This window comes from Nicotiana tabacum, chromosome 22, assembly GCF_000715075.1.
Source record: "Nicotiana tabacum cultivar K326 chromosome 22, ASM71507v2, whole genome shotgun sequence".
Classification (NCBI taxonomy): domain Eukaryota; kingdom Viridiplantae; phylum Streptophyta; class Magnoliopsida; order Solanales; family Solanaceae; genus Nicotiana; species Nicotiana tabacum.
Genome location: NC_134101.1, coordinates 57117721 through 57189809, shown reverse-complemented (window position 1 = coordinate 57189809; position 72089 = coordinate 57117721).

Here is a 72089-nt window from a genome sequence, read left to right as displayed (position 1 = left end):
TATGTTTTGTCTTGGGAGAGCACCTGAGCCGTTTTCCTTTACAATTTTGAGTAATTTTGTACTAGATTAGCTTCTAAACATTAGATTTTCTTTCCCTAATTAATTATTATGCAATCTATCTTAATTGCTTCTTGTATTTCTTCATTTTTCATGAGTAGCTAAATTTCTAGCTAGGGTTGTGGCCCAACCCTAGTGTGAGTACTTAATGGGTGTTTGATTTAGGACTTGTTTGTGATTGGGTTAGTGATATTTAGCCTAGTTCTTGCTTGAATTCAAAAATTAATAGTTGTAAACATTGATTCATGCCTAATTGACTTAGTCTCTACTTGAGAAAGAGAGACTAAATCTAGAAAAACTTGGCTAACAAGAAATTGGGGTGAACTCAAGAAATTGATAACCCCAATTAAAGGGTTGAATCTAGAGATAGTATGACCCGACTTGAGCAGTTATCACCTGTTTTTTGCAATACCCATTTGGACTTGAGTAAGTCAAAATGGGTAAAACCACTCAAACTACCGATAGGTATAGAGTGGATAATTGCGTGTGATTGCTATATTACAACCCCGACCAATCAGGCTTGTTCTAGAGTTTTCAACCCATTAGGTAACCACCTAGGTGAAAGTCACGACCCTAGATCTTTTATCATTTGAAAAATAACCAAAACCAAAAATATTGTCTTCTAGTTTTATAATTGCAATCAATAGTTTAAAGTGGAAGTAGAAATAACAAACAAGAATGTGGAAATGTAATCTAAGGCATATTGTACAATTACACTAAATATATACCTAATTCCAATTTTAACTCCCTGAGGATTCGACCACGATTTGCGTTGGGTTTTATTATTGCTTCAACCGCCTCATTACCTATATTTGTGGTGTGAGTTTGGGCGACATCAATAGGTTCCGGCCAAATCTCCCCATCCATTTCTGCAAGTATAAGTGCTTCTCCTGTTAGTACCCGATGAACCATGTAGAGACCTTTCCAGTTGGGTGAGAACGTCCCCTTGGCTTCATCCTGATATGGGAATATTCGCTTTAGCGCCAATTGCCCCGATGTGAACTGCCTTGGCCTGACCTTTTTGTTGAAGGCCCTTGTCATTCTGTTCTAGTAGAATTGACCGTGACATACCACATTCATTCTTTTCTCATCAATGAGAGCTAGTTGTTTATAGCGGCTCTGTACCCATTCTGCATCGCTGAGCTCAGCTTCTTGTATGATTCTTAGAGAAGAGATTTCTACTTCGGCAGGAATAACCGCTTCACTACCATAAACCAGTAGGTAAGGAATTGCCCCAGTTGATGTGTGAACTGTGGCATGATATCCAAGCAAAGCAAATGGCAGCTTTTCATGCCATTATTTGTAATTGTCCACCATTTTCCTCAATATCTTCTTGATGTTCTTGTTGGCAGCTTCTTCGGCTCCGTTCATTTACGACATGTATGCTGTGGAGTTCCTATGCTTGATATTGAATGTTTCACACATGGCCTTTATCAAATCGCTGTTGAGATTGGCGGCATTGTCAGTAATAATTGACTATGGTACTCCAAATCGACAAACAATGCGGTCCCGAACAAAATCCACTACAACCTTCTTAGTTACAGGTTTATAAGATGCAACTTCAACCCATTATGTGAAGTAGTCTATGGCCATCATAATGAACCTATGCCTATTTGAAGCAGCGAGTTTGATTGGGCCGATGACATCCATACCCCAAGCGGAGAAAGGCCAGGGCAAACTTGTTGCGTTGAGTTCATTGGGTGGTACTCGTATCATGTCAGCATATATCTGGCATTGGTGACACTTTTGAACATACTTGATGCAGTCTATTTCCATAGTCATCTAGAAATACCCTGCTCTTAATATCTTTTGGCTAAGGTGAAACCATTCATGTGCGGTCTGCAAGTTCCGGCATATATTTCCTCGAGCAATCTGGATGCCTCCTTGGCATCGACACACCTTAGTAACCCCAGGTCAGGATTCCTTCTATATAGAATTCCCCTCTTTGAAAGAAATGGTTGGCTAATCTTTGAAGCGTGCGCTTCTGAGTATGCGTAGCAGTCTCTGGGTGTTCTCCCTTTTCCAGGTACTTCTTGATGTCGTGGAACCATGGATTTCCATCAATCTCTTCTTCAACATGAGCATAATAAGCGGACTGTTTATGAATCCCTATTGGGATATGATCAATGAAATTCTTGTCCGGGTACTGTTTCATGGAAGACAAAGTAGCTAACATATCCGCAAACTTATTCTGAATCCTCGGAACATGTTTGAATTTTATCTTTGTAAACCTCTTAATCAGCTCTTGTACACATTGCAAATATGGCAATATTTTGGTGTTCTTCGTAGCCAATTCCCCTAGAACCTGGTGCACCAAAAGATCTGAATCTCCGATTACCAGCAGCTCCTGAACGTTCATGTCAATGGCCAATCTGATCCCCAAGATGAAAGCCTCATATTCTGCCATATTGTTGGTGCATGGAAACCTGAGTTTTGCGGATACCAGATAGTGTAGGTCGGTTTTTGATACTAAGACAACCCTGATACCTACTCCTTTGAAGTTTGCTGCTCCGTCGAAGAACATTCTCTAACCATCATACGCCTCAGTGATATATTTTCCTAGAAATGATACCTCATAATCGGGAAAATACGTTTTTAATGGTTCGTATTCTCCGTCTATGGGATTTTCTGCCAGATGATCTGCCAATGCTTGCCCTTTGACTGCTTTCTGAGTTATATAGACGATGTCAAACTCGCTCAACAATATTTGCCACTTTTCTAACTTACCCGTAGGCATGGTTTTCTGAAAGATATATTTTAGCGGATCCATCCTTGATGTGAGATATGTAGTGTATGCACAGAAATAATGTCTCAATTTATGAGCTATCCACGTCAGAGCACAGCAGGTGCGTTCCAGCAAAGAGTACCAGGCTTCGTAAGACGTGAATTTCTTGCTCATATAATATATTGCCTTCTCCTTTCTTCCAGTTTCATCATGTTGTACCAAAACACAACCAAAAGCTCTATCCAATACGGACAAATAAAGCAGCAGAGGCCTTTCTGGTTCTGGAGGGACCAGAACAGGTGGTTTAGATAAATACTCCTTGATTTATTCGAAGGCTTTCTGGCATTCTTCAGTCCAACTTGTTGCAGCATCTTTCCTCAGTATCATGAAGATTGGCTCACATATCACAATTGACTGTGCTATGAAGTGGCTGATGTAATTGAGATGCCCTAAAAAGCTCATCACATCTTTCTTATTCTTCGGAGGTGGTAGGTGTTGGATAGCTTTGATCTTTGATGGGTCCAACTCAATCCCTCGGTGACTGACGATGAATCCGAATAATTTTCCCGTAGGGACTCCGAAGGCACATTTTGCAGGATTCAACTTCAAATTGTATTTTCGAAGCCGGTCAAAAAACTTCTTCAAGTCTGCTATATGATACGAACTCCTATTAGATTTGATGATAACGTTATCCACGTACACCATTATTTACTTGTCTATCATGTCGTGGAATATGGTTGCCATGGATCTCATGTAGATGGCTCCAACATTCTTCAAACCAAACGACATCATTTTGTAACAGTATATCCCCCACGGTGTGATGAAGGCCGTCTTTTCAGCATCCTCCTCATCCATCTAGATCTGATGGTATCTTGCAAAACAATCCACAAATGATTGGAGTTCATGCTTGACACAGTTGTCGATCAGTATGTGTATATTGGGCAACGAGAAATCATCTTTGGGACTTGCTCTGTTTAGATCTCGGTAATCAACACATACTCTAACTTTCCCCTCTTTCTTCGGAACTGGCACAATGTTGGCCAACCAAGTCGGGTATTCGACCACTCTAAGAACCTTGGCTTTGATTTTCTTGGTGACCTCCTATTTTATCTTCAAACTCATATCCGGTTTAAACTTTCTGAGCTTCTGCTTTACCGGTGGACACATGGGATTAATGGGTAGCTTGTGAGCCACTATAGATGTGCTCAAACCAGTCATATCATTGTAGGACCATGCAAAGATATCTTCAGATTCTTTTAGGAATCTGATGTACTTTTCATTCTCTGATGGTGATATATGAATGCTTATACGTGTTTACTTGACCGTTTGAGAATCCCTTAAGTTAACAGTCTCAGTTTCCTCCAAATTATACTTTGGTTTGTTTTCAAAGTTTTTCACTTCTCTGATAATTTCCTCAGGTATTATATCATCTTCCAGATCCTCTGAATCACTATCCTTATGTCGCGCTGTCTCATTATGTGTTACAGTCGTAGGTTCATCGGGATAAGTAACAATAATGCTGGAAAAGAAAATGTAAAGAATAATAATAAATACGAAAAGCAGTAATGTATTAATAAAATCTTAAAACATCAACAAGTACGGCTCGATGATTCAAGCAATTATTTCAATACAAAATACTGAAAAATGTCTCAAATGCTCAAAACTATATTTTAAAAAGTAATTCATGCTAATTTGCCAGGCTACCCAGGAACTCGACGGGCCCGGGATGGTGCAACAGTCCAGTTCTTGAGAACAACTCCTTTCTCCACAGTCTCAATAGTAAGGTCTTCTTCTTCCTCCTCCTTTTCCTCCTCAACTATTGCACTGCAGTCCATATCCTCTTCATCTAGAAACAACTTCCTCATGCCCGCTAAAACTTCATCTTCCTCGGATCCCCACATTATGTCTGCTTGATGGAATGTCTGGCGCAGAGGTTGTACCGGTTGTTCCAGTGGATAATAAGGACCACGCCATGGTAGTGACCAATCCTGGTACTCCTGCCATGTGTATTTATATCTGAGTCCAAAAGTCATGCCATGATAATGTGGTTGTACGAGTTTGGTGATCCCTTGGAGATTTTTGCCGAGACCCTTGCCGGGTTTATACCCTATCCATAGCAGTATGCTTTCTATCTTGTTGCTCCACAATCGGACCTTTTCAATTGCGTTGGCTCACTCAATATGATGGTATGTTTCTCCACCCAGCTTCTTTTTATTTTTGATGACTGGAACAGTTTGATTGGTGTAGATGGGGTTACTTCCATCTCCATGAATGATCACCTCCTGATGATTCCACTCAAATTTCACAGCCTGATGCAGGGTTGAAGCCACTACACCAGCAACATGCATCCATGGTCATCCCAATAATAGATTGTTTATTGGCTTATTGGTATCAAATTATCGGGGTAATGGATGGTGAACGGATTGAGATTTTATAATTAACGGCTTAACGGTTTGGCGGCGGATTACTCAATTTTCTTATCGGGTAAACTGTTAACCCGTTAAGAATTTTTATATTTACACCTTTACCGCAGTGTATATAAAGTACTATTGAAACCCTAAATGGCTAAATCCCTAATTTCTATTTTCTAATTTTCAATTGTCTACGACCACTAGAGGCACACAAATCGTCAGTTTCGTCTCTCTCTTGAACTGAAAACTGAGAAGTCAAAAAATTAAAATCTTAATGATTAATACGTGTATGTCTGCATGAGTAGTATTGATGGTATAAAAATTTTGGTTAATACGTGTATGACAATACGAGTAGTCTTGAATACTCTTCAATTAAAGAATACAGTTTGGTTAGATTTTAGATGGTATTAAAAATTTGGTATTGATTTGAAACTGTTTGGTATTGATTGAATGATTGTTCAAAAAACTTCTATTTGGTTTAGCCGATAAGTTGCCCGATAACCGCCCGATAATTATTAATCTGATACCAATTCGCCCGTTGTCTTATTGGATGGCTAGCGGATTACTATATTTATAATCCGATAACCGCTAAGCCGAACTGTTAAGCATAATTATCCACCCGATTTGCCTGATAATCACCCCTAGTTGAAGCCACTGCACCAGCAACATGTATCCATGGTCGTCCCAATAATAGGTTGTAAGTAGCAAATATATCCAGCACCTGAAACTCGACATCAAACCAAGTCGAGCCCATCTGTAGACTGAGGTTGATCTCTCCAATGGTTGCTCTCTAAGATCCATAAAATGCTTTCACATTAATGCTTCACATCCATATCTCGTGCATGGCTTTACCTAATCTCTTCAAAGTAGTCAGTGGGCATATGTTAAGACTTGAACCCCCATCTATTAGGACCCTAGCGATGAACTTATCCTCAAATCGCATTGTGATGTGTAGTGCCCTGTTGTGACTCAATCCTTCTGGTGGTAATTCATCTTCATGAAAGGTGATTCTGTGACTCTCCAATACCTGTCCGACCATATTAGCCATCTCCGCACCAGTGATGTTGGTGGGTACATAATCTTCACTCAACATATTTATCAAAACATTCCTCTGTGTGTTTGAGTTCTGCAGCAGTGACAAGATGGATATCTGAGCATGAGTTTTGTTCAAGTTGTCAAAAACATGGTACTCTCTTGCTTGCACCTTCCCCCAAAGATCATCATTGCCAGTCTCGACAATAGGCGGCTTAGATGCAACTTCTTTGCTTGTCCTCCCAGGTTCTCAGGTGTGTAAACTCGGCTAGTTCTAGTCATACCTTGTGCTGCCCCTATTTCCTCTATTTTTGCTTTTCCTTTTTTCATTGCTTCCGCGACATAGTCCCATGGGATGGCATCAGACTAGTAGGATGGCGTGGGAGCTAATATCACGGTGAAGGTTGTAGATACCTCAACTTAAAACGATGCCTGAGTTTGGACCACAACCGGCATGAGGGTGACTGGAGACGTTTTAGGAGCATCTCCCTCTCGAATTAGTCCTATTGACCCCTTCGAGTCCCATTCTTCATCTGTATCTATCACATTTACTCCTTCACCTCTATGATCCGGGAGAGGATTGTTACGAACATTTGGTGCAACTATCTTTGCCTGTATGACCTTAGTGTCGATCAATGTCTGAATTTTATCTTTTAATGTGCTGCACTCATCAATGGTATGACCTTTCATACCTGAATTATCGGCACATGGCTTGTTGGGGTTGATCCACTGGGTTGAATTATTCATAGCAACGACAAGAATGGGAGTGACATAACCAGCAGCCTTCAGCCTCTCGTACATCTGGTCTATGGGTTCGACAATTGGGGTGTATTGTCTAGGTGGTCTTCGGTCAAAATTTGGTCGTGGTTTTTTGTAGTTTTGGCGGGCGAGTGGTGGAGAGTGGTAATATGCGGGTTGAGTATTATAGGCATGATGGATGGTAGCAAGTTGTTAGTATCTGGGGGTAAGGGTTGGTATGTGGGTGGAGGTGTTTGGTATGTGAGAGGAGACTTGGGACCCTGGGCTACCATTATGGCACCTACTTCTTTCTTTTTTGAAATACCTCCCGATTGCAAAGCTTTGTTCGTGGCCTGCAACGCCTCGAAGTTGGTTACCATCCCACTCTTAATCCCTTCTTATACTCTTTCTCCTAGCTTGATGATGTCGGAGAATTTGTGATTTTCAATAACCATTAACCTTTCATAATATTGCGGGTTTTGAGATCTGACGAATAACTTATTCATTTGTTCTTCTTCAAGTGCTGGCCTTACTTTCGCGGCTTCTGATCTCCAACGAGTATCATACTCGCGGAGGGTTTTTTTTGGCTTCTTCTTGAGGTTTTGTATGTAGAAAATGGCTGGCGCGTTTTCCATGTTGAATCTGAATCTGTCCATGAAGTCTGATGCCATGCTTACCCAACTAACCCACTTATTTGGGTCTTGACTGATGTACCAAGACAAAGCATCTCATGTGAGGCTTCGCATGAACAATTTCATAAAGATTTGTTCATTCTTGCCCACTCTTACAAGTTTGTCACAATATGTTCTCAGATGCACTTTCGGATCACCAGTCCCATCGAACATTTCGAACTTGGGAGGTTTGTAACCCTTTGACAGTTCCACATCCGGTTGAATACATAGGTCCTAATAGTTTAGACCTTCAACGCCTTTACCGACTTCAATATTCCGAACTCTACCAGTGAGCTTCTTGAGTTTCTCCGCTATGTTCTTAATGAGCAAGTCTTTTTCGGTCAATTCGAGTATGTATAGGGCTTGTGGCAGAGAATGGGGTAAAGTTTCCACATATATCGAATCACTTTGGTGGACTCCGGGAACTTGGATATAAGGGTGGTCATTGGTTGAGTTTTGGGGATCAGGAGTACGTTGTGGTACATTATGGGGAGTGCGATAAGTAGTGGTCTGTGGGTATTGAGCTGGATGATGAGGGTGTTGTTGAGGAGTTGGTACTAGTGGAGGATTAAGGTTCTAAAGAGGTGTTGGATACTGGTGTGGTGCAGGAGGATTTGGTGGTGGGTTTTGGCTTGGTGTGTTTTGTGGTGGTGTTTGGTTCTGGGTAGTCGGATTTTGCTGGTTAATGTCGGGGACATTGAGAGTGAGGGAAAGGTTAGAAAAGTTTTGGACCTACTTAAGTTCGCCTTGTAGTTCCAAGATTTTCTGTTCTAGATGTAAGACCAATTCATTCTGTGCCAGAGTACTTCGACCATCCGAGGTTTCAACGTTTTCTACCATGGTATCATTGTCTTTTCTGATACCCCTCAAATCATCCATCTTCCTTTTTCCTTTGCCTTTGGGATCTCTTGGTGGAGGAGGATGTGGAGGACCTCTGGATCTAGTGTGATATGCTGACGATTCCATTATGCATGAAACAACCTTGGGGAATGGGAATAATCAAAAGAAAATAAAAACAAAACTAAAGGTAGCCATGTTAGTAAGAAATATTGAAAGAATGCTTGCGGTATTAAAACATGTTTTGCAAAGTCATGCAATAATTCACGTCCTAATTTGGAGGACCTCATGATTCCTAAGGTAGGCCTAAGCGACACATAGTCTTGGAGAAAATCGATGCCAATAATTGCGTTATTTCATTAATGCAAAAATGAGCCAAACCTTTACTAAATTAACAATAATAATAAAGTTACTAATGTCATTTAGCCTTATTACAATCGAAATCTAAAGCTAAGCTAGAAAGCAGTAAAGAATATTATTTTCTAGTCTACTTGGTCCTTGAAGGGCCTTCCCAGTGCTTGGCTCTTTTGACTCCATCAATCAGGTTCCCCAGATCGCGCATATCCAATAGTAAGTAAGCCTTTGCTAGATGCCCTCCTTCTCTGCCTCATCTTTCCTTCAAGCTCCATCAATCCTTGTTCCAAGTATTTTAACCTCTCTGTTGACTTAGTGGCAATTTCTTTCCATTCTTTTATTGCTTCTATATTCACTTTGTGTTGTACCAAATGTTTAGCTTCAGAATCGAAAACCCTTTTGCGCAGCCTTTTATACTTAACTTGTGCCTCAACAACGTCATCTATGATCCTGTCTTTCAGATTGACTCATGGCTTGTCGTCTCCTGCTATATCGTCTACCAACCACGATGGATAGAAGTACACATGACCGACATGATACCTGTCTGGCTCAATGGTTTCTTTTTCCACAATGATCTTCTGATTCCACATATGTTGCGCCTCGAACATGAATGGAATGATGTCCCCTTTGAAATCTCCCTTGTATTGGACCATGTTGGAAATCCGAGATATGATATGTTTTCTTCTCGCTTGTCTCATTACCCTTATAGGAGCATAATGATAGATTACTCGCAACCATATCAGTACCAGATGAGTAGTATCTCTTGACCTGATGATGAACTCACTACTAGGAAACCACTCGAACATCCAAAGTACTTGCTCGTTTGTCAGATTGCTGAAGAAACGCACCTAACTTACAGCATTTTCAGGTTGTGCAAACCTGTCTGGGATAAATGTCATTTTCCTTGGGTGATAGTAAGCTATGTGGTCATTCAACGGCCGTCGCATAAGCTCTTGACGATATTCTCCTATCTGAAAGTGTTCCAATAGCCAAACTTGTAGTAACAGATTACAACCTTCGAAGTGTCCAAATCCCTGTTTGCATCAATCTAGAGCGCGATATATTTCAGCTAAAATCATAGGGACGGTGGTATAAGTTTGTCCTTCAATGCCTTCCATCAAAGTCCTAGCGACCATGGCTAAGCTAGTATGGATCCTTCCCCCTTTCATTGGAAATATCAACAACCACAAGAAGCAGACGAGGAACACATAAACCCGGCGGTGCGCCCAACCCAAGGAAGTAATGGCAAGTTCATCATGATGAAGATGATATGACTTGCTATGCCCATACCGTTCGTAAAGAAATTTGAAAGGGATGTATGACTTCTTTAAACAGAGCAGCTCGTCATTTTTCTTGAAACCCAGCATCTTTAGAAAACCGTGGGGGGGGGGGGGGGTGCGATTTTCTGGCACTAGTAATCCTAGACTATCCTATGGCTCAGCGAAGCCTCCTATTTCTTCCAAGATAGGAGTCATTTCTATGTTGCCAAATCAAAAGACGACCCTTTTCTCATCCCAGAACATGGTAGCGGCCTCAATCAATGACCTATTTGGCTGAATGTTTAGCAAGGATGGTAGGTTACCCAGTACTCTTCTCACATAGTTCTTGTCGTAATGTGCAAGGTATTTCCACCACTCGAGTAGCAAGGGTGGGATGTTTAGGACCATACCGAACTTGGGGATTTCGTGCCTCATTTTCTGCAAACAAACAAAAGTTATCCCATTTCCCCCTCCAGATTTGACTATTAACGCAATAATGATCAACACATTGGCTCATTTTCTCCAAGAAATGCACATAATATGATAGTTTCCTTTGGGATTGTGGAAATCTCTTCGGACTTTGGACAAGGTTTATCTTAGCGGGTTGTTACATTAATAATGCCCCAATCCGTGCTAGGTTTAGCATGATGCATGTACATTTTAAGTTTGAGTCGGGTTTTTAGAATGATCTAGACTGGTACTCCCAAGTGGACAACTTGAGATGGAAAGACACGGGACCGTCGATTACACCGCTGATCGACTAGTCTACCACAAATAAGCATTTCCTATTTAAAAATGGTAGTTTTGGAAGAACGCGGACACTCATCTAGCGCCGGTATGTTGATAATTGGCACGAGTGGAGTATGATGTAGAGCATGCAGTATGCAGAGATAATAACACGTTGCCAAGTATTTGCATGATAAAATATGTAAAAGCAGTAAATAAGATAGCAAAAGTAATCATGGAAAGAATAGAAAAGAAAGACAAAAGGAAGAAGTCAGTTTAGGTCATAGAATATATGCAAGAATGTAATAAAGTAAGTAAGGAAGTTAGCATGATATAGCAATTTTGACAAGATAAAAGAATAGTCATAGAAAGTAAAGGTGAATAGGGGGAAGAGATGTGCATGCCATAGCGGATTTAAACAAATAAAGGTGAGTAGGGGAATGGATGTGCATGTCATAGCAGATTTAAACAAATAAAGGTGAGTAGGGGAAGGCATATGCATGTAACAAAGAAAGTAATCCACATACGCCAAGTTCATTATGGTAAGAGACTAAGTATAAATCCCCAGCAGAGTTGCCATGCTGTCGCGCCCCATTTTCTCGCGAGAACGGGATTTGACCTGTGACAACTCGTTTAAGGGAAGGTACTAAAAGAGAAAAGTCTCCACCTAATGGTTTTATGGTGCGTTAGGGCACCTATTATGCAATTAACTCTGTTTGACTAGTCAAGGCCGCAAAAGATCGAGTAAGAGCTCAAATTACCTCAAAAGGAAGGTGTTAGGCCCTTTTCGAGGTGCACAAATATGGGTCCCGGCCGAACTTAAAACTATGTGGATTAGGCAAGGTGATCAAATAAACAAAGAAATATAAAAAGTCAAAGAATTCTATTATAAAACAAAGGGAATTGGTACTAATCTTTATGATTATAAGGATACCACTACATTGATCTATGTTAAATGACTAAGCGTATAAGGAAAGGGGGGTCCTATGATTTTTTAGCCTAAAGGATCACCCCGTGCAACATAAATAATACTTCACAACTCCTTTTAGATAGGAGTTGCTCATATTATTTAGCGGGCACAGACTATCATCTCCTGCTACCCGATTACTATGTTGAAGTTGTTTACCTAAAGCGTTCTAATTCAATTCCAAGTTGCGTCATATGCGTGCACTACCCGTCCCATGCCTAGGCTGCTCAAAAATGATAAAACTAACCGGGCATTCAAAAAACAAAGAGGACTGCACACAATAGCAAAGAGTGGCTCATGTTAGCCTCCACAAATAAATAGAGAAGCACGCAAACTGATTTTTAGATTAAACAATAGGATGTTTCGAACTTGAGACTCAGAATCTCTTGGTCCTATAGGCATGATCTCTATATGATTCCAATAACAAACATGCAGTGCTGCATTTTAGGCTAACGTACAGATTAAATCATTATAAGTCCTATAAACATGGTTTCTAAGTAATTCTGATTTAGCAATATACATGCAACAAATTTGTAGATTACAAAAACCTATAGGCATGATTTCTAGATTGTTCGCAAAAGGTAGTGAAATGACTCCAGAACCGTGAACTACCAACGCTAATATTATAGACAAGTTCATTAGGCAGGTGACAATGTCCTAGAAGCATGATATCTAATAGTCGGAGATTGACATTGATTTTATATAGTTTTATCCCTATAAGCATGCTATCTAGATGAGCAATACAAACGATATGGGCAGCTGATTATTAAACCCATAGGCATGAGCAATACTATGATAATTGAGGTAACAAATAGATTAATCATTCGAAGTCCTATAGGCATGGCACCTAGGTAAGTAGAATATTGCATTGCTATGCCCTAAAGTTGTGTTATCTAAGAAAACACAGTAGTGGAGACTAGTACAACAAATACTTGAAATAGCATGAGTTGGCCAGTTAAGTGTTGTATGTGCGTGTGACTCCTATAGGCAGGCTTTCTACTCATGAAGTTAAACATGTAAAGCAAATAGCAAATAGATCACATAGATCCTATAAGCATGCTTTTTACCCCCTTTATGCAAATATTAGAATTCTTCAGTCCCTTTTCACTACCACCCAAATTGTTTGTTTACAAAATATTACAGGCCCAAGAATAAAGTAAAAAACATAGGCTGAAACGAATACAAGACCACTAAAGCAGTTACATGCCTAGTACAAAAGTAACCCAGGGATATCATATGCCTTCAATGGTCTTACTCAACAGAAAAACAGCAGGCCCAAGCCACAAGCTCACAAGACAATTATAGTGCACCTGAATCCAGTACCCCAGGTCCAACAACACACATGGCCCAACTCCAAGCCCAATGAATGATTTACTCACCCAAACAGATGCCAAATTTAGCTATGCAAGTGACACAATACTCAACTTAAACACTTAATTCTTATAGCTGTAACCATCAACAGTTCTAGCCAAGACACATAAATAAGATCATACTAAATAGAAAGGCACACAAGACACCTACGAGGCACACCTATATTTGAAATTCCAGAAACAGAGTTTGATAGTGACAAGGTTGAGCATCATAGGACAATAAACTATTTCAAAGAGTTTCAAAGTAAAGCAAGATCCAGAAATAACCTAAAGACCCTTAGCTAATAGTATAACAGAATCATGAACAAGCAGCAGGCAAAGTACAATCCTTATATGAAAGTTTTAACATGAGAACCTAATGAGAATGTGGTTGCAAATAACATAACAACATGCTAGTGGGAACAATTCAACAAACCTAACACTTAACTTATCAGAGGGACATTAACCATAGCACAAAGATTCTACAAAACTCATAATAGGTAAAAGAACATGTTAACAAGACAAACAAACATTGGAATTCATGTCAGTCAACCTCACATGAGAGAACTTCACATTGGTATCTATCCTAGAAGCAATGCTAAGAGTGCAGGATTGACAGGTCAAGGGGTACAATCATCAGAGTTTCAAATCGCAGACAAACACGTTTGACTATATATTAAGACAATGTTATAACATGGGAGAGTCAAGAACTACTTTGCAGGAAATAGTAGATTAGTAGGAGGAGATTCATTAAAGCAGAGTTTTAGCATACAATTTCTACAAGGATCCCAGAAATCCAAGGTGTGGATGTGAACTCATAATAAGCAAAGGACATGATGTTAAGGCTAACATGAGCATGACCATTCAAGCAAAACTTAAAGGACAAAAACTACTTGAATCAAATACGTAGAGTGAAGGTCTACTACACATGTTCAAACCTATCAAGTTCGATACTAGAGAACATGAAACTGTAGAACATCATAGAGACAATAGAATTATAGAAAGCATACAACAATACAATGCTGAGAGTTCACAAATAACAAAGAATTTTTTAAGGCATGCTTGTCTAAAAGTTCAAGCAGTGTTGGCGTATATAACACACATACATGAACAAGTAGAGGAATAATAATTTAGGTTGTAAAGGGATTCCCAGGCTGTAAAGGAATAATAATTATTTTCAGAATCTCAGCAGTGACAGCAAAGTAAAGACAACACAGAGATTCCCAGGTCCTAGTGCGTCAGAGTTCACAGGAGCTTCAGTGAGCCTCGCACTAGAGAGGGAAATAGAGAAGATTCTGATGGCCTTGTCTTTCAGCCGGCCACAATCAAGAAAGCAGAAATAATATATAAGGTGAAAGTGAGAGAATAGTAGTAGTTTTTAAGAGATTCAAGTTTTTGTCCAAAGGGAATTAGGGGAGGGGTTTATATAGTAGTAAAATTGAAAGAACAAACAAGAATAATAATCAATTAAGTGCAAATAAGGAAAGAAAATATCACATGCAAATCAAAATCAGTAAAGAAGATGGAGAGTCTCAAACCCTAATTAGGGTTCAATCGTCTGAAAATTAATCCAAAAGTGCAAATTGCTCTTCGTTGAGTGTATATAGACTGAATAATGCCCAAAATCAAAGATTCGAGCCATTCTAGTCTGTTCCCGGAAGTGATACTTGCCAAACTTAGGCAAGTACCTAAGTAACACCATAAACGGATGACCAATGATGAGAGAAGATTAATAAGGTAAGTGTATCATAGACGGATTCCATCTCCAAGTTGGAATTAGAGAGGAAACAAGAAGCGACGACTAGGGTTTCTCAAAGAAGAGAGTGTAGAGAGGATTTAGGGGCGGCGGAGATGGGAAATAGGGTTAGGGTTTCTAGGTTGGGTTAATTAAAAGGAGGGAATGAATGAGGGCCGTTGATCTTGAGAGATTTGGGCCTTTTAGTAAAGGACCGTTTGGCTTGGACTGGGGGTTGTTGGGCTAAGGATTTGGGCCAAATTTGGTCCGAAATTGGCTTTAAAACTGGGCTATAATTTAAATACACCAAATTTATCAAAAAATAAATTATAGAAAAATGATTAATAAATGATAAAAAATATTATTTATGCAGCAAAATACTTAAAAAAATAATATCTTAGTATTGTAAAAATATAAGGAATGATATTTTAGCACAAAATAATATAATGAATACAATTATGTGTAGAATATAGGTTATTACTGCAAAATTAGGTAAATAGCGCAGAAATTTAAATGCAATTATGTAAAATGAAGGAAAATATATTTAAAACATATATGTGGGTATAAATAACAAATTTGGATGATTAAGTGATCATAAATAATTTAAGGGATAAATGTTTACGTAATTTAAATGCAAAACAATTAATTTTAAAACTCTAAAAATTGCAAAACATTATGGAAAATACTTGTATAAATCTTGTAAATCAAATAATGATGCAAAATTGACATTTTGAAAATATATATACTATTTGAAAAAATGTTAGCGCAAAATTGGGTATCAATACATCATATTTCAGTCTTTGTTATCCTTTGTTGTCACATTATGTTATCATTGTTTAGGTTAATTGGCATGAGATTTGTAAGCCCGAGAGGCTGGAGAGATTGATGACTGAGTTGGGGCCTGAGTGACGTGTTGTGAGAGATATTGTGGATCGAGTTGTGCGCCGCAGCATGCCATATTAGCTTTATATATTATTATTATTATTATTATTTTTTATTTATTATTATTATTATATGGATCGGGTTGCACGCTGCAACAAGTCTTATAGGTTTTATTATTATTGATAGGATCGGGCTGCACGTCGCAACATGCCATGTTGGCTTATATTAGCCCTTGGATAGGATCCTTCCCCCAGAGTCTGACATACCAGCAGTAAGAGCATGTATCATACAATGCTAAGTGACTGAGTGTGCTAAGTGATTAAGCGTGATGAGTGGGAGTACGAGACAATGTGATTGAGTACTCTGAGAGTGTGAGTACATGAGTTCATCATTGCGATGCATTGCATTTGTCATGCATACTTGACATACATGCATAGTGATGCATTTTCTCATGCTACACAATTTTGTGACATTTATGATTTCACATACACATTGACATGTATGCATAGAGATGTACTTTTCTCATGCTATCTGAGAATGAAATATCTTATCTGTTGTTGATAGCTTTTGGGGAAAATCCCAGTTTTCTAATTTACTCATATTTTGGTGATTTCGGTGAAAGATTTAGGTTTTATTGTTATACATGAAAAGCATACCTATTTTTTCGTAACTGTGAACGAGCTGAGCATTATATATTTGAGTTATTACTTGTACTGCTTTTAATATGTTGTTACGAGTTGTTCTTGGCTATTGGTGTTGGACTCTGACTGTTGTCCAAGATCGTCACTGCTTTTAACCTAAGGTAAGGTTTGTTACTTATTGAGTACATGGGGTCGGTTGTACTCATACTAGACTTCTGCACCTTGCGTGCAGATTTTGGAGTTGATGTTGTTGCGAGTGGTGGGAGCTAGCATTGAAGATGTATCTGCGTTTCAGTCATAACTGCCTCTTGTTCTTGGTAGCTTTAGATTTATAAATCTGTTTATGTACGTTTCAAATAGATGATGTATTTATTTCATACCAGCTTTGTAAACTCTAAGTCTTAGAAGCTCATGATTTGTACTACCAGTCCTTGGGGAATTGTATAAAATTCAGTTATTTTATTTTTGACTCTTATCATTATCATTATATTGTGGTTTATATTTAATTGGTTTACCTAGCGGGTTGGGTTAGATGCCATCACGACTAGTTAAATTTTGGGTCGTGACAAGTTAGTATAAGAGCAATAGTTGCATAGGTTCTAGGAGTCATGAGCAAGAGTCTAGTAGATTCTTGTGGATCTGTATGATGACGTCCATACTTATATTCGAGAGGCTACAAGGCATTTAGGATAAACTTCCCATTTGTTTTCCTTATTGTGCGACATTGATTCAGCTTGAAGGGTATCTCTTTGAATTCCTTCCACTCACATGTATGCGCATGTGAGCACTCAGTATCAGCTGTACATCGACGACTTGTGGATTCCATGGATGAGTTGCAAGATGTGTTTTTTGTGTTTTGGTGATGGGCCAGTTTGGAGGACTTGAGGCCCGGTTTGGACTGCAACTTAGGCTCGGTAGTTTCAATTGTGTGAGCATGTGCTTTTGGACTTCTATGTCTAGTGGTGTCCCTAAGAGTGGGACTGGTGGCTCGGTGAATGGTTGGATGGCTATATGATGAGTTGAATGTGACTATGAGATGTGTTCAGATGGTTTGAATGTGACAGGAAGAGCTTCCTTGAGATGTGAAAAAGACTATTGGATGCTTGATTTCTGTGGATGTGTCATACAGTCTTGAGTTTTGAAGGTTTTTGAGAGATTTTTTCTTGTTATTTCAATTGTGGAACGAAGTAGATTTTCATGTATTATTGATGAGTTCAGACTCAGGAAGATTAAGTGATTGCGTAGTAATTGTGGTTGTGAAAGGGTATAGAGAGATGTCAGTTTGAGGCTAAGCAGGTGGTTTATCACCTGCGGGGTAATTTACGGATGTGTGATTCTTATGATGTTGTGTGGAGGCTTTCTTTTCTACCAGTGGGTATAGGTGTTGTGATTTGAGTTTGGATTGGTTGATAAAGTTGACCTGGCCGTCACGAGGAAGAATGCGAGCTTGTACGCTATTGGATTCGGCTTGTTCGAGGTAAGTAACATTTCTAAACTTGATGCTGAGTGTATGAATCCCTGAACATACGTGTTATGTGTTTGATATTGAAGTGACGCACATGCTACATGATGGGCGTGCACCGTGTGAATTATGAATCGGTTGATTTTGTAATACTGTGTAGTTACCTACTTTTGTTTCTATCTATGAAATTTTTACGTATTAGAGAAACTAAACTATGAATCAAGTTAGAAATCATGTTTAGGATATATGCTTATTCTGTTGGGACCCACTGAGATCATCTCTATTGTTGAGTTATTTGTTTAAATTGCAGTTACTTAGTCATATTCATTCATTCAAAAATCATATCTGAGTCACTATTATCCTTTGTTGTCACATCATGTTATCATTGTTTGGGCTGATTGACATGAGATTTGTGATCCCCGAGAGGCTAGAGAGATTGATGGCTGAGTTGGGGCTTAAGAGCCATATTATGAGAGATATAGTGGATCTGAATGCATGCCGCAGCAGGCCATATTGGCTTCATATATATTATTATTATTATTATATGGATCGGGTTGCACACCACAACAAGCATTATAAGCTTGATTATTATTGATGGGATTGGGCTGCATGTTGCAGCAGGTTTTATTGATTCATGAAGGGATCAGGTTGCACTTCGCAGCAGGCCATGTTGGCTTAGAGCAGTACTAATAAACTGAAAATGAGGAGAGTTGAGGTCTGCGAACGCCAAGGCAACTACATCAATAGTATCCAAACATATGAGGCTCCAAAGCTAGCAACCGTCGTGCCCAGAAGTACCTGGATCTGTACACAAAGTGTAGAGTATAGTATGAGTACAACCGACCCAATGTACTCAATAAGTAACAAAACTAACCTTTGGGCTGAATGCAGTGAGCTCATATAGGTACTGTCCAAGTCCAGATAATAACAGTAATAATTCAGAGAGAGATCCAATAATCAATTTGTAGACAGTTTAGAAATGTAAACATGCTTTCAAGTTTAACAGTTTAAGTTCAACACAGATAAATATGCCAAGTGTGACTGATATGAGGAATGTTACATCTCTATATCTACATGTCAAATATGCATGTCAACTGTATTGAAACACAGGGATAAAGTCATATACATACTCTCGGAGTATTCAATCTCACTCAGCATGCTCAATCACTCGGTACTCCCAGTCACTCATTATTCTCATTCACTCGATACTCGCACTCAGTAGGTACTTGTGCTCACTAATAGTTTGTCAGACTCCAGAGAGGAGGATCCTGCCCAAGCACTAATATAAGTCAGTCATGGCATGAATTAATAAAGCTTGCTGCGGCGTGCAACCCGATCCTATAAATACAGATACAATTAAGCCCTCCGCCTCACTCAGTCATCAATCTCCCCAGTCTCTCGAGCTCACAGATCTCATGATAATCATACCAAACAATGATAATATGATGTAAAATAAATGGCAACGGAGACTGAGATATGATATGCAAATGATAGATGTGACTGAGTACGTAAATCAAATTGAGCAAATAATTCAACAACAAATGACCTATGTGGGTCCCGACAGTACCAACATATAGCCTAAACATGATTTCTAACATGAATCAGATCTTAATTTCTCTAACACAAGGAGAATACATGAATAATAACAAGACTAGATGACTACACAATTCCACGGAATCAACTGAGTCACATTTACTATGTTGCACGCCCACACGCCCGTCACCTAACATGTGTGTCACCTTAACACCAACCACATAACACGTATTTCAGGGATTCATACCCTCATAACCAAGTTTAGAAGTGTTACATACCTCAAAGCGCGTAAATCTCTACTCCAACATGCCCTTGCCTGGTGAATCGGCCTCCGAACGACTCGTATCTAGCCACAAACAACTTGATATAATCAACACAAGCTATAGGAATCAATTCCATATTATAAAGTTAAGTTCTTTAACAAAAATCAAAACGTCCACTCAAAAGTCAACCCCGAGCCCATGTCTCGGAATCCAACAAAATTTACAAAATCCAAACACTCATTCAATACGAGTCGAACCATACCAAAATTACCCAATTCCGACACCAAATCATCAGTCAAATCCTCAAATCTTACTCTTTAATCCCTAGTCCAAAATTCCCCAAATTCTACCTTAAAATTACATAATCTAGAAGGGAAATTCAATGGGTATTAGATATTAATCAATAAAAATGATCAAAAGTAGCTTACCTCTTGAAATATCGTGAAACCTCTCTCAAATATCACCTCCAACTGAGCTTGCAAAGTCCAAAAATAAGAAAATAACTCAAACCCTCGGTTTTTATATTCTGCCCAGGCATTTTCGCACCTGCGGACTCCACAACCGCTTCTACGAAATCCACTTAAGTACCGACCAGCCGCACATGCAGCCCAACCCTTGCTCCTGCGAGACCGCTTCTGCGGTCCTCCCTTCACTTCAACGCGTTCGCTTCTGATAATTCCTCTCCACTCCTGCGATGGCCAGCCACCTCAACCAAACTCCGCATTTACGGGCTCACAGATGCGGAAAAATAGATTGCACCTGCGACCATTCCCCAACTCCCACAAGACCGCACATGCGACCCCAGGCTCGCTTCTGCGGTCGCGCACCTGTGACCAATCCTCCACAGGTGCGATGGCACCAGACATCAACAACATAAAAAATTATTCTAAGTCCAATTTCAATCTGTTAGCCATCCGAAATGCATCCCACGCCACCGGGTCCTCAACCAAACATACCAACAAGTCCTAAAACATCATATGAACTCGTTCAAAGGCTCAAATCACATCAAACAACACTAAAACCACCAATCGTCCATCGATTCAAGCCTAATGAACTTCTAACTTCCAAAACTAATGTCGAAAGATACCAAACCAATTCCGATTGACCTCAAATTTCGAACACAAGTCATAAATGACACAACAGACCTATTCCAACCTTCAGAATCAAAATTCGAGCCCGGTAAGAATAAAATCAAATCTCGATCAAACCTCTCAACTCTCCAAACTTCAACTTTTCCAACTTTTGACAATTAAAGCCAAAATGACCTATGAGCCTCTAAATTCATATACGGACACACTCCTAAGTCCAAAATCACTATACTGAGCTATTAAAACCATCCAAACTCCATTTCGGAGTCATTTACACCTAAGTCAATATTCGGTCAACTCTTTTAAGTTAGGCTTCCACCTTGGGACTAAGTGCCCCACTTCATTCTGAAACATCATCGGAATCAAACCCACCACCCCATCAAGTTACAAAACAACAAACAAACACATAATAGGCAATAAATGGGGGATCAAGGCTATAATACTCAAAACGACAGGCCGAGTCCTTACATTCTCCCCCTCTTAAACAAACCTTCATCCTCGAACGGGTCTAGAATCATACCTGGAGTCTCAAATAGGCGTGGATATTTGCTCCGCATATCTCGCTGGGTATCCTAAGTAGCCTCCTCGCCTGGAGTCTCAAATAGGCATGGATATTTGCTCCGCATATCTCGCTCGGTATCCTAAGTAGCCTCCTCGACTGGATGCCATTTCCACTGCACCTTCACTAAAGCTATATTCTTTGACCTCAACTTCCGAACCTACCGATTCAAAATGGCCATTGGCTTCACATCATAAGTTAAATCCCTATCTAACTGAACGATGCTGAAGTCCAAAACATGAGACGGATCGCCGAAACACTTTTGGAGCATGGAAACATGAAATAGTGGATGAATATTCGATAGACTAGGCGACAATGCAAGCTTGTAAGCCGCCTCTCCATTCCGCTCAAATACCTTAAAAGGGACAATATACCGAGGAATCAACTTGCCCTTCTTCCCGAACCTCACAACACCATTCATGGGCGAAACGCTGAGCAATACTTTCTCCCCCACCATATAGGCAACATCACGAACCTTCTGATCGGCATAGATATTATGTCTCGACTGTGCCGTGCGAAGCCAATCCTTAATCAACTTAACCTTTTCTAAAGCATCCTGAATCAAGTCAGTACCCAATAGCCTAGCCTCACCTGGCTCAAACCAATCAACTAGAGACCGACACCGCCTCCCATACAAGGCCTCATACGGAGCTATCTGAATACTCGATTGATAGCCGTTATTGTAGGCAAACTCTGCAAGCGGCAGAAACTGATCCCAAGAACCCCCAAAATCTATGACACAAGCGCGTAGCATATCCTCCAATATCTGAATGATGCGCTCGCACTATCCATCCGTATCAGGGTGGAATGTTGTACTCAACTTAGCCCGTGTGCCTACCTCCCGATGCACTGCTCTCCAAAACTGTAATGTGAACTGTGTGCTCCAATCTGAAATGATGGACACCATCACACTGTGAAGGCGAACAATCTCGCGGATACAAATCTCAGCCAACCGCTCCAAAGAATAGGTAGTCCCAACTAGAATGAAATACCCAGACTTAGTCAGCCAGTCCACAATCACCCAAATTGCATCAAATTTCTTCAAGGCCCATGGGAGCCTAACTACAAAGTCCATGGTGATACGCTCCCATTTCCACTCAGGAATCTCAAGCCTCTGAAACATACCACCCGGTCTCTAGGGCTCGTACTTCACCAACTAATAACTTAGGCACCGAGCAACAAACCCCACTATCTCTTTCTTTATCTCATCCACCAATAGTGTTGCCTCAAGATCTGATACATCTTTGCGGTACCCGGATAAATGGAATACCGCAAACTGTAGGACTCCTCAAGAATCAAATTACGTAACCCATCTACATTGGGCACACAAATCCGACCATGCATATGCAACACCCCATCATCCCAAATAGAAACTACTTGGCATCATTGTGCTGAACCGTGTCCTTAAGGACAAGCAAATGGATGTCATCATAGTGGCGTGCTGTGATGCGATCATATAAGGAAGACCGAGAAACCACACAAGCTAGAACTCGACTACTCTCCGAAACATCTAACCTCACGAACTGATTGGCCAAGGCCTGAACATATAATGCAAGCAGTCACTCACCAACAGTAATAACTGCAAGGCTACCCATACTCATCACCTTTCTACTCAAGGCATCGACCACCACAATGGCCTTCCCGGGATGATACAAAATGGTAATATTATAGTCCTTTAGCAGCTCCAATCATCTCCGCTGCATAAAATTTAGATCCTTTTTCTTGAACAAGTGCTGAAGACTATGATGATCCGTAAATACCTCACATAACACGCTGTAGAGATAATGCCAACAAATCTTCAATGCACGAACGATGGCTACCGATTCTAAATCATGAACGGGGTAGTTCTTCTCATGGGGCTTCAACTGGCGTGAAGCATAAGCAATAACTCTACCCTCCTACATCAAGACACACCCAATACCAAGCCGAGAAGCATCACAATATACTATATAAGAACTCGATGCTGAAGAAAAAACTAGAACCAGAGCTGTAGTAAAGGCAGTCTTGAGCTTCTGAAATCTCTCCTCACACTCATCTGACCACCTCAATGGAGCACCTTTCTGGGTCAACCTAGTCAAATGAGCTACAATGGATGAGAAACCCTCCACAAAGCGACGATAATATCCAGCCAAGCCGAGTAAACTCCAAATTTCATTAGCTGAATACGGTTTGGGCCAATTTTGAACCACCTCAATCTTCTTCGGATCTGCTTGGATCCCCTCGCTGGACACCACGTGCCCCAAGAAGGCCACCGAACTAAGCTAAAGCTCACACTTGGAGAACTTGGCATAAAACTTCTCCTCCCTCAATCTCTGTAGTACAATTCTCAGATATTGTGCATGCTCCTCCTGGATATGTGAGTACACTACGATATCATTAATAAATACTATGACAAACGAATCAAGATATGGCTGGAATACAATGTTCATCATATGCATGAATGTTGCTAGGGCGTTGGTCAGGTCAAAAGACATCACAAGGAACTCATAGTGACCGTGCCGTCTTCAGAATATCCGAGTCCCCAATCTTCAACTGATGATACCCAAACCTCAAATCAATCTTAGAGAACACCCTAGCTCCCTGAAGCTGGTCAAATAAGTCATCAATGAGCGACAAAGGAAACTTATTCTTAATTGTAACTTTGTTCAACTGCCTATAGTCGATACACATCCGCATAGTACCATCCTTCTTCTTCACAAACACTACCGGAACAGAATCAGTAGTAGGTGTATCAGCACCAACATCCCTCATAAAACCCAGATATGTCAAACATGCATTCCCAACCATCCGCTGGGCTTTCAACTATGAATCACCCTATTGGGAACATAGTCCAGAGAACCTCTACACTCGATCCTAGGTAACCCTGGCATCGCCAAGGTCATGCTCTTAGTGTGACAATCTAGAGTAGCAAGACATGGGGACAACCAATCCATACCCAGAATCACATCAAAATCAATCATACTAAGAAACAAGAGATCAACTCTAGTCTCCAATCCCCCAATAGTCACCATACACAACCGATACACACATTCTACAATAATACAATCGCCCACCGGTGCCGATACATGAACAGGTGAAACTAAGGACTCACGGGACATATCTAGATAACGAGCAAAATATGATGATACATACGAATAAGTGGAATCAGGGTCAAATAATATAGAAGCATCCCTTTGGAATACTGAGAAAATACGTGTGATCACTATGTCTGAAGCAATGGCCTATATCCTGGCAGGGAAAGCATAGCATCAAGCCTGACCTCCACCTAATCGGCCTCCCTCTCTATGGCGAACTCTAGCTGCCTGTGCCCCACCCTGAGTTGGCTGGGCAGGTGGTGAAGTAAGTAGTGCGAAAGTCATAACCTGACCCCTCTACTAAACTGGACCGCCAAAGCGAGGGGACACTACCTCCACACATGTCCAAAATCCCCACACTCGAAGCAACTCCCCGATGATGGTGGGTATTGAATCGGACGCCGAGAACTAGAATAACCACTAGAAGAACCTAGCACAGATGAAACCTGAACAGATAGAGCACGAGATAAACTCTGAGCTGGGAGGGCACTGAGAGATGACTGACCCAGACGAGCACTGTATGAACCATGGCTAGCTGATGTGCCACGATAAACTGGACGAGTCATATGGCGAGCCTATAAGGACAACCCCTGCTATGATGGAAGTTCCCTCTAGAAGAATTACCTCTGAAACCACGCGAACCACGAGGCCTCTTGGCCTCCCTCTCCTCACGCTCCTGACTACGGACCTGTTCTAGCCGTCTAGCAATATCGACCACCTTATTGAACCTAGCACCCAATGCAATCTCCTGAGTCATGACAAAGCGCAGTCCATAGTTCAGGCCATCAATGAACCTCCTAATCCTCTCCCTCTCTGTGAGAACCAACCATATCTCGTGACGAGCCAACATTGAAAATATCATCTCATCTCATACTGGGTCATGGAACTGACGTAGCTGCTCAAACTGCATACGCAACTCCTCCCTGCGGTTCAGTGGAACACACTTCTCTAAGAAAAGAACGGAGAACTCATACCATGTAAGTGGTGCAGCGCCGACTGGACTGCTAAACTCATAAGCCTCTCACCATCTGAAGGCTGCCCCCGATAGTTGAAAGGTATTAAATGAGACTCCACTAGTCTCCAAAATACCCGCCATGCAAAGAATCTGTTGGCACCTGTCAAAGAAGTCATGAGCATCCTCTGACTCAGCCCCATTGAATTATGGAGGCTTGAGCCTACAAAACCACTCTAGCCTCTTCTGCTCCTCGTCACTCATCGGAGGACCCACTTAGGCATGAGCAGCTACAACTGGTTGGGGTGGTTGTACCCCCGATGTCAGAGCACCTCCCCTAGCCTTAGAAGTGGGTGGCACTACCGAAAATGAAATCGCCTGAGCAAGGCTAGTGCGTACAGTCAATATCTAGGCTAGAGCCTCCTCAAGGCCTGGAATCATAATGGGCATAACTAGTGCCGAAGCTGGTCCCACCGGCTCAACTATGTCTCGGATCTGCTCCTGATTTGGAGCAACTGGTGGGTCTACAAGTGCTTCTCTAGCTGCTGTATGAGCTGCACCTTGGCCTCTACCACGACCCCGGCCTCTCATGGCCCTAGCTAGTGGTACTGGTGGCCGCTCGCCCAATCTGGTTGCATGTGTCCTCACTATATGTGAGAGAATAGAATAATATAAGTTTAATTTTCGGAATTTTCAGGACAAGAATATAAGAAAGTCAAGTTTTCCTAAGGGTTCGGTAGTCTCTCGAAGAATAAACACAAACGTCTCTGTACCGATCCGTGACACTCTACTAAACCTGCTCATAACTCGTGAGACCTATGTAACCTAGGCTCTGATACCAACTTGTCATGACCTAATTCCCCGAACCCAGTCGTGACGGTGCCTCTCGTGAAGATAAGGCCAACCAAACCAAAACAGACCACCTCTTTTTATTGAAAATATAATGAAATAAGCTTAATGGTGAAAATCTCATAAATCACTTATAAGAAAATACGGCGTCTCAAAGCAAAATCCCCCAAAATCCAGGTGTCACTGAGTACATGAGCATCTAAATGACAATATCGTCTAAGTACTCAAATAATTATCTAGGAAGATAGAGCAGTACTAATAAACAGAAAAGGAGGAGAGTCGATGTCAACGAACGCCAAGGAAGCTACCTCAATAGTCTCCGAACATATGAGGCTCTAAAGCTAGCAACCGTCGTGCCCAGAAGTACCTGGATATGCACACGAAGTGCAGAGTGTAGTATGAGTACAACCGACCCAATGTACTAAATAAGTAAAAGAACTAACCTTTGGGCTGAAAGTAGTGACAAGCTCGTATAGGTACTATTCTAGTCCAGATAATAACAATAATAATTCAGAGAGAGATCCAATAATCAATTTGTAGACAGTTTAGAAATGTAAACATGCTTGCAAGTTTAACAATTTAAGTTCAACACGGATAAAATATGCCAAGTGTGACTGATATGAGGAATGTTACATCTCTATATCTACATGTCAAATATGCATGTCAACTGTAATGAGACATAGGGATAAAGTCATATACATACTCTCAGAGTATTCAATCTCATTCAGCACGCTCAATCACTCGGTACTCCCAGTAACTCAGTACTGCCAGTCACTCATCATTCTCATTCACTCGGTTCTCGCACTCAGTAGGTATCTACGCTCACTACGGGTTTGTCAGACTCCGGAGGGGCGGATCCTGCCCAAACCCTGATATAAGCCAATTATGGCATGAATTAATAAAGCTTGCTGCAGCGTGCAACCAGATCCTATAAATACAGACACAATTAGGCCCTCGGCCTCACTTAGTCATCAATCTCCCTAGTCTCTCGAGCTCACATATCTTATGACAATCATCCCAAACAATGATAATATAATGTAACAATAAATGGAAACGGATACTGAGATATGATATGCAAATGATAGATGTGACTGAGTACGTAAAATTAAATTGAGCAAATAATTCAACAACAAATGACCTATGTGGGTCCCGACAGTACCGACATATAGCCTAAACATGATTTCTAACATGAATCAGATCTTAATTTCTCTAACACAAGGAGAATACATGAATAATAACAAGACTAGATGACTGCACAGCTCCACGAAATCAACCGAGTTACATTTACTATGGTGCACGCCCACACGCTCGTCACCTAGCATGTGCGTCACCTCTACACCAACCACATAATACGTATTTTAGGGATTTATACCCTCTAGAAGTGTTACTTACCTCAAACCGTGCAAATCTCTACTCCAACACGCCCTTACCTGGCGAATCGGCCTCGAACGACTCGAATCTAACCACAAATAACTCGATACAATCAACACAAGATATAGAAATCAATTTCATATGATAAAGCTAAATTCTTTAAGAAATGTTAAAAAGTCAACTCAAAAGTCAACCCTGGGCCCACGTCTCGGAATCCAACAAAATTTACAAAATCCGATACTCAAATCTTACTCTCTAATCCCTAGTCCAAAATTCTCTAAATTCCACCTTAAAAACACATAATCTAGGTGGAAAATTCAATGGGTATTCAATATTAATGAATAAAAATGATCAAAAGTAGCTTACCTTTTGAAATCTCGTGAAACCCCTCTCAAAGGTCACCTCCAACCGAGCTTGCAAAGTTCAAAAATGAGAAACTAACTCAACCCTCGATTTTATTTGCTGCCCATGCATTTTCGCACCGACAGACTCCACAGTCGCACCTGCGGCTCCGCTTCTGCGGAATCCGCTTAAGGACCCAAGCAACCGCACCTGTGGCCCAACCCTCGCTCATGTATTCCTCTCTACTTCTGTGATTTCCAGTCACCTCAATCAATTTCAGCATCTGCGGGCTCGCAGATGCGGAAAAATCCCTTGCACCTACGACCACTGCCCAACTCCCACAAGACCGCACCTATGACCCCAGACTCACTTCTGCTGTCGCGCACCTGTGACCAATCCTCCACAGGTGTGATGGAACCAGACATCAACAACATCAGAAATTCTTCTAAGTTCAATTTTAATCTGTTAGCCATTCGAAATCCATCTGAGACCCCGGGACCTAAACCAAACATACCAACAAGTCCTAAGACATCATACGAACTCGCTCGAAGCCTCAAATCACATCAAACAATACTAAAGTCACGAATCACACATTAATTCATGCCTAAAGAACTTATGAACTTCTAACTTCCAAAACAAGTGCCGAAACATACCAAACCAACTCCGATTGACCTCAAATTTTTCACATAAGTCATAAATGACACAACAGACCTATTCTAACTTTCGAAACCAAAATTTGAGTCCGGTAACAACAAAGTAAACTCTCAGTCAAATCTCTCAACTCTCCAAACTTCAACTTTTCTAACTTTCGCCAATTCAAGCAAAAATGATCTACGGGCCTTCAAATCCATATCCGGGCACACTCCTAAGTTCAAAATCACTACACGGAGCTATCAGAATCATTAAAACTCTGTTCCGAGGTCATTTACATATAAGTCAATATCCGATCAACTCTTTCAACTTAGGCTTTTAACCTTGGGACTATGTGCCCCACTTAATTACAAAACATCCCCGAAACCAAACCCACTACCCCGGCAAGTTACATAACAACAAACACAAAATAAGCAATAAATGGGGGAACAGGGCTATAATACTCAAAACGACCGGTCGGGTCGTTACATTCGAAGTTTTTGCAGATTTCAAATTAAATTCAATCGCCTCCAAACTTCGAATTCAACTTTGTATTAGTATTTCCCAAAAGAATCTATGCTGCCCAGTTAATTTCTCATAAAAATTCAAATCTCACATAAAACTCAGTTTCTCCAAAGTGCGATGATGACGCTTTTAATGTGAAACTCGAAATTTCTCCACTCAAATTATTTAGTTCCCATCAATATTCAAGTTTTTCCGTTCAAACAAATATGAATCAGTGCACATAAGTCGATTTGAAATTCATTATCTACTTTTATTTCCTTAATAAATCAACTAAGAAAGAACAATGTATGGTACATCAACATACAAATTAAAAATAAATTTCATATAAATTTAATGCAAATTTGAATATCTACAATAACATACATAGTAAAAGCAAATTTTATACAACTAATTATATAGTATACAACTTATTTACAACTTATCTATAACTTTCATACATTATTTCTACCCACTTAAATACAACTACAACACCCTACTACTTAAGTACAATTTTCATAGAAATTGTATACAATATATCATTTGTATATGAGTTGTATATTTTTTGTAAGTGGTGTGTTCTTCTTCCTCTTTGAAATTCCAGCCAAAACTTCCTCTCTTAAAATAATTTTAATACATATCAACAACTTTATATAAAAAGATAGTATTTATAACTTAAATACAAATTTCATACAACGATTCATACATTATACGACTATTTTTTTAACTTTCATACAACATTCAAATAAAAATATATAATTACAACAGAATACAACTTAAACACAATTTACATACAACTTTAATACAATTTCGTAAGTATATTGTATGTCACGTATTCTTCTTCTTCTTCTTCTAGAAATTCAGCCAAAATCAAGTCTAATCTTTCATCAAACATCCTCAAAATTGAGATATAAACTTCAAAGAATATTTTTAATTGTTTGCAACAATACCCAATCCAAACAAACAATTATTTTTGAAAATTCAAATTCGAATTCAAAGCTTCAGAGCTTTTTAATGGCCATCAATGGTGGAGAATCAAATACCTTCAAAATTTATTGATTGACTATTTCAATTCGAACACTAATTGTGCAACATGAAAGAAAATTGCTAAGTTAAAACTTTACATTGTAACAATTAAAATTCATTGATGAATTTTCTGGGAGGGAAAAGGACGAAAAGCAGAGAAAAATGAAGGAAGAAAATTGGGGAAAGAGAGAGAGAGAGAGAGAGAGAGAGAGAGAGAGAGAGAGAGAGAGAGAGAGAGAGAGAGAGAGAGAGAGAGAGAGAGAGAGAGAGTGCAAGTATAAGAATTCCCTATTCAATTCCTAGTATAAATGGATACTCATTTAAAACTAATTTGTATATAATTGATAAATTGTATATGCCCATATAATTAAGTTAAAACTTGATTAGGGAGCGTAATAAATTTTCATATATAGTATAGGAAGGTACAAATCTGTAAGGAAAATTCCACGTAAATTTTAACTATATTAACCATGCATAAGGAGGGTATACCCCTGAAAAACTCCAAGAATACTTTGCATTGTGAAAAGTATGAAGAATAAAGTGCAGCAGTCAATGAAATGGTTGAAATTATGGGAGATCATAGATTAAATTCCAACAAAGACAAAAAGCCTTGGTAATTTTTTTCCTATCTACTAAGCTTTGATGGACAAAGTTATTCAATACCTATGCTGATAGAAGTAGTAGGTACCCAGTGGAATATATAAGATGCACGCGGCCCGGACATCACTATTCTTTAAAAAAAAAGTTAAAGAAAAATATGTAGAATGATGAAAACGTTTGTCACTATAAAAAATGGTAGGCCACGACCATGGCATGCTTCTCAGACCAAATAATAGTTCTGTTTCAGCCCCATTTCTTTCTTTACATCACTACATTTGAGGAAGGAAGATAGAGCACAATCATATAGTTCTGTTTCTAGTTATTGCATAAATAACTAGAAGCGGATATGACATACGAGGTCTTCAACCTTGAAAATGAGTGTTATTCCTCACCTTAAATGATCTTTTTGTTCGTGTGTATCAATTAATGTAAAACATGGTTATAAGATTACGTATATACTATTTTCCTTTTTTTCCCCTTCAGATTATTATAAAGTTTTATTTCATTGGATTTTTCCACGTACAAAACACACACGCAATATATATCTGTAACGACCTGGGCGGTCGTTTTGAGAGTTGTAGCCCTGTTTCCCCATTTACTGCTCGTTTTATGCTTAATAGTTGCCATATGACTTGTCGGAGTAGCTGATTCGGGTCCAGAGAGGTTTCAGAATGAGTTGAGAGACTTAGTCTCAAGGTCGGAAGCTTAAGTTGAAAAGGTTGACCGGACGTTGACTTGTGTGTAAATGGCTCCGAATTGGAGTTTTGATAGTTTCGTTAGCTCCGTTGGAAGATTTTGGACTTAGGAGCGTGTCTGGATAGTAATTTAGAGGTCCGTAGTTGAATTAGGCTTGAAATGGCGAAAGTTGGAAATTTAGAAGTTTGACCGAGAGTGGACTTTATGGTTACTGGGCTCGGATTGGGGTTCTGGGAGTTGGAATGTGTCCGTGGTATCATGTGTGACTCGTGTGCAAAAGTTGGGGTCAATCGGACGTGATTTGATAGGTTTCGACATCGAATGTGGAAGTTAGAAGTTCAAAAGTTCATTAGGCTTGAATTGATGCACGATTCGTGGTTTTAGCGTTGTTTGATGTGATTTTTAATACTCAAGTAAGTTTGTATCGTATTTTATGACTTATTGATATATTTAGTTGAGGTCCCGGGGGCCTCGGATGGATTCCGAGTGGGTAGCGGATGAAAACGGGGACTTAGAGCATTACTGAAGCTGGGAGCCTTCTGGTGTGATCGCACCTACAAGGGTATTGGCCGTAGGTACGACTGATGTTGCGCCGCTGCGAAGCTGGCCTGGCCTGGCCTGGGGTGTGTGACGCAGGTGCGAGTGGTCTTCCGCATATGCGAGCCCGCAGGTGCGAGTAAGGCCTCGCAGATGCGGAGAAGTGGAGAGTATGTTGTCTTCGTAGAAGCGGATCGAGCGTTGCAGAAACGCTTCCGCAGGTGCGGAACTTGGAGCTGTGGACTTAAGTGCTTTACACAGAAGCGGACCTCCTATCGCAAAATCTATTCCGCAGGTGCGCATATTTGGCCCGCAGGTGCGAAGGCACTAGGCATTGTTAAAATACGAGGGTTCTGTGATTTTCATTATTTTGGGCATTTCAAGATCGAGCTTAGGCAATTTTTAAGAGGTATTTTTTAGGTAAGTCACTTGTGGTTAAATTTATTCAATAATTATGGTTTCCCATTGAATTTTCCACCTGGTTTGTGTTCTTTTGAGGTGTAATTTTAAAAGTTAGAGGCTAGGAATTTAGAAAGCCTAATTCGGGGATTTGAGTGCCGATTTGGTGTTAGATTTTGGTAAATTTAGTATGGTTGGACTCGTAGTTGAAGGAACTTCCGGATTTTTATAACTTTTATTGAAATCCGAGACGTAGGCCCGGGGCCAACTTTTGAGTTGACTTTATGACTTTTGATTAAGAACTTAGTATTTTCTTATGGAATTGATTCCTTTATCTCATGTTGATTGTATCGAACTGATTGTAGCTAGATTCGAGGCATTTAGAGACTGTTTCGCGAGGCAAAGGCTTGTTGGAGTAGAGTTTTGTACAGTTTGAGGTAAGTAATACTTCTAAACTTGATTGTGAGGGTATAAAACCCTGAATTACGTGCTATGTGATTGATATTGAGGTGACGTGCATGCTAGGTGACGGGCGTGTGGGCGTACACCATAGAAATTGTGATTTAGTCGATTTTCTGGAACTGCGTAGCTATTTTATCTGAACATTTTTGTTGTACTCTATGCGTTAGAGCACTTGAGCTGTGATTCATGCTAGAAATTATGTTTAGGTTATATGCTAGTACTATTGGGACCCACAGTGGTCGTTCTTTCCTGTTGAGTTATCTGTTTAATTGCAGTTCGGTACTTAGTTAGATTCATCATTACGTGTCATATCTCAGTCTCTGTTATCGTATGTTGTCACACCTCGTATCATTGATTAGGTCTGCTTAGCATGAGTGTTGTGAGTCCAAGAGACTGGAGAGATTGGTGACTGAGTTGAGGCATGAGTGCACTGCTGTGAGTGATATCTATATATATGTGTGGATCGGGTTGCACGCCGCAATAAGCCTTATGGCTATATATATGTGGATCGGGTTGCATGCCGCAACAATGTTATCGCTATATATACGCGTATCGGGTTGCATGCCACAACAAGCCTTATGACTATATATATATATATATGTGGATCGCGTTGCGCGCCGCAATAAGCTTTATGACTATATATGAATCGGGCTGCACGCTGCAGCATGTATCGTACAGTGCCGAGTGACTAAGCGTGACGAGCGAGAATTAAGACAGAAAAATTGAGTGCTCTGAGAGTGTGAGTACTTGGGATTTCACTGTGTTGCATCACATACGGTATTCACATTGGCATTTAGCTATAGACATGTCATACTCTTTTTATCAGTCACACTTCGCATATTTTATCTGTGCTAAACTTAGTTGTTGAACCTAGAAGCATGCCTACTTTTCTATATTGTTAAACTCTGTATCTTTGTTGTATTGTTTGAGCTCGTTACTGCTTTCAGACCACCATTTAGACTTGTTACTTATCTAGTTGGTTGTACTCACGCTATACCCTGCGCTTCGTGTGCAGATCCAGGTGTTTTCGAGCACAACGTTTGTTGATTCCTAGTGTTTCATCAGTTTGGAGATCATAGAGGTAGCTGCCTTGGCGTCCGCAGACCTTGACTCTACTTTCCTAAATAGTGTTCCATTGGTTAGACCGTGTTGTTATGTTGATGCTCATGTACTTCATGACACCCGGATCTTTTGGGAGAATTTTGTACTAAGTTACGATGTTTATATTCAGTTTTTACGAAATTCTTACTTATTTAAACTTATTTTCGTATATTTGGGATTTAAAAATGTTGGTATGTGTTAGACGTCTGCTTGCCTAGTATCATGATAGGCACCATCACGGCATGTCGGGTTTTGAATCGTGACAATATCTATACCTGCCAAAAGCATAAAAGAATGCCTATAACATTAAATGTGAATGATTCCATTGTGATCAATACGAAATCGATTGAAGAATGAAATAATTACATGACAAAAAGAGGGTGGAAATTTTGTGAAATGCTTGGTTATATATTTTGGTTGTACATATATTGTAGCCCAATAAGGGGAGATTAAGATGAGGTTAATAATGAAAAGGATAACATATTTGAATTGTCAGAGCTTGGTGCTGGGCCATTAGCTTTGGGTATTATTTTGACAAGGCAAAATGATTGTTGCCTTTAATGTACGTGGAAAAATCTTTTCTACGGCTAGCTGTCTCTTTTGATTTTCTTCAAATGATTGGAGCAAAATTGTGCATATCCAAATGAAGACAAACAATGAATAGCCATGTAACTTGCAAATACTAAGACTGGATTTGGTGTCATTTCGTACAATTTTTTCATCATATATGACACTTTCAATTATAATACTAGTTCTTTTTAAAAATTTATATTTTACCATGGGTAGTTTATAAACCTCAAAGCAACCCTAACTTGTATTATACCGTACATATTTATGTAAAGAGGATGAGTGTTTCCTCTATTTTTGACTCAGTGAAATTAGGTCGAAGGTCCTACCTACTGCACATTTTGTCTCTGGTTTTTTCTTTCAATAAAATCCAGCCTTAAAACGTGGCTTTCTTTCACAAAGGTAAAATAATATGGTAAGTGATTTAGGATTTACAAGGATGCAATCACGTAAAATATGTATTCCGGTGATTTGCCCAAATAGGATCACTGGTGCCACCGTTGAAATTTTGACCAATTATTTTAATTGGCCAAAAATTCTAACTATCGCCATAATTAATTTACAAAAATCCTGGCAATCGTTATAATTAGCCACAAAATCTCATCATCGCCGATTTGAAGAAATCCCGGCAATCATCATAATTGACCATAAATTCTGATCATCGCCATAACTGATTTGCAAAAATCTTGATAAATCATCATAATTAACCATAAATTTTGACCATCGCCATTATTGCGTTTTAAAATATTTACTATCATATTTTGCTTCAAAATTGATCCAAACAATGGCATATGAATCCAAATTTGATATACAACCTTCTAATATCAATTTCAATAATTTTCAATAGTTAGATTCAACTTAAACCTTCAAAATTGAATAGACCTACTTTGTCTTCTTTCAACCATTTTTTTTTCAAGCTCAAACAAAAATCAACAATTATATTTTTTTAATTTCTCCAACTAAACCAATTCAAATCATTAAATATAGATAATATAAGCATAATACAATATTATTACTTAATTATACAGTTAAAGCTCTCTAACAATATCATTTGTTTCAATAATTTTTGACTCTTATAATGAATATCTATTATACACCTATAACAACACTTAACGTATAAATATTTTTGGTATTATAAACATATCCAAAAAATAATTTTTTTAATATTACATATAAAAGATAAGAAAATTATTCAAATTTAAATAGTCAAAAGATATATATAATTTACTAATTAAATATTTAAAATATTTAATATATTATTAATACATTTATAATTAAATATATAAAGATTTAAACTCCAAGACACACATTCTAAAGCTAGTAAAAGATTAAAATATTTTAAAATTGATGGAAGAACTATGTAATTGTAGCTTATTCCGAATATTCCAGTCTTTTACTGGCGATATAACGCTTGAATTGGAGAAGATTTGTGTTCAAACTTTTAGCAAAAGGGCATATGATAGCTTTTTCTTGATGAAAATCTAAGAGCTTAACAGTTAAATCTTATATCCCAATCCAAGTAGCAATAGATTGAGGTTAAAATCTTTAAACTTATTTAGAGATTCTATATGGTTGTTATATAGAGGTAATTTTACAAAGAGAATACTACTATAAAGATAGATATTGCTTTTATAGTAAAAAGTTGTAATAGAGAGGTAAATAAAATATAAAAAATTAATTCGGAGAAAAACTTGACTTTTATAGTAAATGAATATTATATAAGGATGTTGTTATAGAGATGTCTGACAGTAATCAAAAATAAGGAACAAGTCTTTAATTTTTATACCGCATATTTTATTATTTTTTAATATAATTGTGTGCTCATAATTTATCAGAAGAATGAGAATTGAGAAGGAAAGGGAGAAATGGGAAGAAGAAAATGTAGAAGGATGAAGGAGGAGGAGAAGAAGATGCAGAAGAAAGAAGAAGGACGAAAAGAAGAAAACAAATTGACGTAAGGCTAAAAAGTTAAGAATTTTTTATTTGGGGTCAACACATAAATGGCAGTTTTAAAGTGTCCATCTAACATAAGTTGGGTAAAAGTTTTAGGAGCGCCTTATTTGGTCACCCCTATTTAATTTGTAGCAAATTTTTTTAAAAAATTTAATTGATCTCCAATATTTTGGTAACTTCATATACGCTTTTCTCTTCTTCGTTGCTGCTTTCTTCTTCTCTGTATTATGCCCCATGTCCAAAAGCTTCTATTGTTGCTTTCTTCTTCTCCGTATTCAAGTCTCATATATCTAGGAGCCGTTTGATTTTTTCTTCTTCTTCTTCTTAGTTGCAAAATAACATTGTAGGTTATGCTTAGGGTTTCTTTTTAGTTGCAAAATGACTATGTTAGATTTGTGATTGTTTAGACAATTTGATGATTGAGATTTATTTTTTATGTTATTTAATAGTTATATTTCAAATTTGAGCCTATCTGGAGTAGAATTGGACGTTGAATCTTGTGTTGGATTTTTGAAATTCGAAAAATAAGTTTATGTTTTTAGAACTTAAGATCCGATTTCTGAAGTTGCATTGAAGAGATAGAACTACTTAAAATCCACTTTTCTGAAGTTGCATTGGAAAGATAAGAGAACTTAAGATCCAACTTATGAAGTTGAACTGAAGATATAAAACAAATTAAGATACAATTTTCTAAAGTTGCATTGGAAAGATAGAAGAACTTCAGATCTGATTCTAACGCTGCACTGAAGAGATATTGTCACACCCCTTTTTACCTAACCCCTTAAAGAGTAAAGATATTTATAAGAGCGAAAAGGGTTTTCAATATTAAACGTGACAAAATTTGTATTTCAAAAAGATTTTTCAGAGTCGCCACTTGACAATTGGTTTTGATGTGCTAAGTCACCATCTTTAAAAAAAACAACAAAGTTTTTTGTTCGAAGCACATTTGACTCCAAAATGACTGGTTTGCACAAAGATTCTGAGTTAGAAGATTTATTTAACTCGGGGAGAATGTGTTAGGAATTCTCCAAGTCCCATAATAAATATGGTTGCATACATGATCAAGTCAGCTTTTAAAGATACACAAATTGAGGTAAAACACACAAAAACAAATATACAAAAAGAGGTTCGAGGTTGCCCTGCCAAAACAAAGGGAAAAAAAAGTATAGAAAAAAAAAGGGAAAGGAAAATAAAAGTAAAGAAAGAAAAAGGAAATTACTAAAATTCCTAAACTGATGATCCCACGATGTAGTTTGCTTTTAGCCTCCATTTACACGCACTGCGGGGCATTCCTCTGATTAAAATATTTACAAGATCCTCGAGACATTCTTCGGATAAAACAATAAACTAAGAGATAACCTCTAGCCTCGAAAAATAAATAAACGACATAATATTTGCGTACCCAAATTTGATCGGCCTAAACATGTTACTAGCGGGCAATAAAGTAAAATAAATAAAAGAAAACTAAATAGAACAATTCATGGCATGCTCATTTTTTACAACCTTTCATTTCATTTATTTATACCAACCCCAATTCTAAAGCATGGGAAAAATTAGAGATAACCAAATTTACAACGAGCAATTGAAAAATAGCAACAGTTTCAAAAGTATCGAAATTTAGCCACTTTTTCATGTAAAGATAAAATCTGAACAAAAACACTCTTAAAAATTCGGAAAAATTTTAACTTAATATGTTGGAGTTCGAATTTTTTTACATATAAGATTCCATCATAATGTGCTGGAGTTCGAACATAATATGCTGGAAATTTATACGCAGGACCTTCATAATCTAGCATATTATGCTATAACTTTCTGTGTGTTGGAATTCCAATATAATATGCTGGAAGTTTATACGAAGGAGCTCCATAATCCAGCATATTATGCTGGAACTTTCTGTGTTTTAGCAACACAGTAGCTATTTTTCAATAACTTTACAATCGCTAGCTATTTTTAATTTACCTGTCCGAAAACTGGCTAGTCCGTGCTATTTTACTAATGGGCTTTAGTCTTAATCACCCCTCCTCATGGCCGATTTCAAGCAAATTCTACGAGGCAGTTATGGTATCCAAATACATATGTAGCATCAAGAATGTCTACAAAAAAATAAAAGTGTTTACCCGAAAAACGGATAAAGTTGAATTTGTACGTAGTTCTAAGGATATGTGGTATAACTTAATACAAATCGTAGGGATAAATAGAAATATCAAATATGGATTGCAAAGAATGCAAAATAGACAAGTTTGGAAAGAAGATGATTTTAAGGGCTAAGCAAGATGAATCTATCTATGAAGCTAAAAAATGACTCTTCAATATACGAGTGTATGGTGTTTTTGTTACAATGTAAGCAGAAAACTCTCTTTTAACAGAAATGTAGCCATCCTCTTTATAATGGAGGATCCTACTTTAGATATAATTAAAAATACATAGTGGGGAACCCATGATAAATTAGCTTTTCCCTAATTTCAACCGAGATTCTCTCCCTTAGTGCGTTTACAACGGCTCTTGTCTGTGAGCTCGAGCTTGATCGGACTCGGTGCTGGTCGGAATTATTTTTAGAGCTCGATGCGGATTTGAGCTCGATGCCGACACGGGATCAGGTGATGGCTCGGGCTCAGTATCGGTTGGCCTCTGCACCTTAATCTCGATTCCACAACATCTCATCATAGTTCGATTCAGACCCGAGCTCGATAATGACTTCGAACTCGGTGTTTGACCTATACCTGAAATCTGAAACTCATTTGTACCATCTTCGAAACCCATCTCAATATTACGAAGTCTTCTTTTGGTACATTATGATCCCATCTCGATCAATCGTACGAAAGCCGAAATTAATTTTGACCGTATATAAATAGTCCCCTCATTTCTCGGGAAGGATGTGGTGAGAAACGATATGATTTCTCAATGGCTCGATTGGATATGCACGGACATTTGCATCGAGCCCGACCATGACGTACGTGATAGCTGTCCCGTCGGTTTAGTTTACCAAGGAATTTAATGCGTGTCATACGGTGGTCGACCACCACTAATATTGAACTGCCATTGCTTCAATCTATAAATAACCCTTCCTTTTACCATTTATCACTTTTCAATCTTCCAAATTTTCCAAGTTCCTTTTCGTATCTTTTGAGTTCATTCGCAAATTTGTGATTCTTTTCTGCAAAATCCTTCATCAAAACCACCAAATCTTTGTCACCTTCTTTAAATCCAAAAATGGTGAGAACATAAAAAACTGTCCCCCAAAAAGAAAGAGCTTCTTCTTCCCAATCTGCCGCCGACAAAGCACCGGTGGATCCACGGCCTGAGGAGTGCATCCCGGCGGCGTGTGTTCATACCTCTGATTTTAAGGTCGACCAAGGCTCTTCGATTCCGGGATGATGTGAGCCGGTATCGAGGTATATATGTTCGATAACCGGGGGATATCTTGAACATGTAAAAAAAATTATAACTGGGAAAAAAAAGAAGTGGTAGTCCCTTCTCCCGAAGAGGATATTACTACTCATGTGGAAGGGTTTTTAAGTGTGTATACTTACCCTTTCACGTTAGGCCCCCTTGACCCTATTATCATCGTTTTTTGCCGTAAATACCAAATAACCTTAGGCCAAATCCACCCTTATTTTTGGGGGATCGTTATTTTGATCCGATACTTCGTGAACAAAATTGAGGGGATGCCTTTCACCCTCGACCATCTCATCCAATTGTACTGTCCTCGCCTCTTTCGAGGCGGGTTAATAAAACTTCAGTGTTGGGCTACCAAGGTTCTATTCTCGAGCATAGATGAGGTCAAGGATCGAGGCTGGATGGGAAGGTTTGTTCGAGTGAAGACGTCGGACCTAATACCGACCAAGAACATGTCATTTCCTGAAGAATGGAACATGAAGCGTAAATGTAACTCGGATGTTATTTCCCATTGTTTTTCCCCTTCGTTCCCTCTCTTACTGATATCCCCTTTTGTGGTGCAGCGGTTCCTTGGATGCCCAGTGCAATTCTCGGCCTTAAGGACTAGGTACGGGCCCTTGGTTCGACTTTTACGTATGCCGAGCGCTCATGGCGCGATTCTTCAAAGGGCCGATGGGAGGCCAAAAATTATGGTAATCTCTTTTTTCGCATCATTGATAGTTCGAACTGCTTTCCGTATACATAAATTAATTTTCTTGTGTGTAGGTTTGGGCAAGGATGCGGTTTTGAGACCCCTGTCCAGCGAGGAGGAAACTCTGGCCCCGGTTTCTAAACCGCCGAAGGACAATAAAAGAAAGAGGGCCTCTAATTCCGAAAACCCAAATCGAAGGCTCGTAAGTCGAAGAAGAATACCATCCCTTTAACCTTAGAATTAATTCGGTGTTTGAGGGATGAAGACAAGGAAGAAGAAAAATACGATGGGCTCATACTGGTGGCCCGAATGAAGAAAATCATTGATGCCCCACAGGCAGCTGGATCGATGGTGGTTTACAAGGCTCCGCCTCGAACTAAGGAGATATCAGAGAAGGATTCGGGCAAAGTCCCCGAGCCGTTGGAAATCGAGGATATCTCCCATCGAAGTCAACAGATGGTGGATATGCCTGAAGGGGCCAAGCAATTCACTTGAAGCAGTAGTAATCGAAGACTCGCCCACTTTCCCTGCTTTTTCCGAAGGGGCGATTCGGGAAGCCCAAGCTTTGAGGGCCCTTGAGGTAGGTGGATCTCATGAGGGAGATGATCCTTTTCGTGATTTGTTTACCGGTGTCGAGGACGTTGTTGGCACTAGTGATGCATCATATCTTTTTCTCGGAGTGCAGCAGGCTTTGAATCGGGTAAGCGTGGGTCTCGAACAGCTGCGTCGATACGAGGCCGACCTTCAACGGGTCACAGAGGAGAGGAACTCAAAATATTCTTAGGGCAAAGGTGAGAGGAAATCGAAGACCTCCGAGATGAGTTGGCCAAGGCTCACCAAGATCAGACCGATTTGTCCGAGCAGGTAATGATACTTTTAAAAGTCTATGGGCTTGATACCGGAATGATGGCTAATTTTTCGGTCTCACAGCTGCAGCAGAAAATTGAGATGATCGGTAAACTCCGTGAGGAGGTCGATGTGATAAAAACGTAGTCATTGAAATGGAAAGAAGGTATGGACCGTTTCGCTGTAGAGAAAGAAGCAACTCGAGCCCAGTTATCATCGGCCGAAAACCAACTTCAAAGTATGAAGGAGAAAAACTCGGTTCAAGCAAGAAGAATAGAGGAGCTCGAGGCTCGGTTGGCCTCTGAACTTTCCAGGGCTGAATCTGATGCCGAAAAGGCAAAGGTCGATACGGATGAACTCGTGGCCGTCTATCGGGTTGATGCTGAAGTTGCCCAAGTACAAGTAAGAGAGGCAATCGAGACCACCGACACTCGAGCACATTGGGTTGCTGAACTTTCTAAGTGCCGATCTCGGAGGGAGACCCTCGAGGGCACCCATGCTCGAGGTTTTGACCTCACTAAAGAGATAAAATGGGCTAAAAAGCTCGAAGCTGAAGCCTTGGCTTCTGATGATGACGGAGATAATGATGGCGATGATGGTAGAAAGAGCGGGTCCGAGAGCGGGGATGAGCCTGATGAAGAAGAGACTGCCCCCGGGGATAACCAAGAAACTTAGCCCTTAGTTTCTATTTCTGATGTTGCAAACAATCATGTAAACAATTTTTTATATATATACAAATATCTTTTCTTTTCCCGTCTTGCCTCTGTTTTATCTTCTGCCTTGTGAAGATTTTTATTCATGCCTTATAAATATTTTCATAAGGCTTTAGGCAATTTTATCGAATTTGGACTTGTAGCCCTTATAACCGAGTGAGCGTTTACTCAAACTCGATTTAAGGTAGCCAATAGGCTTAGTAGTAGAGTTGAGTGATTGCTTGAACTAGAAGTAATACAGTCCGTAGGCTTATTAGTCGAGTGAGTGATTGCTCAAACTCGAGACGATATAGCCCGTAGGCTTATTAGTTGAGTGAGTGATTGCTCAAACTCGAGATGATGTAGCCCGTAGGTTTTATTATTCGAGTGAGTGATTTGAACTTGAAGTAATGTAGCCCGTAGGCATAAAGGTCGAGTGAGTGCTTGCTCGAACTCAAAATAAAATTATCCTGTAGGCGTAATGGTCGAGTGAGTGCTTGATCGAACTCGAGATAAAAGTAGCCCGTAGGTTTTATTAGTCGAGTGAGTCATTCGAACTCGAAGTAATGTAGCCCGTAGGCGTAAGGGTCGAGTGAGTGCTTGCTCAAACTCGAAATAAAAGTAGCCAGTAGGCTTAGTAGTCGAGTGAATGATTCGAACTTGAAGTATTGTAGCCCGTGGGCGTAAGGGTCGAGTGAGTGCTTGCTCGAAATCGAGATAAAAGTAGCCAATAGGCTTAGTAGTCGAGTGAATGATTCGAACTCGAAGTAATGTAGCCCGTAGGCATAAGGGTCGAGTGAGTTCTTGCTCGAACTCGAAATGAAAGTAGCCCGTAGGCTTAGTAGTCGAGTGAATGATTCGAACTCGAAGTAATGTAGCCCGTAGGCGTAATAGTCGAGTGAGTGCTTGCTCTAACTCAGAGGAAAAGTAGCCCGTAGGCTTAGTAGTCGAGTGAATGATTCGAACTCGAAGTAATATAGCCCGTAGGCATTAAGGTCGAGTGAGTGCTTTCTCGAACTCGAAATAAAAATAGCCCGTAGGCTTAGTAGTCGAGTGAATGATTCGAACTCGAATTAATGTAGCCCGTAGGCATAATAGTCGAGTGAGTTCTTGCTCGAACTCGGAATAAAAGTAGCCCATAGGCTTAGTAGTCGAGTGAACGATTCGAACTCGAAGTAATGTAGCCCGTAGGCATAATAGTCGAGTGAGTACTACATGAGCATGATTTGTTTTGACCATTTGGCTCTTACAATTTTTCCTATCGGAACCCTGTTGTTATGAAGTAACTTTCTTGCATCGAACTTGATATAGGGCTAATACCCCCCCAGTATTCGAGGTTGATTGTAAAGAGGTCTCACATACTGTCTAATTGTTTCTAAGTTAGCATGATCAATGGTTGCCTCATTAAAAACCTTGCCGAAAAACCCATTTGGGATAAAACCGGTCTAAGGGAAAAAGAGTGCAACGCATGCTTTCAGACCTAGGGCTTCGTATTGAAGGATCCATCCTTGCTCCTGATTGGACTCTTGCAAGGGTTAGTTTTGAAATATAAATGAATATGGGAGGGTCGTACCTTAGCAGTAGTATTGTTTTAGGTGCGACATATTCCAATTGTTTGATAGTTGTTTGTCGTTTATAATACCGAGCTTGTAGGATCTTTTTTCGATGATTTTGAGAACCTGATACGGTTCTTCCCAGTTTGGACCCAGTTTTCCTTCGTTTGGATTTTGGGTACTGAGGGTGACTTTCCTTAGCACTAAGTCCCCGAGTTTAAAATGGCGAAGCTTGGTTCTTCGATTATAGTATCTTTTGATTCGTTGCTTTTTGGCGGCCAATTGGACGAGAGCAGCTTCTCGTTTTTCATCCGATAATTCGAGGCTAGTATTCATAGCCTCGTTATTTGACTCTTCTGTTGTATATTGAAACCTGGCACTGGGTTCCTCGATTTCGACTGGAATCAAGGCTTCAGAGCCATATACTAAGAAGAATGGTGTTGCCCCGTATTAGATTTTGATGTTGTTCGATATGCCCAAAGAACTTCGAGTAGGATTTCTCTCCATTTTCCTTTAGCGTCGTTCAACCTTTTCTTTAGGTTTTGGATGATAGTTTTGTTCGTTGATTTGGCCTGTCTGTTCCCACTAGGGGGATACGGTGTTGATAATATCCTTTTTATTTTGTGGTCTTCGAGGAATTTTGTCACTTTGCCGCCGATAAACTATTTCCCATTGTCACACACTATTTCGGCTGGTATCCCGAATCGACATACGATATGATCCCATATAAAGTCTATAATGTCTTTCTCTCTTACTTTTACGAACGCATGTGCTTCAACCCATTTAGAAAAATAGTTAGTCATAAATAAAATGAACTTAGCTTTACCTGGGGCCGATGGCAGAGGGCCGATGATATCCATTCCCCATTTCATGAACGACCATGGGGATATGAGTGAGTGAAGTTACTCTCCGGGTTGATGGATCATTGGTGCAAACCTTTGACATTTGTCACATTTTCGGACAAACTCCTTTGCATCTTTGTCCATATCGATCCAATAATACCCTGCCCTGATTATTTTTCGGACTAATGAATCGGCACCAGAGTGATTTCCACAAGTTCCCTCGTGAATCTCACGTAGGATGTAGTCGGTGTCTCCTGGACCTAAACATAATGCCAATAGTCCATCGAATGTCCTTCGGTATAATGTTCTATCTGCAGTCAATGTAAATCGAGCAACTTTGGTTCGTATGGCCCTCGAAAGTTTAGGGTCCGATGGGAACTATTCGTTCTTCAAGTATTCAATATACTTATTCCTCCAATCCTAGGTTATGCTTGTAGAATTTATCTCGGCATAACCTTCTTTGATCACGAATCTCGAGAGTTGAACGACAGTCCCCGAGCTTATTTCGTCTTCCTCGACCGATGATCCCAAATTTTCAAGTGCATCGGCCTCACCATTTTGTTCTCGTGGTACATGCTGTAAAGTCCACTCTTTGAAATGGTGCAAAGTGACCTGCAGTTTGTCCAAATACCATTGCATTCTATCCTATCAAACTTCGAAGGTTTTGTTTACTTGATTTACCACCAATAAAAAGTCACATTTGGCTTCAATGACTTATTCTCCCAAGCTTTTAGCTAGCTCGATACCTGCAATCATGGCCTCATACTCGGCCTCGTTGTTAGTCAATCTAGTAGTTTTGATAGATTGTCTAATAGTGCTACCCGTAGGCGGCTTTAAAACGATGCCTAGCGCGGACCTCTTCACGTTTGAAGCCATATCCGTGAAAAGGATCCATACCCTTGATGATCTACCCGATTTCAACAAAAGTTCCTTTTCAACTTCGGGTACAAAGGTTGGCGTGAAATCGGCCACGAAGTCAGCTAAATTTTGAGACTTGATGGCCGCACGGGGTTGATATTCGATATCGTACCCACTGAGTTTGACGACCCATTTGGCGAATCGGCCTGATAGTTTGGGCTTATGCAAAATAATACGAAGTGGGTAAGCAGTTAATATGCATATGGGGTGACATTGAAAGTATGGTCTTAAGTTTCTAGAGGCGCTTATCAACGCAAGTGCCAATTTCTCTAAGTGTGGATATCTAGTTTCTGCTTCTCCTAAGGTTCGACTTACATAATAAACGGGAAATTACGTACCTTGCTCTTCTCGAACTAGGACGCCACTTACCGCGCTTTCCGATACTACCATGTAAAAGCAAAGTTTTTCGTTTGTTTTTGGAGTATGAAGCAGTGATGGGCTCGATAGATATCACTTTAATTCCTCTAATGCATGTTGGCATTCCGGGGTCCATGCGAAATCGTTCCTCTTTTTGAGTAGAGAGAAAAATATATGACTTCGATCTGACGACCTTGAAATGAATCGACCTAAGGCAGCAATCCGTCCCGTTAGCCTCTGCACGGCTTTTACACTATCCATGTTGGCGATGTCTTCGATGTCCTTGATTTTATTGGGGTTAATCTCGATCACCCGATTTGATACCATGAAGTCGAGGAACTTGCAAGAACCGACCCCGAAAGCACATTTCTCGGGGTTGAGCTTCATGTTGTATTTCCTTAAAATCTCGAATGTTTCCTGCAAATGAGCTAAATGGTCCTCTGCGTGCAGGGACTTAACTAGCATGTCATCAATATAAACCTCCATTAGTTCCTCGAACATTTTATTTACTAGGCGTTGGTAAGTAGCTTCTCTATTTTATAGCTCGAAGGGCATCACATTATAACAATATATTCCATACTTGGTGAAAAATGAAGTCGTTTCCTGGTCTTCCGGGTTTATTTGGATTTGATTATACCCGGAATAGGCATCGAGAAAAGTAAGGACCCCGTGGCCGGCCGTGGCATCAATCATGCGATCTATGTTGGGCAGCGAAAAAGAATCTTTTGGGCATGACTTGTTTAAATCCTTATAATCTACACATATTCTAAGTTTGTTCCCTTTATTAGGGACTACAACTACGTTGTCTAACCATTCAGGATTTTTCACCTCCCGAATGGGCCATATTTTGAGAAGTTTAGTTACCTCTTCCTTTATGAATGCGTGTTTTACCTCGGACTGGGGTCTTTTCTTTTGCTTTACCGGTCTGAACCTAGGGTCCAGGCTTAGCCGATGCTTCGTTATATCCGGTGGGATCCCTGTTATATCTAAATGGGACCAAGCAAAACAATTTATGTTATCGATAAGAAATTGAATAAGACTTTTCCTGAGTTCGAGCATTAATCCCATTCCCAAGTATACCTTTCGTTCGGGCAAATGTTCGATTAGTATGACTTGCTCCAATTCTTCAATCATTGATTGGGTAGCGTCGGAATCATCGGGAACTACGAAGGATCGAGGGATCCTTTGATCATCATCTTCATCGATCTTCTGATTTTCTGGTTGGGTTGGAGCTGATGTTTGTGATTGCTATTTGGCATCTCGTTCCCCTTTTGAGTTCGATCCCTTTGTTGACGAAGGTGAGGATATCGAAATTGCTTCTTTGACGGCAAACATTTCTATCACGGCTGGTTGTTCTCCGTACACTATTTTGACTCCCTTTGATGTTGGGAATTTAAGAACCTGGTGTAGGGTCGAAGGTACAACTCTGATGTTGTGGATCCATGGCCATCCAAAAAGGGAGTTGTATCTCATGTCGCCTCCGATTACATGAAACTTTATTTCCTGGATGGTCGCGGCCATGTTTACGGCAGAATTATCTCACCTTTGGTGGTTTCACATGCCATATTGAATCCGTTTAGAACTAGGGTTGCAGGTACGACCTGGTCATGTAGACCGAGCTGTTCTTCAACCTTCGATCTAATAATGTTGGTCGAGCTACCTGGATCAATTAACCCACGCTTAACTTTAGTTTTATTCATAAGTACTGATATTACGAGTGCATCGTTATGAGGTTGCATGACTTCTTCTCTATCTTCATCATTAAAGGACAAAGTTCCTATGGGTGCGTAATCCTCTGTTTGAGGTCGTTTTTCTCTCATATCCGATGTCTTAATGCGTTTAAGCACCAACCCTTGAGGGGTATCGACGCCGCCGATGATCATGTGGATGATGTGTTGTGGTTCTTCTTGTTCGTTTTGTTTGCCTAAATCCCTGTTTTTGAAATGGTTCTTAGCCATGTCGCTTAAATATTCTCGAAGGCGCCCTTTATTGAATAACCGGGCTACCTCCTCTCTTAGTTTCCTGCAATCTTCCGTTCCGTGGCCATGGGTGCCATGATATTCACACATTTGATTGGAATTCCTCTAGGTAGGATAGGTCTGCATGGGTTGAGGCCATTTAGTGTCTTTGATACGTCCGATAGACGACACGATGGAGGATGCATCAATACTGAAGTTATACTCTGATAACCGTGGCTCTGCTTCAGATCGGGTAGGCCTGTCGAACCCATTTCTGTTCATCAGCCCCCGAGACCCTTGACCTCAATCACTTCTTTTGTTTCTTTGTGCGGGGTTATGTCTCGATTCATTGATTCTGTAGTTTCCACTATACGGTCGGTATCGGTCCCTGATCAAACCTTGTTCTCGATTGATTTCCCTTCGAGCAGCGGGTTCAGACCCCAACTAATCGTCTTCGACTCTAATTTTTTATTGGTACCGATTATGCACGTCGGCCCAAGTAATAGCTGGGTACTCGATCAGGTTATGCATCAACCGCCGTGAAGCCGTCAAACTTCGTTCGTTCAAACCTTGAGTGAAAGCCTGAACAACCCAATCGTCTGTGACTGGTGGCAAATCCATTTATTCCATTTGAAAACGAGATACGAACTCCCTTAGCATCTCGTTATCCTTTTGTATTACTTTGAACAGGTCCGACTTCCCGGTCTCGACTTTTATGGCCTCGACGTGTGCTTTTACGAAGGAATCTGCAAGCATAGCAAAATAATCGATAGAATTAGATGGTAAATTATGATACCATATCATTGCTCCCTTTGACATGGTTTTGCCGAATTTCTTCAATAATATGGTTTCGATCTCATCATCATATAGATCATTCTCTTTGATGGTACATGTGTATGAGGTGACATGTTTGTTGGGGTCGGTAGTTCCGTTATATTTAGGAATCTCAGGCATGCAGATCTTCCTTTGGATCGGTTTAGGAGCCGCGCTTGGGGGGAAAGGCTTTTGTATATTTTTTTGGAATTTAAGCCCTTCAATATTGGTGGTGCCCCGGGATCTGATCAACCCTGGAGTTATATATTTCTACCTTTTTGTCGTTTCCTTCGATCCTCCTTTCTCCCAATTCTATTCGTTTGGTCAGTTCTTCGAACAACTTAGCAATTTCAGGATTAGTCCCCGACTCCTGCTCATTTGATCTTACTATAGCTGGTTCCGTTGCATGGGCGATTTCTCGGGGTTGACTAGGCTCTGGCCTGCTCGGTATCTGGGTTTGACTCTACAACTGAGCTATTGATGCCTGTTGAGCTTGCAACATGTCAAAAATCATACGCAAGCTAACTCTGTTTTCCTCGACGTTATGGGTATCTCGAGCTGCAGATCGAGTGCCACCATGAATGCTATTTTCAGGTTCAGAATGTAGGTTCGCCTCAATGTCCACATGCGAATTAATGTCTATTTACACTTCGATTCGAGCTCCAACGACGTTGATAAGCGGTCTTTCGGTACTAGGTGTTAGGTTGTTGTTCTCATCTTGAAGACCAGCTTCGTTGTCGATAGGTAAGGCCATTTAATTGATGGTCAGTCGTTGCTAATCTGAAATCAAAGATACTTCCAGAAACAAGCGCAAAACGATGCGTTTTTGTAGATTCGTATCAAATAACCATTGTTATCCTTAACCCCACGGTGGGCGCCAAACTGTTTATCGGAAAAACAGATAGAGTTGAATTTGTACGTAGTTCTAAGGATATGTGGTATAACTTAATATAAATCGTAGGGATAAATAGAAATATCAAATATGGATTGCAAAGAATGCAAAATAGACAAGTTTGGAAAAAAGATGATTTTAAGGGCTAAGTAAGATGAATCTATCTATGAAGCTAAAAAGAATGACTCTTCAATATAGGAGTGTATGGTGTTTTTGTTACAATGTAAGAAGAAAACTCTCCTTTTACAGAAATGTAGTCTCCTCTATATAGTGGAGGATCTTACTTTACATATAATTAAAAATAAATAGTGAAAACCCATGATAAATCATCTTTTCCTTAATTCTCGTCAAGATTCTCTCCCTTAGTGCGCTTGGAACGGCTCAGCACCGAGTCTTGGATATACTTACTCTTACTGTTATGTGATTTTCTTAAACACCACTCTTGGATAAACTTCCCAACCCACCTAACTAGACCAATTGATTGATCCACAAGAATGAACTTAAATATAATTATAATGCAAGCAAAGACAAAATTCCCTTCAAATATCTACTCATCAAAAATATCCTAAGATGACAAAAATGACGTACAGCAAAAGAATAGGCAAACATGCTTAGGAAACGGGTGAAACGAGCACTTAATAGCACACCTAATTTAACTCACTCATGGTTAACAGAACTATTAATAATGTCAAGGGGACAAGTCCACAATATGAAAGAATTAAGACAAAGGAAAAAAGAGAAATTTAACCATGCTAAACATTGATTCTTCCAAACTATTATGAATTATTTTAGACAAGTTTGAGCCACTCATGGGTATTAGCAGATTACCTAGCAGCAGAGACTAGTTACATGACCTATTATAACTTACAGAAATTGTTGTGAACATCGCAAGAACTCTTTTATTTTATTTTATTTTTTAAATTTTTTTTAAATAAAACTACCTTTGAACTTCAAGCATGAATAAAATAAAACACGGTTTCATAATACTACGATTGCCCCAACTTTAATATAACACATAAGATCAGATTAATGAGATAGTAAGCAACGCATCCCATGTGGTAATTTCAATAATCTTCTTTTATCATCCTATTCAGAAGAGGAATAAACAAATAAACCAACTAAAATAAAACTGGCTTCTCAATTACTTTAGCATGAACATAAACACTAAAATGAAACATACTTCATTCTTGAAAAATAAAGATAAGTGAAATGAGCCGCCAACTACGACAACAACAACAAATACCCAATATTATCCCACAGTATGGGATCTCGGGAGGGTACTGTGTATGCAGACTTTACCCCTAACTTGTGAGGATAGAGAGGTTGTTTCCAATAGACCCTCGGCTCAGAAAAGTATAAGCACCACATTAATGAAAATATAAACAAGAAGGAACAGTACCAAAAAGCCATATAAAAGCAGAATAAAAACAACAAGATCGTAAGGTGATCAACAATAAAAGGAAACACCGACTAGTCATAAAAACCCTACTACCAACAGAATGCGAGACTGCATGCCAATACTACTGTTATGAACACTCTAGACTACCTACTCTACTACCCTAATCCTCAATCTCCATACCTTCCTATCAAGGGTTATGTCCTCGGTCCGCTGAAGTTGCGCCATGTCTTACCTAATTACCTTTCCCCACCTCTTCTTTGGCCTACCTCTACCTCTCCGTAGGCCCTCCACTGTCAATCTCTCACACCTCCTCACAAGAGAGTATGTGTCACGACCCAAATTTTACCTATAGGTCGTGATGGCGCCCAACACTACAGCTAGGCAAGCCAACCAATAAGTCAATCGTACATTGGTTAAACTTTTATTCCAAGAAAATAATAAAATATCAACTTCTACCAATGTGTGTGCCAAGACCCGGTGTCACAAGTGTATGAGCATCTAGTAGATTATACAAAACTCCAAATATTGCCTGAAATGAAATAGACAGGATATAAATATAAGAAGAGGCACTGGTAGCTGCAGAACGGCTTGGAAAGGCAGCTCACCACTATGCCTCGGGATGACATGTGTATGTGATGATAGGTCCCCCACTAGTACCTGTCTCAGATCCTGCACAAAAAGTGCAGCAAGTGTAGTATGAGTACGTAAAAAATGTGTACCCAGTAAGTATCAAGCCTAATCTCAAAGTGGTAGAGACAAGATGGCCGACTTTGACACTCACTATGGGTCAATAATAATTGAAATAAAATTAGGATATTCAAATCAGCATGATTTACAGAATTTATAAATAATTTATTTAATTAGCGGAAATAATCAAATTCCTTCAAATGTAACAATTCTCAATATATTAATTAAATTCCTTCATCTCAAATAATTTCCAATTTATCAATTAAATCTCATTTACAGGAGTAACAATTAATTCCTTAACAAGAAAGAATAATAATTTATTAAATTTTAAGGATTTTCTAATTTATTAATTAGCTTCACAAGCTGAAATAATTTATTAAAGTATCGTGTAATTATTATTATTAAGCACGATTTCTGCCGAGAACGTACGGCCCGATCCAGAATATCGTGTACACTGCCGAGGGACGTGCGGCGCGATCCATAGATGCATCTATCCTGCCGAGGCGTTCGGCCTGCTCCACAAGAAAGGAGGACATTTTCTTATGTGCCTCCGGAAGGAGAGTATATTAATTATGAGATGAATTTGGGAGGAGAACAATTTATTTTAACAATTAATTGATTTAAACAGACAATAAAGCCTATGAGATTTCCATCATTTAATATCTTTATCTAACAATTCACAATATATTCATATAGATATCAATTAATATAAATAAATTAAAGAAGATAATTTACACAAGTAAGGCATGCTTTGAGTCCTAAACTACCCGGACTTTAGCATTAATAGTAGCTACGCACGGACTCTCGTCACCTCGTGCGTACGTAGCCCCCGCAATTAGCAACCCTCCCCCCCCCCCACAATTAGCAACAATTATTTAATTTTAATCACTTATGAGGTAATTTCCCCCTCACAAGATTAGACAAGAGACTTACCTCGTCTTGCTCCAATTTAATCCATAATTTTTGCCTTTTCCACGATTATCCAACTATGTCTGGCTCGAATCTAGCCAAAATAATTCGATACAATCACTAAAAATTATAGAAAATAAATTCTATAAGGAAATACTATATTTTTTATAAAAATCCTGAAATTAATTAAAAATTCGTCCGCGGGGCCCACATCTCGGAATCCGGTGAAAGTTATGAAATCCGATAATCCATTCAATTACGAGTCCAACCATACCAGTTTCACTCAAACCCGACTCCGAATCGATACTGAAATCTCAAAATTTCGTTTCTATGAGATTTCTAAACTTTTCCAAATTTCAATCTCAAAACACTAATTTATGGTGAAAACAATGATATACTTGTATATGTAGACCAAATCCGAGTTAGAATCACTTACCCCAATGTTTTTCCCCTTGAAAATCTGCCAAAAGTCGTCTCTGCTCAAGCTCAAGTTCGTCAAAAATGGCAAATGGGACGAATGCCCTCTTTTTATAAAACTGCCCAACAGCCTTCGGAACTGGTCCTCGAACTGGGCCTCGATCGCGGCATCGAACATGTGACTTCGATCAGGGCATCGAGCTTGGGTCTCGATCCTAGCCTCGAGCCATACCTTCGATCATGCCCTCGATCGCGGCTTCGATCACAGGCTCGAGCCTGGACCTCGGTCATGGCCTCGATCAGGGTATCGAGGTTGGGCCTTCGATCATACCCTCAATCATGGCATCAAGCTTGAGCCTTCGATTGTGACCCTAGATCTTGGGTCTCGATCCTGGCCCTCGAGCTGAACCTTCGATCATGGCCCTCGAGCTAAACCTTCGATCATGGCCCTCGAGTTGGACCTTCGATCATGGCTTCGATACACTAGCTCGAGCCTGTACCTTGTCAACCCTGGGCTCGATATCTGGGCTCGATATCTGGGCTCGATCACAGCCCAGAATGTCCAGCAGAAGAGAAAATATTGCAGCAACTTTTAACTCAAATTTTTGATCCGTTAACCATCCGAAACTCACCCGAGGCCCTCGGGACCTCAACCAAATATACCAATAAGTCCTAAAACATCATACGAACTTAGTCGAACCTCTAAATCACATCAAACAACGCTAAAACCATGAATCATACCCCAATTCAAGCTTAGTGAAACTAAGAGTTTTCAACTTCTACATTCAATGTCGGGACTTATCAAATCAACTCCGATTGACCTCAGATTTTACACACAAGTCATAAATTATATAACGGAGCTATGAAAATTTTCAGAACTGGATTCCGACTCCGGTATCAAAAAGTCAACTCCCCGGTCAAACTTTCAAACTTTAAATTCCTATTTTAGCCATTTCAAGCCTAATTTCACTACGGATTTCCAAATAAAATTTCGATCATGCTCCTAAGTCCAAAATTACCATACGGAGCTGTTAGAATCATCAAAATTCTATTTCAAGGTCGTTTTCTAAAAATGTTGACCGAAGTCAAACTTAACACATTAAGGCCAACTTAAGGAACCAAGTGTTCCGGTGTCATCTCAAACACTTCCAAATCCCGAACTAACCATCCCCGCAAGTCATAAATCATTACAAGCACCTACGAAAAGTTTTATTTTAGGGAACGGGTTTCTAAAAGTTAAAATGACTGGTTGGGTCATTACATTCTCCACTCCTCCTCTTCACATGACCAAACCACCTAAGCCGCGCTTCACGCATCTTGTCCTCAATAGGAGCCACACCTACCTTGTCGCGAATAACTTCATTCCTAATCATATCTAACTTGATGTGCCCGCACATCCATCTCAACATCCTCATCACTGCTACCTTCATCTTTTGGACATGAGCGATCTTGACTGGCTAACACTCAGCCTCATACAACATCGTTGGTCTGACCACCACTCTATAGAACTTACCCTTAAGTTTCGGTGGCACCTTCTTGTCACACAAAACACCGGAAGAAGGTCTCCATTTCATCCATTCCGTCCCAATACGATGTGTGACATCTTCGTCAATCTTCCCATCCCCCGAATAATAGACCCAAGGTACTTAAAGCTTCCTCTCATAGGGATGACCTGCGAGTCCAGCCTCACCTCCCCTTCCCCTCCTTGAGTCTCTACACTGAACTTACACTCCAAGTATTCCGTCTTGGTCCTGCTCAACTTGAAATCTTTAGATTCCAGGGTCTGCCTCCATACCTCTAATTGCGCGTTGACATCACCTCGCGTCTCGTCAATCAATACAATATCATCTGCAAATAACATGCACCATGACACCTCCCCTTGGATGTGGCGCGTCAATACGTCCATCGCCAGAGCAAATAAAAAAGGGCTGAGTGCCGGCCCCTGATGCAATCCCATCATAACCGAAAAATGGTCCGAGCCACCAAGTATTTATACTAAAACTAATCAAACATGGAAAGATCTAATCGTAAGAAATTATGCCATGACATCCCAATTAGATGCAGAACAAGAAAAACTCCCTGCATAAATACTACAATGATTTTATGATGCTGACTACTTCTAAATTCCAATCTGAACTGAGTAGTTCACACCCCCTTAACCCGTGAGGCTCAAAGAAGTTTTAATGGCTCTTGTTATACTTCAATCAGGAGAGGAAATAGACCTGAAACAGCAAAGATGTTCTTCAATATAATTTGTTAGAATGACGCGGCTACAAGGAGGTCAAGATCCAAATTCAATAGCGGAATACGACTACAACAACATCATTTAACTAGAATACCACGAAAGAATCCCGAACTGCACTTGAACTCAGCTTCACTTTGCGAACCAACTTCAAATCCCCAGCCGAAATTCTTCGGATTAAAAGGCAGAAGACCAAAATAAAGTGAATGAAAATCAAACCAATTTTGTTTTTGTTTTCTGATTTGAGTATGAAATGAAAAACAAAATTGAGAACAAATCTTTTCTATTTTCTCATTCTGTGATTCAAAGGAGAAAAGTGAATCAAAATCTTTTATGTTTTTTCCTTCTGAAATTTTTTAATGCCTCAACCTTAGGCCTTTTTTTCTCTCAGCCTTTTTTCCTGTCCAAAGAACCCTTTCAAAAATTGAAAATGAATCCATTAAATAGCAAAATTCTTCTTAAGCCGAAGGTCTTTCGGAAACAGTCTCTCTACTTTCTCGGGATATGGGTAAGGTTTGCGTACACACTACCCTCCCCAGACTCCACTAGTGGGATTTCACTGGGTCATTGTTGTTGTAAATAGAAAAATCTCGAAGCTTCTATGCTTGTCCTCCAAGAAACCGCGTGTGATCTCAAATCCGAAAATCCTCTCCAACATTCGAAAAATCAAATCCTTTATGAAATCCAAAAATTCTCTTTGAATTGATAGATTTTAGACAAGTGGAAACGTATGATCAAAACACTTTGATCTAACGGCCTCTAATTTTTCAAATACCCGTCTGAAAAAGAATTCGAATTTTTGTAAAAAAGAAAATTGAAGGAATATTCGAGTGAGTGGGAGTTTGTTAAATGTCAAGAGACCATTTGATACAATCTAGATAGCCATCGAGCACTTTAAATTCTAATTGGAGGCTACTTTCATAGCGGGACGACTACTTGTGCAATTTCATCAACAATTAAAGAATACATTATATTTGGTGGCTATACTTGTAATACTTAGATCCCTAGTATGAATAGACCTTAAGGCTCTCATTTTAGACTCAGCTTATATTAATATTGAGATTAGGAACTCCTTGAGTGAGTGTTATGAATGAATTTCATTGTTGGTTGAAAACCTTTAAGGTGACTTTATTGGGATTCTTCCCTTGAGGGTTATCCTATAGTTTATAGTTAATTAGGTTTTAATTGAATGGGTATTTGAGATAAATTTCAAGTGTTCTTTCAATTTACTAATTAGTTATTTGCTAAATTCTATTTTTCTATCCTTTTTATTAGTGTTCTTGTATTTTTTCTTCCTTGTTCCTATCATCATTAAAGGAGGGACCAAAAATGTGTCACCAGATTTGAAATTCTCCAACGACGCTACGCGACGGCAGTAAAGTGGGGATAGAGGGGTGCGACTGTTTAGGTCTTTTGGAATTAGGGTTTGTGATAAATTAGGTTTATATATAGGGTATGGGAATTAATTGGGTCCCTTGGATTAAAAGGAATGGAGGGTGAGGATTTTTAAAAAGAAATAGGGCGGGTCGGCTGGGTCATATGGGTATTGGATCATGGTTGGGTTAACATAGGATTAGATTATAAAAATTACACGGGGCGCTCTATTTGGTCGCCCACATTTAATCTATACCCATATTTTTAAAATTATTTAACCTATACCCTAATTTTGACAACTTCAGACGCCTCCTCTTCTTCCTCCTGACCTATGCGCTCCTTTCTTCCTCCTCTTCTTTTTTGATGAGGTTGAGAGCAGTTCAATTTGGGATCTGACCAAACCCATTATTTTTTCTCCCTTTTCTAAGAGGATGTGCTTTTGAGATAAATAGTGTAAAAGGATGCCAGTGATTTTGAGCTGACCGTTTTTCCTTGACCAACCAAAAGTAAAGATCGCAGTTGTGCAGTTTCATAACTGAAAATTATGCACAGAATTATTCTTCAACTACTGCCAAAATCTCAAAACATCACTGATGTGGAAATTTGTAGTACAAATTATCTGAAGTTTGTACTATCTGAGTTCAAATATAACAAGCTGATTTTGTCCTGGAGATTGCACTACAAATTGAAGAATTTCAGACTAATTTGTCTAAAGTTTGTACTATGATGTGAAGTTTTCATGATTACCTTTGCAAGTTAGGCCAAACTTCAAGTGAGAATATTTTGAAGTTTTGCTTTAATAAGGCCACACTTCAGGCAAAAAAATTCTCAAGTTCAAACTTCAGACATACACAATTAAACTGAAGTTTGCCCTTGCTATGAACTGAAATTTGTCTGATTGCCTTTGCAAGTCAGGCCAAACTCCAGGCAAAAATATCTGAAGTTTTCCTTTGATAAGGCTACACTTCAGGCAAAAAATTCTTAATTTCAAACTTCAGACATAAAATTTTGCTACTTCAGGCCCGTATATCTGAAGTTACCCGAAAAGTGGGTATACTTGTAATTTTTTATGCAAATCGGCTATAATTTAAATGATGACCCAAAAACTGGGTATAGATGCAAATGCCCCGATTGGATTCAAGAGAGGGATCCGAATTGGGTCAACTCTTGTCCGAAATTGGACCTTCTGATGGGCTCTCTCATGGGCATCCCCTGTTTAAAACAAGACATGGTATCAATTGATCCCCCCCCCCCAAAAAAAAAAAAACGTCTCTCTTCTTTTAATGAAAGGTACTAGAAAAAAATTACTTAATCCTAGTCAAATAAAAACTACTAAATTAAAGTGAACTATATTATAAAAATACAAGTACTTTTTGGTGTTTTTAATTTTTAAAATACAAAAATAATAAAATTAAAGTGGTAAAGTAGTAAGTAAAATTCTAAGAAAATCAAGACGAAATCGAATAAATATGTATAACATATTAAAGTATATTGAAAACATGATTGGTCAAAAATTACGTGCTTACAGATATAACTACTTAAGATCAGATTTTCTGAAGTTGTATCGGAAAGATAGAAGAAATTCAGATCCAATTATGAAATTGCATTGAAGAGATAGAAGAACTCCATATTCACGTGGGTAAAGTTTATAAATTTTAGTGCAATGTGTATAAATAACTCTAATGGAAGCTCCAAAAGTGGATATCTGTGAACTTCTCACGTAATTTGCATAAATATTGTACGGGCCGCCCTATTTGGTCGGCCCATTTAACCTGGATCCACTTTTTATTTTTATTTTTAACTTGTACCTACTGTTTAAACAACTTCATGCATTTTTTCCCTCTTTCTTCTTCATCTTCATCTTCTTCTTCTTCTTCTTCTTCGGGTAACAGTGATTTTATATGGTGTTTGTGAATATATTTTTGTGAATACCTAATTTTTGTACTATTTTAACACCTCCTAAAATCATTAGTGTTTTGTTGCTTTAATTATATTTCCCAATTTTTGTGTCTTTGATTGCATATTTTCTATCATAAAAATACCAAAAAATAGTTCTTTCTTTATTTGTGCATTTTAGGAATTAACTAACTATTCAATTGGTGAATTAATCTAGTTAATTGATCATTTGAATAAGTTACTCTAATTAATTTATTTGTTTGTGTAAATTTAGTTTAATAAGTAGGATTAAGAAAGAAATTGGGCAAAATTTGAAAGAGAAAGTGGCCAAAAGTACAAAATAAGGGTCCGAAACGACGTAGTTTTGCCTCAAAACTACGTCGTTTCATTAAGTGACCCAAGATCAAATCTTACCCATTGATCACCCCTTGATCTAATGGTCATATTTGATCTTTCAAGAGGTATTTAAAGCCTCAAAAATCTGAAAAAATTCCCTCATTTCCCCCATAACTCTTTCTCTCTTCTCTCTCTTCTCTCCGCCGCCGCCGCCGAAAATCATCCACCGGCGGCGAACCACCTCCAAACACCTCCAAATTAACACCATATAATCTCCACAACCTCCTCTTCCTATATATCCAAACCAATTCCTTCAGAAAACCCTCAAACTCAATGAATTTTAGATCTAAGAAACTTTAGCCGCCAATTTTTGGTCCAAATTCTTGAAGCTCCGGCCAACACCACCCTACAACACATACATGAATGGATAGAGCTCCACGAGACCTATCGTTTCCTACCCATTTCACCCCCAAAATCGCCGTCGCCGCCGGCCCGCTCCTCGCCGCCGCCACGGCTCCACCGCCTCACCACCGCCAAAATGCCCCGAACCCCCATCTTAGCTATTTTTCGACTCAAAGACACTTGTTTCTTTTGGCGAGATGCTGAAACGCATTTCGTTCTAGCATCTACCCGAAAGAACCATGCGTTTCGGAGTCGAGTAGTCGCCTTTTAGCATCTCCGGCGTCTTCTCGTGGCTCGAACGGCTTCAAGCATACTTGTTAGGTATAATCGTCATCTCTTTAATTAATTTCTGATTTTTTTTATTTAGTAGATTAGTTTCTGATTTTTTATTTATTTATTTTTCTATTTTGGTTATTTCTTGTTAATTAGAGTTTCAAGTTAGGTTTATTTAATTAGCTATCTCTATTTAGTTTAGTGGTTTGTTAGATTCGTTATTGATTTAAACATGATTTTTAGTGTATTAGTTAAATCGTTCACTTAGTTAGTCGATTATTTAGTTGTTGTTAGTCGTTGTCCGATTGTTAACGATGCTCGTTCTGTTTTGAGCATTAGTTTGTGAATTTAGTTATTTTTTTAGTAATTAGTTTGCACAAATCGAATTCATTCCCATCAAGGTAGTTTGAATACTTAGTTCAATTACGTTTTTAGTCTCGTCTATGCTTTGTCAGTTCATAGTTGTCCAAGTTTGATTTGTGTTGAGCAAGTAGTTTGTTGTTGATAGTTAAAATCTGAAGTTAGTTTATTTTATCATAAAATAGGGTAATAGTAGCTTACTTTTACTAGTAGGGTGGCTGAAAGGATATTTTTTCTCCTTGCTTCTGACACAGCAAATTTTCAGGCTGTCCTTTCACCTTTGGGACAGACCTTGAACAGTGTTTAGCACACAAAGTCAGTCTTTTGGACAGATTTTTGGTGAACCAAAAAATCTGTCCAAAAATCTAACTTTATTTGCCTATTTGCCTATTGAAAGGGCTGCTTTTCTCCTATAAAAGGGACTCTCTTACACTTAGAATGGAGAGGCTTAATGACTGAAAAAGAACACACACTCTCTTATACTTAGAAGACAGAGGCATTTCTCACTCTAAGCAAAATACACAACTTTAAGAGTAAAAGGCATCAGCCGAACAACAAAGTAAGCTGAAAAACTGAAAGTTTGTGAGTGATTCTTTTGAAAGCTAATACCTTGTGAAAAATAACTTAAGCTCTTAAGGTTAGCCGAGTTCTTGTTTCCTTTTCCAAGACACTGAACTTCTGTTTTGAGTTCCTGGGTCACTTCGGGTTAAAAGATTGTTGTTTGGTTGCTCTTTTCACTGCTGGAAGTTTGCTAGTTCGCTGTTGTTCGTTAGTTTGTTCTTCCGGTGTTCCATCTTTGCTATAGTTTTGATTTTCAGCCATTCAGGTAACTTTTAAGCTATTGTAATACAGATTTTCAATATCTATGAACATGTTTCTGTTATTTGAGCATACTTGAAGAGACCTAATGAAGAAAGAAATATTTAAATGCTGCATGTATATCTCGAAGTGTGCAGAATCCGGGATAAGTTAAAACTTCAATCTTCCTTTCAGATCAGCTGAAACAGTATCTCGTTGGTCTACTTTTTATTTTTAAGAATAGTATATCACAAGTTTCTGGGCTCTTAAGTTTAATCTTCTTTAATGATTGTTGGAATCTGTACTATTGGTTCAAAGCAGAAGTGGTATTTTTTAAACTAGAAGGCTATGTAGTAATAAAAGTAGCTTTTTTGTTTTTTTTGTTACAACTAAATTGCAAAAGCATTTTTATATGTGTTCCAGTAAGATACTCTTCCATATGAGTAATTTTTCTTCTTTACATTGTTATAATATATTATATTTTTTTAAATGTCAAAGGTTGCCTCCCTTCTCTATGCTTTTGGTAATTAATGAAAAGTTTAAGTTTTTTTTGGGCTTGTTCTTTCGTTCTTATATCCCATATATATATATATATATATATATATATATATATATATATATATATATATATATATATATATATATATATATATATATATATATATATTTCTTCAAAAGAAGAATAAAAACCTGTTAGAGTAATTGATTAAAGGATTTTGAACATGGATTGCTATTGGGTTGTTGTATTAATCTCCAGAAACATGGGCATTTGAACTTAGAAAATTCATATAAAGGCCATAAAAGTGCTCACTTTGGTTAAGCCCAATAGCTAAACCTAAAGTTTGATCCATTTTATTTTCTTTAATAACAACATCCCAACATCAATATAATTCCATAGCTGCCTATTTTCTTTCTTTTTAAAAAAATAAAAATATTATAATAATAATAATAACAAATTGGACCAAGCTTTAAAGTGTCATTCTAATAATTAAAAAAAATCAGATTTTGTTACTAATTAATTAGCTCATTTTCTTAATAATTAATTTAAGCGATTGGCAATTTTAGGCACGTTTGAGATGTAGACCATGTGTTCATACACGATCCTTGGTCGATATTTATTTAATAAAGTAGCCATGTGTGCATTCCCGCTTCTTGACTCTTCAAAATTAATTATATTTAAATCATGTGTACCGACACGTTCCTTGTTTTAGTACATATAATCAAATAAAACCTTGTGTGCTTACACGCTACAAGGCAAAATTAATAAAATTTAATTATTAATTTTTAAGCGACATTAGACGATAGTAATTCAAGGCTAATAAAATACACTTTATCCAAAATTAATTCAAGCCAAATTTTAGTCAATAAAAGCGACCATGCTAGAATCACGAGATTCGGGGAATGCCTTACACTTTCTCCCCGGTTAACAGAATTCCTTACCCGGACTTTGTTTTCGCAGACCAATAATAATATAGTCAAATCTTTCTTTGATTAGGGATTCAAATAATAGGTGACTTGGAACACCAACAAAATCAATTCCAAGTGGCGACTCTATAAATAAAATAATCCCTACTCAATTTTGTCACTTTAATTGGAAAAACCTTTTAATCCACACAATATTATTTTGCGGGTAGAAAAAGGGGTGTGACAGCTCTGGCGACTCTGCTTCGGACTTCAAGAATTCGAGCTTGTACATTGACTTTATTTGGCTTTATTAATTTTTGTATATATTGTGATTTATTTGGGCCTAATGTGTTACTTGTCGAGTTTTTACCGTTTTGATATTGTTGAACTGTACATATAAATTGTATCTTCTCTCGCATCCCTCTGAGTCTTCTGATAATTAGTTATGTTGTGTTTGCCTACCAGCATCACAAAATTTCTGTCTTGAGATAAAGCCAGTTAGCCTACCAGCTTCTGGTGAAGGATTTAGTCCCACGTGTTTAGGCGGGAGAGCCGTTAGCTAGCCAGTGATATTCTACTACTGGTGACGCTTGACGCTCCTCGGCTCGGGTTGTCCGCCCGGGTAAGCCAGGTCTAGATACCATCTCCTTTAGGATTTACAAACTTAGAAGAACAAGCCACAAGCAATGAATATCCCTAGTAGGCTACGCTTTATTTGCATCATGTGCATTTGACTTAGCAGCGCTCGACTCATGGGCCGAGTTCTGTTTTGGGACAGGTACCTTGTTGAAACCATTATATCATGTTATGTGCTACTTGTTGCATTATTTGGGAGGCTGACATATCGACCGACTTTAGCATAAATCAGTTGAATAAACAGAGAAAAAATGATGTGGTCTAGTGCATACGGTTTTTAAAGATTAATTTTCAAAAAAAAAAGAAGAAAGAAAGAACATAGTCGGTTTTAACCGAACTACGCGAGTCTGATTCTCACCAGATATGAGATACGTAGGCAAACCTCATCGGTTCCGGCCCAAAGTCTAACCCCGTGTCTGGGTAGACAGGTATACCATGAGAGGGGAAAGAGGTAAGTCTGAAAAGAGGCCCACATCAGAAGGGATACCAGATTTTCTGATTGTCGATCAGATACCACAGTTGTTGTGGGATTGGTGGAGAGACTTTAAGAAATATGAGCGAAACCAGATAAAGAAATACTTGGGACATTTGGTTCACATGATTACGATAAAGCCCAGGAGGGATGTGATTGAAGCTTTGATTCCGCACTAGGATCCTGAAAATAATGTGTTCCGTTTTACCGACTGTGAAATGACTCCGACCTTAGAGTAAATCGCCCATTTCCAGGGGTGGGGCCGCAATCTTCGCCGCCAAAGGCCCATAGTACCAAAAAATGTGAACGAGGGTAGGTTTCTGAAGCTTTTGAACATAAATTACGGACAATATGAAGGTCTAGGAGGCAAATGGGTTAAGTTGGGCTATTTGTTTCAGTTGTATGGCCTAGAATGCAATTTCGAAAGGAATGTGGGAAAATTGAAATCAAAGGAAGATAAGGAAACATGGAAGGTACATAGAAGGTTTGCATTTATGGTCACCTTTTTGGGGCGTGTAGTTTTCCCGGAAAGAGAGGGACGCATTGACATCCGCTTGGCAGGTGTAGTTGAGGCTCTGACCTCAGAAGGGGGTGATTATACTTTGGTCCCTATGATTCTTTCTTGCATTTTTCGTGCTTTAACTAGATGTAAAATGGGCGCACGAAACTTTGATGGTTGCAACATTTTGTTACAGATATGATTTTTGAAGCATTTCTATCGTCATCCTACGATCACTAATTTTAGTGAGCTATGGCCCAATCATACTTATGATCACCAAAAAAAAATTGACGAATGTGACTTACTAGAGGGGATTGGCGCCTGGAAAGAACTACTTCTTACTCTGTTTGCCAAACGGATCACTTGGAACACGATTGGTTCTCCTCTAAAGAGGTCATTTGTGAGTCTGCATACTATTCTTATTTGGTACTCATAGGATTGGATGGTGTTCAGTCTTATGCTCCACTTCGGGTAATGCACCAATTTTCACGACTACAGGAGGTGCCACCAACACGAGATATGAGCAAGTTCTGTTATGATTTTGGTAAAGATCAACCTCATGACAAAGAAGAAATTATGAAAATTTGGTATGCAAGTAAAGTCTCGGAGTTGAATGATATGGTAGAAGACCGAGATCGTGGAGAGGTGATCTCTGAATATATTACCTGGTTCCATGACCCTTCGTCGCTTAGAGATGGGCCTGAAGGGTCCAATAGGAGGAGAAATGATCAAAGAGCTATAGAAAGGTTAAAAGAGGAATTAGAGCATGCCCGAATGACCATATCCAAACAACAAGCCCAACTACAAGCCGTAGTTGCTCAGATTCATTTAAATATTGAGAAAGATTATCAATCTACCTTACGGGTCATGGATAAAGATCTAAAGCATGCTAAAAATGAGGCGGCCCGCTTAGAAGAAGAACTGACAAGCACTATTGGTTTAGTTAGAAGAGCTGAGGCAAATAAAAATGCTGAAATACATAAGCTACAAGAAGACTTGAGTATCGTTGAAGAGGATGCACACCAACAACAATTGGAGTTTGATCAGCAGAGAGAGCAATTTGAAAGAGAAAGGGCCTATTGGATACACTCAAAGGGTCAGTTTCATGCACAATTGGAAGAAATAAAAAGGCATAAGAGAGGTCATCAACATGCAGATTTTGAGGCAGAGCAGCGTCAGTGGATGATTGAGAGAGCTGTGCTAAACCGCCGTATTGAAGAATATAAGGGACGCGAGACACAAATGGAGAACGCCCTCAACACTACCCAGATATGGTTGCAGAATTGTCACGTGAATATGGGGCAAGCCAGAGAGCAAGTACTTCAATTGGCAGAGAAAGCAGCATATATTCACGACATCATCGTCATCTAAACAATGAGAAAGTTGGTCAACAAGCACGTACCCTCATTCCACAGTTGCCGGCAGTGTTTCAAAATTTGTACGAGATTTTGGGGGGAGAGTGGAGGCCAAGGGATACAAACCTTTGATGATATCAGTTTAAGCAAGAATACCATTGAAGATTAAAGTTTTAGTGCAGTCAATTAGTTTGTAGTTTTATTTTTCATTTGTCGCATTTTTAATTTTATATTTGTCGCATTTTCAGTCATACTTATGTCTTTAGAGTCAATTTCAATAATAATAATAATATAAAAAAAATTATTATTATTTCCCCCTAAACTACGTAATGATCTGATTCATGCGACGACATAATACGTAGGCAACCCAAAAAAGGTTCGATCAAAATATTTTGCAATGATTCTAAGATGAGGGATCAAAATGAGGCGTGAGTGAAAAAAAAAAGATGAAGAAAATAAGAGCGTCAATAAGAAGCTACCTCATAAGCCGGAATGAAACATGAAGCCTCCAAAAGCATGCTAGAAATAATGACAATGATAGGAGCATGGCACATTATGTGTGATTCATATCTATAAAATGCTTAACCCTAACACGTTTGCTGTCTCTATTCAGTAAGCTTAAGGTGGTTGGTTTGTGGTGAAACTGGCATCACACCATTACTTCACTAGATCTAAGGGAGCAGTAGTAATGGCCAACGATGATGAGATCGAACTGATCAGTGACGACCCCCAGGGTCAATCAGTTGAACAAGAGTCGGAGGAAATAAGAAAATTGAGACAGCAATTGTCTGATGTATATCAAGCTTGGGCGTCTGGTCAGCCTCCACCCCGTGGTCCCTCAGAGGGAACTTCCACTGTACCCCTGGCTACTCAACCACCTCTCCATGCAACGAGCGACCACATCCTACCACCAGGGTATGTGCCAAACTACAGCCTCCACGTTGCTCCTGGTACCTCTAATGTGTGACCTCCAGTCGCATCGGTCAGGAACATTCCTCTAGTCGTGTCTAGTGCACCGGCATACACAATCCCGCCTCCACCTCTTATGACGAGGCCAATCAACGAGCCATCATCTCATGCTTATGATGGCCAATACTACTCTCCAAATATGGCTTTCAGGGTCTCGGCTCCATATAATTAGACTCATCGGTACGAGTCACCAGTGGAAAATGAAAAGCCTACCAAGACGGTTGAGCCGGATGAGATGGCCAGGAAAATGGAAAGTCTTGAACAGAACATAAAAAACATATAGGGACTAGGGGGTCACAAAAGTGTTTCGTTCAGTGATTTATGCATGTTCCCTCACATCCATTTGCCACCGGGGTTCAAGACCCCAAAATTCGAGAAATATGATGGACACGACGACCCTATCGCCCATTTAAAAAGGTACTGCAACCAGTTGAGGAGTGCAGGTGGAAAAGAAGAATTGCTGATGGCTTATTTTGGAGAAAGTCTGGTGGGGGTAGCCTCCAAATGGTTCATTGACCAAGATATCTCTCACTGGCATGTCTGGGATGACATGGCCCACGCCTTCGTCAAATAATTTCAATACAGCATAGATATTGCGTCGGATCGCAATTCTCTGTCCAACATGAAGAAAAAGCCAACTGAAAGCTTTAGGGAGTATGTGATCAAGTGGAGGGAGCAAGCAGCTAGAGTTAAGCCACCCATGGATAACCACGAGTTGATCACTGTTTTTCTGGAGGCCCAAGAGCCTGATTACTTTCAGAACATGATGTTCGCAATGGGTAGACCTTTTGCGGAAGCAATCAAAAATAGGAGAAATGGTCGAAAATGGCCTCAAGACTGGCAGAATTGTAAGTCAAGCTGCTCTCAAAGCCACCATCCAAGCTATACAAAATGGGTCGGGAAGTTTGGAAAATAGAAAGAAGAGAGATGGAGGGTCCATGATGACTTCGGGATCCAGGGAAGTTCAAAGAGGGGCATCGCACCCTTATGTGCAAGCTCAGCAGGGGCAATCCAGCTACCCTCAACATTACTATCCTCCGCTAATTCCTCAGTACTCTGTGGGACCACCACAATATACAGTGTTTAATGCTCAATCATATGCTCATCCTCCGACCTCAGCAGCAAAATTTTCGGGCACCCTATAATGCTCGTCCTAGGCAGGATTATGGTTGAGAGCAGAGGCCAGTGGAAAAATTTACTCCATTGGCGGAATCATACTCTAGTATGTTCCAGAAGTTGAAGCAGATAGGCATGATTGGACCCATCGCTCCCCACCATATGCATCCCGATTCACATGGATTTCAAGCAAATGCTAGATGTGAATATCATTCAGGTGCTCCGTGGCATAGCACTGATGACTGTTGGACCCTGAAAAGAGCCATAGAAAGACTCATTGTTGAAAAATTGATTGTAGTCACGAATGGCGAGGACCCTCCTAATGTGACCAATATCCTGTTGCCAGTACACAATGATGTTCATTTTGTGGGAATGATTGGCCGAGATCATAAATACAAGCCGGTTGGTCGAGCAGAAATGACAGTGGTAACGATTCAAGAGGGAACCAAACTGGAAGTAAGTCCAAGCCTAGATGCACCGTTAATTGTGAAAGGTGCCCAGAGCTGAGAAGGGGCAACTTTATTTGTTCCAAAAATCTCGAGGTTGGAGGTTTGCTCCAATGCTCCAAGCCCAAAGTTATATGTCCTTGGAGGTCACCCCATCACAAAGGAGAATCAGGGCAGTACGACGGGTATAATAGAGCCGATCATAATCAAGCTTGCCACACAACCCCATGTAACAAATACGAAAACCATCCCTTGGAACTAAAACAAAACTGTAGTAACCTACAAAGGCAAGGAAATCATAGAAGAAGTGGGGGAAACTGGAGGTTTGACTCGATCAGGGAGGTGTTACTCTCCAGAAGATTTGAGGAAGGCTAAGCAAATTAGAGAAGGCCAAATGCCAATAAAGAAACCGATCACTGAAGAAGAGGCGGAGGAGTTTTTGAAAAAGATGAAAGTTCAGGATTAGTCAATCATTGACCAGCTGAGAAAGACTCCTGCCCAAATCTCTCTGTTATCTCTGCTTATAGACTCAGGAGAGCATGCCCGTATACTAATCAAAATCCTGAACGAGGCACATGTCTCAGAGAATACCACCGTGAATCAGTTAGAGAAGATGGCAAATAGATTTTTTGAGGTTAACAGAATTTCCTTTACAGATGATGAACTTCCTGAGGAGGGAGCCGGTCACAATAGGGCTTTGCACCTGATTGTCAAATGTGAGGGGCATTATGTGAAGTGAGTCATGGTTGATGGAGGCTCGAGTGTAGATGTATGCCCTCTCTCTACCTTGCAAAGCATGAAGATTAATACAGATAGGATCCGACCAAGCAACGCTCGCATCCGGGCTTTTGATGGCTCAGCGAGAGATACCATTGGGGAGATCAACCTCACCATGACGATTGGGCCTGTTGATTTTGAAATTGTCTTCCAAGTAGTGGACATGGAAACTTCTTATAACTTTCTTCTTGGAAGGCCATGGATCCATACGGCCCGAGCTATGCCATCCACCTTGTATCAGATGCTCAAATTCGAGCACGACAGGCAAGAAATTATTATTCACGGAGAAGACGAGTCATCCATTAATAAAGACCCGTTAATCCCATGTGTTCAGGCCAAGGAAGGATGCGAGTCTATTGTCTATCAGGCTTTTGAAGTAGTTGTTGTGGACCATGTTGAGGAAGGAAAACCTATTCTACATCCGCGTCTCTCCGCCACATCCGTAATGGTGGCTGCACTTATGATGAGACAAGGTTATGAGCCAGGAAAAGGTTTGGGGGCATCATTGCAAGGAATTTCAGAACCCATTTCTCCATTCAGTAACAGGGGTACTTTTGGTTTAGGCTTCAGGCCAACACAAGCAGATGAAGACAAAGCCAAGCACCGCAAAAAGCACGGGTGGGTCTTGCAGCAACCTATCCCTCACATTTTCTACACTTTTGTCGAGCCACGATTCAAACATGGTCAAAATTCCTCGGCACATGCAAACATTGATGAAATTTGCCATGGCCTCAGGTAGATGTTTTCTGAAGTGAATATGATCCAGGCTGGTGAAGGCACTAGTCGTGCCGATATGCAACTAATTGGCCCAGAAATCATGCTCAATAACTGGGAAGCAACTCCTCTCCCCACAAGGAAGGAGTCTTGGTAGTTGACTCTTGCAGCTTCTTTCTTTTGTACTTTGGGTTACTTTCAGGGTTGTAATCCAAATATCTTAGTATGATTGTTTTATTTTGACGTTAACCCTTATATCCTTTCAAATTCAATGAAATGCAGTTCATTTTCGTATTAAATTTTGTATCTTTTCCTTTTCCTAATTTCTGCCATTTTATTTCCATTTCAGTTTTGTTAATGCCGGCTTTAATAACATGACATGCATGCGGAATTCATGCCCAGATCTCAAAAAGCTATCTAATTTCGAAATAATGCATCAAGAGGTCGAATATGATGAAGATAAGGTTTTTGATGAAATAAAAAGAGACTTGGAACAATTTGAAAACAAGCCTAGGCCCAACCTCAATGAAACTGAGCCAATTAATATCGGAGGTCATGAAGAAGTCAGAGAAACAAAGATAAGCATTCGCACTGAACAAAAAACCAGAGATGCCTTGATTCAACATTTATTTGAGTATAGAGATGTGTTTGCTTGGTCTTATGATAATATGCCGGGTTTAAGCGCTGATTTAGTTGTTCATAAGCTTCCTACGTATCCTGATTTTCCACCAGTCCAACAGAAGCAATGTAAATTTAAAACAGACATGAGTGATAAAATCAAAGAGGAAATAATGATGCAATTGAGCGCCAATGTTGTAAGAGCCGTACGATACACCACCTGGGTGGCAAATGTTGTGCCCGTGCCAAAGAAAGATGGAAAAACTAGAGTCTGTGTTGACTACATAGACCTGAACAAAGCAAGTCCGAAGGATAATTTTCCTTTGCCGAACATCCATATTCTTGTAGATAATTGCGCAAAGCATGAGATACAGTCGTTCGTGGATTGCTATGCTGGGTACCACCAAATTCTAATGGATGAGGGTGATGCAGAAAAAACCGCTTTCACCACTCCGTGGGGTACCTATTGTTACAGGGTCATGCCATTCGGTTTAAAGAATGCAGGGGCAACTTATATGAGGGCCATGACCACCATTTTTCACGACATGATGCACAAAGAGATTGAAGTATATGTTTATGATATCATCATAAAATCAAAGACACAGGTTGATCACGTGAATGATTTGAAAAAGTTCTTCGAACGACTTTGAAGGTATGACCTTAAGCTCAATCCAGCCAAATGTGCATTTGGGGTTCCATCTAGAAAACTCCTCGGTTTTATAGTCAGTCGGAGAGGCATCGAATTGGATACATCTAAGATAAAGTCCATTCGAGATCTGCCACCCCCGAAGAACAAAAAGAAGGTCATGAGTTTGCTCGGAAGGTTGAACTATATCAGTAGGTTCATTGCTCAGCTCACAACCACGTGCAAGCCCATCTTTAAGTTGCTGAAAAAGGATGCTGCAATCAAGTGGACGGACGATTGCCAAAATTCTTTTGACAGGATCAAATATTATCTATCAAAATCCCCTATACTGGTCCCACCTGAACCTGATAGGCCTTTGTTTTTATATCTATCGGTGATGGATAATTTCTTTGGATGCGTTCTGGGTAAACATGATGCAACAGGCAAAAAGGAACAAGCAATATATTATTTGAGCAAGAAGTTCACCAATTATGAGGTTAAGTACACCCTTTTAGAAAGGACATGTTGTGCCTTGACTTGGGTCGCTCAGAAGTTGAGACATTATATTTTGGCCTATACTACTTACCTCATATCCAGAATGGATCCTCTGAAGTATATCTTCCAAAAGCCAATGCCCACCGGCAGGCTCGCAAAATGGCAAATCCTGCTCATAGAGTTCGACATCGTTTATGTCACTCGCACCGCGATGAAAGCACAGGCTTTGGCCGATCATTTGGCAGAGAATCCAGTTGATGATGAGTACAAGCCACTTACCACATACTTCCCAGACAAAGAGGTCAACTCAATAGAGGAAGTAGTTCCAAACGACAACCCCCTATGGAAAATGTATTTTGATGGAGCTGTTAATATCAAAAGAGTTGGGATCGGGGCAATCCTCATCTCACCTATTGGACAGTATTACCATGCAATAACCCGACTTCGATTCTTCTGTACCAATAATACGGCAGAATATGAAGCCTGTATCATGGGTTTAAAAATGGCCCTCGATCTGGATGTGCATGAACTATTGGTTATGGGAGATTCTGACTAGCTTATCCGGCAAGCCCAAGGCGAATGGGAGACTCGAGACATCAAGCTTATTCCATACAGACAATGTGTACAAGATTTGAGCAAAATATTCAAAACCATCGAGTTCAGGTACATTCCCAGGTTTCACAACGAGCTAGCCGATGCTTTGGCTACTTTAGCCTCGATGCTCCCTTATCCGAGAAACACCTATATCGATCCACTAGAAATCCAAGTTCGGAATCACCACGGTTACTGCAATACAAATGAGACAGAACCAGATGGTGAACCATGGTATCATGACATAAAACGATTCCTGAAAATGAGAGAATACCCAGAGCAAGCCAAGGGAGATCAAAAAATAACTATAAGGCGGCTCGCCAATGGTTTCTTCCTGAATGGGGAAATTTTGTACAAAAGGACCCCAGATTTGAACTTGTTGAGATGCGTAGATGTCACAGAAGATGAGCGGATCATGAGTGAAGTGCATTCGGGGGGGTATGCGGACCTCACATGAATGGATATGTTTTGGCGAAGAAGATTCTGCGGGCAGGGTATTATTGGCTTACAATGGAGCGAGATTGCTTAAGTTTTGTTTGCAAGTGTCACCAATGCCAGATTCATGGTGACCTGATTCACTCGCCACCTTCGGAGTTGCATCCCATGTCCTCTCCTAAGACTTTCGTTGCTTGGGGAATGGATGTTATTGGGCCAATTGAGCAAAAGGCTTAAAATGGGCATAGATTCTTTTTGGTTGCAATTAATTACTTCACCAAGTGGGTGGAGGCCGTCACTTTCAAAGCAGTCACCAAGAAAGTAGTGGTAGACTTTGTTCATTCCAACATCATCTGCCGCTTTGGTATCCCAAATACCATTACCACTGACAATGCATCCAATCTCAATAGTCATTTGATGAAGGAGGTATGCGAGCAATTTAAAATTATATATCGCCATTCTACCCCTTACCGTCCAAAAGCCAATAGAGCCATTGTATCGGCGAACAAGAACATCAAGAAGATTCTTAGGAAAATG